At 35.1% G+C, this 72,089-nt stretch overlaps 1 long non-coding RNA gene across 1 annotated transcript; it reads left to right on the top strand.

The window, feature by feature from the left end:
* The first annotated feature begins 29,077 nt into the window (after window positions 1-29,077).
* On the top strand, window positions 29,078-29,866 carry LOC149553151 (uncharacterized). Its single transcript, XR_016353394.1, has 2 exons — window positions 29,078-29,265; window positions 29,387-29,866. It is a non-coding gene; the product is annotated as an uncharacterized LOC149553151 (long non-coding RNA).
* The last annotated feature ends 42,223 nt before the right edge of the window (window positions 29,867-72,089 follow it).

Raw genomic sequence — 72,089 nt, 5'->3', positions numbered from 1 at the left:
GTGATAATAGGATTAAATGTAAAACACAAGTATTCGAATAGGATTACTTAGCTTCCTCATACTCGAACAAATCAAATGCAAATTTTCTTAACATATTTAAAACTTAAATTGTATAACTTAATATATACTACCATGTTATCTAATTAACCTCAATCAAATGAATACAATTTCGAAAACATAAGAATACCACAAAAAGGTGAAATATCATTTTATCCCTTTTTTGATACACACATACATATAACCAAATTACAAGGAGAAAATCATATGAAAGAATCATACTCCATTTTTATTTATTGTTTATTCAATTATTTGATTCAAGGACTCCCTCGAGAAAGAACCATGGAAGAAAACTCAAGATCGTAGTCATATCCACAATAAGTTTAACAATCACATTTTTACAAAGGAATCATTATCTTAAGTAGAAATCTCTCAAAATTTGAATTTAAATACAACCCTGAATTTTTTGCTTGGTTCCACAACAAGGAAACTATTACGAAGTTTGCAACACATAATGGTAATCGTGGAGAGGACGAAACTAATAGGGTGACAAATAATTTTAACATGAAGATACAATCAATCATTTACTCCCATCCAGGTTTGCATAATAGGTTCATCACTGAACTAGACTAGGGAGAAGGTGGATTTTTCCAACAAGAGATGTTGGCCACAACACCATAACATATGCCCTTTCGAGGCTAAAATCTTAAGAACTTACATTCTTCCATAGATGCCCTTTCGAGGCTGATATTACAAGGACTTTCATTCTTTCATTTCTCAAATTCCAAAACTTAAAACATGGTTTGTGCTGACGAGTAGGGGCCCATAAAACCCTACTCTCTTTCCCTCTTCTCATCTTGAGAAGAGGCTCTGCACTGTTGGAGTCCAACTAAAGACCTTCCCCTATACATGGTCACTTTTTCCCTATCTAAGGGTGAGTAATGCCAATACACCCATACAATCCCTTCAAAATTTAAAGAAAAATGCAAAGGAAGGACATTTAAGAAAACCTTTTTTAATCCCTCCCAAACATACTCAACACACATACAAACATATTAATGCAAACACAATAATTTAAGCATGAACAAAACATGAAAAACATGAGCTGAGGGATTCCTACCTTCAAAATCAAGTTATGGAAAATGAACAAATTTGAGATAAGTATTCCCTTCCTTCTCCTTCTCCTTCTCCTTTAATCCTGAATTCCACTCTAAAACTAGAGGTTGGGTGAACACTTAAACCCTCTCAAAATTGCCTCTAAAAAGATCATAAACTCAACCACTCCAAAAAGCAATAACTCCCCCCACTTGCCTAAAGTTCTAGAGGCTTCTAACTTAACTAGACCTAAGGCTAACCTCAAGGTGGAGTTAAAGTTATCCAACTCATAATGGAAACAATCAATTTTTGTAACAAAGGAAAAATGGAGTTTTTGAGTGACCATAAAGGTCAACAAAAGGGGCTAGGGGATGGAAAATTCCCCCAACCCATACCCATACTCCTTAGATACTTAGTTTTAATGTTTTGAGGCTTCTAGGACTAATAAGGAACCTAACAAAAAAACTTAGAAATTTAGGACTTTCTAACAACCCTCAAAAAGAAAATTAATCACTAATCCAGATTACAGGTAATTAATCTTGATTACAAATTGATTAGTAAAAATATCACTAACCTAGTTTGACTTAGATCTTTAGATTACTTGATTAACCCTAACTATCATGCTAGAAAACATATACAATTCATGAGTGTCAAGTGACACTATAAAAAAAATCACTGTTACAAAACATTAACATTCAAAGATTACAAAATGATACATTCATTCAAACCTTGACACAAATAAAATACGAACAATGGGGTTTTCTTTTTTGTTAGATTCAACCCTGGTTTCCACAATTGGTACATAGGGTTCTGTTTTGTTTCTTCGTTAGATCTCCTGGCTAAAATATCCTGCACACTCATTGCACATGTCAGTAGCTCAAAAAAATCTCATGCGCGCACGCACACACACACACACAAAACTTATTAGGAAAATCACATAAATGAAAACATGAATCTTTCATATAACTAACTGTTTAATTCATATCCACTCACATTTAATCATTAGAAAACACATAATCAATATAACATAACTTATTAATTAATTTAGATTAAAATACTAGAATAATCATCACTAGACATGCATATACCTAGACATCATAACATCACCAATAGGGCATACTAAACCATCTGAATTGCATATAACCCAATCATCAAGGTACCATAGTCAACGCCATCTTCATTGGGTGAAAATACCTCATACCATAGTTAGTGAAATTTTAAAGTTTTAAATAGTCGAGATAATGTAGTAGCTATCAAATCACTGGGTATAGAAACATAGATGTATCAATTGATCTCAATTTCATTAGGACATTCACAACATAAAACATTACTTCATATCCATTCTAATCTACTACAACTGATATAATAGAGAAATTCATATTTAATAAGTACATGCAAGGAGGGACCTTACATGCTAAGTTTAAGTTGTAACAATGTGCCAACTTTGAACATCAACTGCTACTTTGAATAAATGATGTCGAATGAATTCACACTTCTTTTGTTGATACTCTTATGAAACTCATTTGAAAGGTGATGCTGCCACTTTTGTTGACCCCTTGCCTCTTCCTCAAGATGTACCATGTGGCTACTTGTGGTTTGTTCACCTTTACCAGGCTTTGTTCTTTAGGCCCGCTAGGACACATGTCACATAGGCATATCCTTGCTTTCACTAACTATCGATCACCTTCAGAATGATGGCATGCACGGATGGTTGATCTTCATCATCTAATGGCTATGTTGAAACAAATGTTTTATGAACTGTGATGGGCCCGCTGGGACATGTGTTGCATTGTCGTTATGTTGCTATGGCTAAAATTCTTGCAGCTTCACAAAGTGACATAACAACATCCATTGATCTTAGGAAGATTGGATGGCTAGGAAGATAAATCCATTCTCCTTTCTTGTGCTCATATTTGTAGTGAATGGGCAACTTAGAGCTGGAACCTTATTTATGACAAAATAATTTCAGCAACTCCCTGCATGGGCTGGTCCTACGACCTACTATGTGTCAAGTTGTTGCTTTGTCACTATGGATAATGACCTTGCTTCTTAGGTTAGTGACATAATGATGACCATCGATCTACTAAAAGAAAAAGGATTGTCGTATTTTATGACTTTTTGACATAAGATATAACTCACAGAAGCTTGAAGATTACAATAAAGTTTTGTCATAAGCATAAGACATGCAAATTCAAAAGGTTAGAAAACCTAGGGATATAAAAGATAAAACATAGTCAAATATTTTACATATCCCCTTCATGCATGCATGGCATTTAATGAACCAATAGAAGGACATGAAATATGGCTATTACCTTAGATGGAAAAAATTGATCAACATCTCTATCCATTTTTTGCATAGTGATAAAAATTGTAATAGTAACATAAATGGATCATATGCTCAATCCTATTATGACTTAATGTGAATGCATCCAATCATTACCTAGACAATATTATGCATGAGATCTTTACTCAATCACCAAGAGATAACATAATTTGTTAGTAAATTTTTTTTGCATACTTAGTTTGGTGTGAATAAATTCAATTGAATGCATGGATAATTACTTGTGTGAATTAAAGACATGAATGATTAATTTAATTTAGCACAAGTACTATGCAACTATGTATGTATGCATGTAAAGCAATTCACTAGTGAGCTGATTTAGATACATACATGGACATAAGCATACAATCATAATAATTAGTTATTCTTGAATCTGACCAAAGCTACTATATATGAACAAGAGATAAATGTTTAGAAGGAAAAGAAAAAGACATTTACATAGGTACATCTTCTCCCCTTGAAGAAAATTGCAGAGCAAGGGCAGAAAGATCACAAGGCAGTGACAAAAAAATCCTAGATCTCCATTGATCTCCACCAATATCCAGAGCTCTCCACCCTTGTTTAAAGCTTTCCACCCTCTTTTGTGTGCAACTCTCCACAATCAATAAAAACAAATGGGGAATGATTAATGTTGTTTTTTCTTTTCTTTTTTGTTTATAATCCATAATTTGCAATCCACAAGATCTCTCTATACACATACATACATATATACATACATACATATACATACATACATATACATGCATACATACATACATATATACATATGTGCATGAAAATAAAAATGCACTTTCTAAGAGTTTACAACCATTGAACAAAATTAATGTTTTACAAGAAAATGCATCTGAAGGCACTATGACATTGGAAACAACAATTAAATTGGTGTAGTTGCTGATTAACTAGGTTGATTACTTCATTATTATATGATCCACTAGTAATGTTAGCTATTATTTTAACATACATGAAAAGATTTTTATTATTCATTATTATACATAGATACATACATGAAAACAATAATGCACTTTCTCGGAGTTTAAAATTGTTCAACGAAATTGATATTTTACGAGAAAATGGACCTGAAGAACTGTTAGCTCATAAGCAAGAACATGGTGTTAAAAACAATATAAAAAGTGCTTGACATGAGAGGTCCACAAGTGAGGGTGTTGACCAATCTTGAAAACTTTAATGCTGAAATGAAAGCTATTGATGATAAAACACCTATGTCAAAGTTACAACACAATGTGAAGTTGATTTTAGATAAGGTAGATGCAAATATTTAGAAGTCTAATAATCAAAATTTAAGCAATGAGAGGAAGGATAAGGAGCAACTATAGAAAGAGATTGCATGATAGAAACAATAGTTAGACAATATGGAGGATATTATGGGAGTGACTAGATAGAATCCAGGAAAGTGTTGTGGTATGTACTATGACATGGGAATCACTTGTAAGTGTCTTTGAGAATTTATAGTCCAAATATCAAATCCTTATGTGAGTGTTTCAAGTATTGGCATAGTCTCCCTGTAATGATCCCAAGTATCAAATGCTTATAAGAGTGTTTCAAGGTTGGGAACCACTTCAACATCCTTTGCATCATTTACAGGTAATGTCATTGAGGAAAAGACTTCTACAAGGGAATGAGCCTCATGATAATGGCATTTACACATAAGAAAAATTTGCTTCTTCAACTCCTTACACTCAACCCTTCACTTAAGTTATTCTTCAATTCCTTGCATATAAAATTTTATCACCTTGGAAAATTGTATTTGATCCTTTTAGCTAGGAAAAACTAATTGTTAGTTTTATTGTACTTGATTTGATGACAATTCTACAGGAATTTGTAATCAACCCAACTAATCAACAACTAGATCCATTTAATTGGTTATGGCTAGTTTCTTTCTAAAAATATCTACTATGATATATTTTTGTAAATTTTCTTGCGAACTCTGCCCATTTTTCCTTGTCTACATTATTTTTGTGGAGGATCTTGACGTAAGTCACTTAGCATGGGTTGAGTGAGTTTTATTTATTTTTTATTTGGATTCTAGAATATATATGTAGCTAGATCAATTTTTTTGTTGTGCTTAGATGCAATAAGCACCTTAAAAAAGATTTGTAAATATACATGTTCAAAAGAAGATATAAAGAGATACTTGTTTAGAAGGAAAATAAACCAACATTTACATACTCTTGAAGAAAATCATAGAGCTAGGGCATGACAATGAGATCACAGAGAAAGGGCACAACATGACAATGAAACTGTAGAGCAAGGGCACAACATGGTAACAAAATCATAGAGCAAGGGCACGACAATGAAACACAGAGATGACAAGGGTACAACAACCAAATCATAGAGCAAGGGGACATAAATGAAACATAGAGATCATAAGGGCACAACAACCAAATTCTAGAGCAAACACATAACAACAAAATGCATAGATAAAAACAATGAAATTGTAGAGTAGGGACACAAAAAAAAAATGCAGATATATATATATATATATATATATATATATATATATATTTGTTGTCACTTAGGTTTGCACCCTTGTCCAAGGCCTAAGCGCGAGAACAACCTAGTGAAACATGGAAACAACCTCCAAGCTGTGGGACTTGAACTACGAGGTTGAGTCTCCGGAGAAGGCCAGCTTCCTCTTACTGTCAAGGTGCACCTATCTATTCTCAGAAGGGAAAGGGAGATAGAGAGCGTTAAAGCAAATCTACCTAGTCTAATCTAAGGTGGTGATGCACCAAAACAGAGTGTTCAAACTCATTCTTGCCCATATATGCACTACAAAACTAGGGTAATATACAAAAGTCATACACGTCCAGACTTATATCGATCAATAGTCACATACAGATCAGAAAACCAACTGAATGACACCAGGAAAAGGAGATTTCACTTGTATATTATCCAATAGGCCAAAGATAGATACAGTATGTGGACCACTAATCTCAATAATGCATCAATGAGAGGCAAAAGAAGCACATGCACATTGACCACTGAAGAGAATGACACAGGATACTATGTAGCTTAGAGACACAGGGATTCTACACTGCAAGTCTGCAAGCAGTAGCAGAGAAAACCAGGAAGAGTCGACCTTAAGAATAGATCACAAAATTGCCTTTATAGCTTAGGCATAACTGAAGATTTATGCATTACATTCACTTCTCACCTACTGGCATTAACTTCCACTCTGAGAATCCAATCGGAGATCTGATTGAATCCTGGCTTGCATACCAAGAAATCTCATATCTTTCTAAGAAAGAGCTTGGAGAAGATAGAAACGGTGCTACAACATTCCCTGACATGGTAGATGGATCGATCGGATGGATGGAGTGTCATTCTGTGCTTAGCATTCATTCCAAGTTGGTGGCAATCAATAATACCATCAAATTTGTGGCAAAACTTCTGATTTTCCATCATTCATGATTCGTGCATCCATCGAATCGATCAGTCAATAGGCTCAACAAGCCAACTGGGCCATGCAAACCAATCAGACCTTCGATCTCGCCACCCTGGCAGTCTCTTTACATTTGATTGGGCGTTACCACCCTTTCCATGTGACTGGGCGCTATGTCGCTATCAGAAAAGTCTTCGAAGGTCTCAATAGCGCCATAGCACCTAAAGGTTTCAACTTGACTGCGCCACCTTGGCAATCATCTAACCGCAACCGCTCGCTAACCGCTACATCAAAAACTGGACCTGCGAGGACACGTGTCCTCCAAGCGCTAACTCGCCATTGTAAAATCCGCGCAGTTCCTCCATGGCGAGATAGCGCCCGTCGCTAATCTCTTTCCAATCTAACGATCGCAGACTCTCCTTTCCGCGGCCCTCCTTCTCTCGTGATTCACCGAGCTCGCTAATACATGGCGTCTATTCATTGGTTTGTCGGTCATCCAACTCTAACTGCATCTGGCGGCATGAAATGCGGCCTCGCCAGGACACGTGGCGCACGAGCGCTATGTCGCCATGTTAAAACCCGTGCATCTCCGCCATAGAGAGATGGCGCTGACCGTTGATGCAACCAAATTCAATGGCGGAGATCATAAACCTTGACTGTGTTAGCCGTGCTGACAGAGACTTCGGCCTGGTTACAAGCGGCTACTTCTGATTTATTGCCATGACGTCGAGCTGACAAACTATACATGCGGAGTACCGTCGGGACCCACCTGTCTGGTCATTCTTCACCGTGATGAAATTTCCATTTGGGTGCTATGTCGCCATCGGAAAATGCATTGGTTTTTCATTGGCACCATGGCGCCTCGCCAGTCTTTGGAACTTTCAGCCCGTGAAAACCCATTGCCCGCCACCGAGAGTATTTCCGCTGGGCGCTATGTCGCCATCGGAAATTTTTGGCCGATATGCAATAGCGACATGGCACCCACTGACATCAAGGAACTTTCTGACCCATCGAACGCCGAACCCACCGGACACGCGTCAATTAGGCGCGATGTCGCTGATACTATCTCCCATGCAACTTTCGATGACGAGATCGCGCCGACCGTCGATCCTTCTGAAATCTGACGGAAGAGAAACTTTGGCGGGTGAATGAATGATAACATTTTTGGCGACTCACAGGGGGCATGAGCCTGCTCAATGCATAAGACCAGTGCCTGCAGAAAACTCCATTGGGCTACAGGGTCGAGAAAAGGACCTGGAAGGCACAAAACTAAGAGCTACAAGAAACCCTAACCCCCCTGAGAGGAAATCAAAACATGGAAGACCTTGAAGCTCTAGCTCTGTTTCTGTGACTAGAAAGAAAGAACATAACCTCCTCCGCGACCTGAGGCTGTCAAAACTTTGGAAACTGGCGATTCAAAAGAGAAACCCTGTGCACGCACACTTATTGAAAAATAGGAACAGACAAAAGGAAACTAGATTAACTATGTACATAGATTCACAATCCTTTCAGAAACAAGGCTTCAGATGGATCCCATTGATTAGAATGGGTAGAATTTCACCATTAGGTCGGCTCAGTTGGAATGCATTTACCTGTTTGCAACTGGAGATCAAATAAGGGCCACTCCATAATGGGTCAAATTTGGAGTGCCTTCCTGGTTTTTCTCTGTCTGAGTCCCACTTGAGAACTAAATCTCCCTCTCTGAAGATTCTGGCCCTTGCCTTCTTTTCAAAACTCTTCTTCATCTGTTGCTGATGTATCTCTAGAGTTTGCATAGCCTTGCTTCTCTTTTCTTCCAGTTCAATTAGTTCTGCCATTCTTACTGACATGGCATCATCTTCAATTAGTTCCAGCTGATGAGCCAACTCCAAGGATGGGAATTCCAACGAGATTGGAAGTTTGGCCTCCCTACCATAAGCCAACACAAAAGGTGAATTCCCAATAGATCTCTTGGGCGTTATCCTATCAGCCCATAGAGTAGTTCTTAGCTTCTTATGCCAGGCCCTCTGGTTGTCTTCTATCATTCTCTTTATGATTCTGATCAGATTCTTATTGGAAGATTCAGCCAAACCATTACCCTGCGGGTAGTAATTTGATGATGTGCTTAGATAGATATTGTGACTCATTGCCCATGCACAAATCTGGGTTCCAACAAAAGATTTGGCATTATCTGAGATGATAGTAGAAGGAGCTCCACACCTAGATACAATTCCATCAAGGAATTCAACAACTGATGGCTCTGTAGCATCCTTCAAGGCAATTGCCTCTGTCCACCTAGTGAAATAATCGGTAGCAGCTAAGATCCATTTATGACTTGCACTAGATGGAGGATTAATGAGGCCTATGAAATCCAACCTCCACTGGGTGAAGGGCTGATCCACCTGAATGGGATGAAGAGGAAGAGCTGCAAGTCTCTGTTTGCCTGAGAAGAAAGCGCACTTCTCACATTTTCTCACATACCTATGACAATCATGAAACAAGGATGGCCAGTAATAACCAGCCCTCATGATCTTCATGGCAGTTGTTCTTGCAGAGAAGTGGCCACCATCAGGGCCATCATGGAGTTCTTTAATCATCCTTTGAGCCTGATCCTCTTCAACACATCTCAACAGGGTCCCATTAAAATCCCTCCTAAATAGGATATCATCAATCACAACATAGGGAATGGATTGTAGTCTATATTGTCTTCTTTTAGCTCTGTCCAACCCCTGAGGGTATCCGTTCCCTGATAAAAAGTTCTTCATGTCATCCATCCAGCTCTTTGGGCCATTAACATTTCCTTCCTCCTGTTGCTCTGTAATTACCATAGCAACCTCCTCATCCAACTCCTGGTCTGATGCCATCTCTTTGCATAATCCTCTCCCTCTTACCAATTTGGTAACCTGAATATCAACCTCATATTCCATTACTCTAGTGATCCATCCGGCCCTTTTTTCACTAATATCCTTGCTCAAAAGGAAGTCCTTTACACTAGCATGGGGCACCAACAAATGGATCTTGTTGTGGGATAAAAGGTGTTTAAATTTCTTCAAGGCTCTAGTGACTGCAAGGGCTTGCTTCTCAACAAAGCTGTATTTATCTTCATATTCTTTAAGCCCTTCACTAAAGAAGGCTATGGGCTGCTCCTCATTCTTGTCATTTGTTTGAGTCAAGATAGCAGAAATACTTGACTCACCACCTAAAATGTAGAGGATGAAATCTTTCTCAAAATTTGGGTTCATGAGGGTAGGGGCCGATGCTATGGCTGCCTTGATCTTTTCAAAACTCTCCTTCCCCTACTTGGTCCATGAGAAGACCATATCTTTCTTGAGCATGGCTGTAAGGGGTTTCACCATGGTAGCAAGATTAGGAATAAACCTTCTTACAAAATTTATCCTACCAAGGAAACTTTGCAGCCCTTTCTTGTGTTTAGGGAGAGGAAGGGCAAGTATTTCTTTTGTTCTATCTGGATCAATGGTTAATCCATCTTTAGATACAATGTGTCCCAATAGTTTTCCTTGGTTTGTAGCAAAGACACATTTGGCTGGGTTGAGAGAAACCCCAAACTCTCTACATCTTAGAAATACCTATCTCAAATGATCAAGATGATCTTCCACATTCTTGGAATACACAGTTATATCATCAAGGTATACTAAGAAAAACTTGTCAATTAATCTTTTGAAAGCTACCTCCATTGCCTTTTGGAATGTGGCACCTACATTTGTTAATCCAAATGGCATTTTGCAATAAGCATAGGTGCCCCATTTAGTAGTAAATGATGTCTTGTATCTATCAGACTCTTTAACCAGCACTTGGTTATAACCAGAAAACCCATCAGGAAAAGAGAATCTCCTTGACCCACTGACCTTGGACAGAATTTTCTCCATAGAAGGAAGAGGATGGTGATCCTTAAGGGAAGCCTGATTGAGATCCCTAAAGTCCACACACAATCTGATTTCTCCATTCTTCTTCCTCACAGGGACAAGGTTAGCCACCCATGATGAGTGTTTAATAGGAAAAATTATGTTAGCTTCAATCAACTTGGATAGCTCTTTCCTCATCAAAGGTTCAATCTTGGGATTCACTGGCCTCTGCTTTTGTCTTACTGGTTTGACCCTATCAACCAAATCTATGGTATGCTAAAATAAACTAGGGTCAAAACCTTTTAAGTCATCATACGTCCAAGCAAATACATCACTAAATTCTTGACATAGATGAATGAAATTTTCTTGCTCAGCTTTAGAACATACCTTCCCCATGTTAAGAAGAGATTTTCCATCAGCAATAGTAACTGGGGCATGGTCATCCTTTTCTGCAGCTAGATTCATCCCTTTATCCCTTGACTGATCATCAGGATTAAAGACACTCTCCAAGGTAATGAGACCCTTGGGCAACTTGTTGGAACTGAGATGAATGATTTGATCACCATATTGATCTTGTAGTCTTGACTGATTTCTCTCTGAAAATTCTGCTTCATTCTGCAAGAAGCTCACAATTTTCTCATCAGACTCAAACACTTGCCAATGAGTATTATTATCAGGAACAGCAGGCCTTACCACTACCCTTATTTGTTGTTTCTTTTCTTCCTCAAGATTCCTTGGCACATCATAAGATGCACCCACTGCTACAAGTCTATCAGCATATTTATTTTCTTTCCTAGGAATGCTTTGAATATTAAATGCTTGGAAACCCTCAAGCAAATCCCAGACTCTGTGTTTATAAGACTTGAGTAGGCCATTTTTGGTGATATTCTGATTTCTCACTTGGTTCACTACCAACTCACTGTCCCCATATACTTTCAAGGCTTGAACTCCCCTCTTTTGGGCAAGTAGGAGACCTTGGATCAAGGATTCATACTCGGCCACATTATTGGTACAACTGAATTGGAACCTAAAAGAGAAGTAGTATCTTATTTGTGCAGGAGAGATCAACATAACACTAGCCCCTGATCCATTTCTATTCCTTGAGCCATCAAAGTACATACTCCATACTCCATTTATGTCATCATTAGTCCTAACAAGGTTAGGAACTTGAACCTCTTTCTCTATTATGCAATATGTACTAAGGCCTGTCTTAAGGGTTTTCGACATAGGCTCAAACTGACATGTATTTGCCCACTCATCTAAGAAGAAATCAGGAATCTCTGCTATGGAAGTGACAGGCTTGTTTACTATGTTATTTTCGTCCATCTCTAGGATAGGGCAATTCATATTGATGAAGTTGGGAGTGTAGGGTTCAGTGTGATGAAGGGCTTGAGGTTCTGCTCTTATTGAAGCATTGGCCCCATATCTGGTCTTAAATGACATGTAAGACCAATCAGCAGATATGAATCCACCAATTTGAGCAGTGAAGTCTCTTGAAAGACAGATGGCAAAATAGGGCTTAACCTCAGCAATAGATATGTCTTGAATCACAGTACAACTAGGGCATGCATGTAGGGCCATTTCCAAACTTCTAAGGATGCCTATGATTTTGATAGTACTCCCATCTAGTTGTAACACATCCCTAACAATGGGCTCATATTTCATCCCTAAAGCATCAGCAACACACCTAGGCATTACTGAGCTACTAGCCCCCGAATCTATCATACAATTATGGACTAATTTTCCCCCTATAATCAGAGAAACATAAAATGGAGGAGGTCTAACCTTTTTATTTGCCTCCACATCTCATGCTGGTTGTACTAAACTAGTGGCACTCTCCATGGTAGATGATTGATCCTTGGGTTCAATCCTTTCCAATTCTTGTTGCAGCATCTTCCTCTGCATTGGTATGGTAGCAACAGCATCCCACATGGAAATGTTTACATTGGTCTTCTTCATTTGCTCTACCACACTCAATGGTGCACTAGGAATTTTGGTAGAAACTTTGGGGGCTGCACTTATAAGAGGTTGAGATGGGGCAACAAAAGGATCACTTGCATCCTCATTTCTTGGACCTTGCTTTTGCTGTTGTGAATTGTTTGTTTGCTCATTTTTTGTTTGTGTATGAGGTGTAGGACTTGAAGTTGAGGCCTGATTGGGAGAAGGGGGGGCAGTATGTTCCATAGCTCTCTTCTTACTTCTTGTGTTATGGGCAACGAAATCCTGGTTTACATTACAATGCTCCTCCATCTGGTGATTCATAAAAGAGCAATCACCCTGCCTCTGAACATATGAGGCCCCCTTGGTATGATCTTCTTTGTACGGTTGCTTTGCTGCAGGTTCTTGGATAGTTAGGGCCATATAAGATTCTGCCTTCTGACACATGCAATAGGTATAAGAATAGTTGCAAGAAGGACAAAAATCTTGATCTTGGGCCAAGTTATTTTGAGGGACTAAAGCTCTGTTCTGATTTGAGCTTGAAGCAGTAGCATGACTATTTTGCCTATTCTGATCAAAAGAGCTATTCCACTGATTAGGAGGCCTACCACCACTTGGAGCCTGATATTGCAATTGGGGAGGCTTGCCACCTTGAGCTTGCTGCCTTTCTAAGGCCACCACCTTGTTACTCATCTTTTGTATCATAGAAAGACTGTCCTCTAATCTCTTCCCTTGGTCCCTCAACTCCCTCCCCTGCTCTTGCAATTTTTTATCTAGGGTCTTTTCTCTTTTATCTACATTCAACACTAGACCTTGGAGCATTTCCTTGAGTTCATCTATTCCGTTTGAGGATGTGGAAGCATGGGGAACTGGAGTAAGGGATTGTGATGTAGAAATTGTAGGGAGAGGGGCTATTGCTGGTTGGTGGTTGGGAACATCGGGAAAGAAAGACATAGGAGGCCTTGGAGCCAACTTTCCTCCGTGTATTAGAATGTTCTCAGCTTTTATAGCTGTCTCATAAGCATTTGGTAATGTATCTCCTCCCATAGTTTGGATTGTGGTGGCAATATCACTATTGAAAGCTCTAAGGTAATGCAAGAAGGCATTACCAGGGGTAGGTTTCACTATAGTAGGTATTCTATCCCATGTCTTTTGGAATATGTAATTAAAATCAATCATACATTCATGGGGGGCTCTTTTTATTGTAGTCAGCTGCTCTAGTAGTGACAAATGGTCACTCTTATCCTCAAAATGCTTGCATAATCCTGCTCCTAGTCCATCCCAATCAATTATGGAACCATGAGCTAAGCCTATATACCACTGTAATGCTTTTCCTTTTAAAGATGAGGCTAGAATTCTGACAGCAACATCATCTTCTGTAATACCATGAATATTATAGACATTTGCTACTTCTTGGATATGCTCTAAAGGGAAAATAGAAGTTTCACCAGTAAAATTAGGTATGCTTTTTAGTGCAGATACTAGTATATCATGTCTTTGGGCTAACAATAGAGGACTTCCACCATTAAAGGTGGCAAAAACATGAACTCAAGGGTGTGCCATATAAGCAAGTGTTCTATTGATGAGTGCTGATGGCAATCTAGGCTGAGTTCGGATAGTAGGGGGAGTAGAGACAGATCTTACAGGTATATTAACTGTTATTCCACCTCTAACTGGTGATAATGAAGCTCTAGCCCTCCTTCTTCTAGGACTTGAAAGTGAGAGTTCTTGATATTGAAAATTACCTCTAGAAGACACCCTTGTTTCAGCTCTGGGCATGAATTTCTCCAACTTTGGCCTGAAACCAGATTTGTTGATGTTCAGAGTCACCAAGTACTTGATGAATTAGCCTCTTGAAGGCTTGAATACTGAAGCCAACACTACTTCTTCAACATTAATCTCAGAAACTCTTTCTTCTTTTGACACCAGTAGACATGAAATCTTCTGATGAGTCCCACCAGGCGTGCCAAAAACTATTGTCACTTAGGTTTGCACCGTTGTCCAAGACCTAAGCGCGAGAACAACCTAGTGAAACATGGAAATAACCTCCAAGCTGTGGGACTTGAACTACGAGGTTGAGTCTTCGGAGAAGGCCGGCTTCCTCTTACTGTCAGGGCGCACCTATCTATTCTCAAAAGGGAAAGGGAGAAAGAGAGCGTTAAAGAAAATCTACCTAGTCTAATCTAAGGCGGTGATGCACCAAAACAGAGTGTTCAGACTCATTCCTGCCCATATATGCACTACAAAACTAGGGTAATATACAAAAGTCATACACGTCCAGACTTATATCGATCAATAGTCACATATAGATTAGAAAACCAACTGAATGACACCAGGAAAAGGAGATTTCACTTGTATATTATCCAATAGGCCAAAGATAGATACAATATGTGGACCACTAATCTCAATAATGCATCAATTAGAGGCAAAAGAAGCACATGCACATTGACCATTGAAGAGAATGACACAGGATACTATGTAGCTCAGAGACATAGGGATTCTACACTGCAAGTCTGCAAGTAGTAGCAGAGAAAACTAGAAAGAGTCGACCCTAAGAATAGATCACAAAATTGCCTTTATAGCTCAGGCATAACTGAAGATTTCTGCATTACATTCACTTCTCACCTACTGGCATTAACTTCCACTCTGAGAATCCAATCGAAGATCTGATTGAATCCTGGCTTGCATACCAAGAAATCTCATATCTTTCTGAGAAAGAGCCTGGAGAAGACAGAAACGACGTCGCAACATTCCCTGACATGGTAGATGGATCGACCGGATGGATGGAGTGTCATTCTGTGCTTAGCATTCATTCCAAGTTGGTGGCAATCAATCATACCATCGAATTTGTGGAAAAACTTCTGATTTTCCATCATTCATGATTTGTGCATCCATCGAATCGATCAGTCAACAGGCTCGACGAGCCAACTGGGCCATGCAGACCAATTAGACCTTCGATCTCACCACCCTGGCAGTCTCTTTACATCTAACTGGGCGTTACCACCCTTTCCATGCGACTGGGCGCTATGTCGCTATCGAAAAAGTCTTCGAAGGTCTCAATAGTGCCATAGCGCCTAAAGGTTTCAACTTGACTGCGCCACCTTGGCAATCATCTAACCGCAACTGCTCGCTAACTGCCACATTGAAAACCAAACCCGCGAGGACACATGTCCTCCAAGCGCTAACTCGCCATTGTAAAATCCGCGCAATTCCTCCATGGCGAGATAGCGCCCACCGCTGATCTCTTTCCAATCTGACGGTCGCAGACTCTCCTTTCCGCGGCCCTCCTTCTCTCGTGATTCACCAAGCCTGCTGATACATGGCGTCTGTTCATTGGTTTGTCGGTCATCCAAATCTAACTGCATCTGGCGGCATGAAATGCGGCCCCGCTAGGACACGTGGCGCATGGGCGCTATGTCACCATGTTAAAACCCATGCATCTCTGCCATAGTGAGATGGCGCTGACCATCGATGCAACCAAATCTAACGGCGGAGATCATAAACCTTGACTGTGTTAGCCACGCTGACAGAGACTCCGGCCTGGTTACACACGGCTACTTCTGATTTATCGCTGTGATGCCGGGCTGACAAACTATACATGCGGAGTACCGTCGGGACCCACCTGTCTGGTCATTCTTCGCCATGATGAACTTTCCATTTGGGCGCTATGTCTCCATAGGAAAACACATTGGTTTTCCATTGGCGCCATGGCGCCTTGCCGATCTTTGGAACTTCCGGCCTGTGAAAACCCGTTGCCCGCCGCCGACAGTATTTCCGTCGGGCGCTATGTCGCCATCGAAATTTTTTGGCCGATATGCAATAGCAACATGGCGCCCACTGACGTCAAGGAACTTTCTAACTCGCCGAACGTCAAACCCACCGGACACGCGTCAATCAGGCGTGATGTCGCTGATAGTATCTCCTGTGCAACTTTCGATGACGAGATCGCACCGACCGTCGATCCTTCTAAAATCTGACGGAAGAGAAACTTTGGCAGGTGAATGAATGATAACAATATCATAGGAACAAAATACACCAAGCACAAGGGCATGACAATGTTCAAAGCTCTCCACCTTCTTTTGCATGTAGCTCTCCATAATCAAAACAATGGGGAATGATTTATGTCATTTTTTTTGTTTATACTTACATGAACATCAAAATTACAATGCTTACATTGGTATTGCAATGATGCTAGGGAAAATTGCAAAAAATATATGAAAATTACCACAAATTAGAGCACTGTCACAAATTGTCATCGCAATTTGACCCCAAATGTTGTAGTGACATGTATTGTTGTAGCCACTTTTGTATCTATGGTTTTTTCTTTCTTGTACAATATGGGTAATAAGGCATCCAATTTTTAGCAGGTTGTGTTCATCAATTTTCATGTTGCTATTGTTGGAAATACAATAGGGAAGTAAACTTTGGTGGGGGGGGGGGGGGGTGGGTAAATCAACATTTAAAACTTTCAACTTCTAAAACTATTCACCACACATCCATCTCACAATCTATGCATATAAACTAAAATACCAAATTAAGCATATACATCCATAGCATGAAAGTAAAATAGTCAACACATGTATGACAGAAGATATTTGGTTACCTAGAAACCCTCAGGAGAAGGTAAAATTGGGGTGGGAATGACACCCACAAATATTTACCATTGCAATAATAAAATGTATCCAATGAAGGTTACAATGTTTGACCATGAAATATGATCTACCTTGTGAAAGGTCTATCCTATTAAAGGCTTACAAGATTGTTATATTTTTCTTTATTAAAGGATTCAAACACCCTGCTAAAATTGTGCCTAGTAAAACAAATTTAACTCACAATAAAGTAAGAACCTTGTTAAAGTATTTACAATAGTCTACTAAGACTAAACTGTTAAGAGATTTAATTGATTCACCTGTTAAAATGTCTTAGCAATGATCCTTCAATTAACACTTTGTTGCTTGATGTCAATTCACCTCTGTACTGATGAGTACTTGATCCTTTTTGATAAGATGTATCTCTATTGTCTTCTGATTCCTTTCCTTTTTTCTCCTTTAACTAATTCTTCAATGTAACTTGGTTCATAACACCTTAATCACCATGAATGCTTTGTTTTCCCATGCAAACTCTCTTCAATTATCCTTAAGCATTCTTATAAATTTTAGGGTTTATCTTCCTGAAGAAGACTTAGGTGACTTAGGGTTAGGTATGAATCAATGATAGTGATTCACCCATATTTTTGCTTAAATCTTCCCTTTTTTTGATTGGATGCATGTAATACATAGGGATTCACAATTAAGATTCATCCTTATCAACAAATATCATAAAAAAATCCTTAAGTCGGCCCAGAAATGGTTTACATAGAAGTTTGTGCCATTACAAACATCTATGTCAAAACTGTGTAACAAGACACTTGATGTCCTTGGTGCTCAACATCAACTACAACTTCAATGTTGTAACTTGGTCTTTGAATGAATGAACATCCACCGATCACTTAGCATCTAAATAACTAGGCACATACCATTTTCTTGGCACTTGAGTGACTCAGCACTTACTAGTTACTCAGCTCACACCAAATATTTGTCGCTCAACATATACTATCTCACAACTTATGCTTAACATGTATTACTTGTTTAACATGAACTAAGTAAATGACTTAAGTAATTGTCACTCATATGTCAAAACTAATTTGAGATTAACGATCCCCCCCTTTGACATGAGTGGAAAAATACTTGATCATGTATAAATAACCTTAGTCTTTCAAGCATAACTTTAGATAATATCCACATACATAAAAAATTTCAAAAGTTCAAAAGTTTGCAAAAGCTTATGACCAATCAATCATACCTCACAATTCAATAACTCTCCCTAAGTTGATTTTTTTGTTTTGTATCCTCCTACTGAGTAGATTTTTGTGTACTCTATTTGTGGCATCACCTTCAAAAATATTATCTCCCCCATGCCTCTTATTTCTCCCATACCTTATTTCTTCCTTGTTTTGACATTGATGTCAAAGGGTTATACACTTAGAGTGTATTTTTCTAAAAATGATTTGTGGATCACAAGCATGATTTTCAATGCTACATCCCAGTTATCACAAGATACCACCAATGATTTGATTTTGATGGCCAGCTCTACAACAAGGTGGACTAAGCCTTCATGAGTAGAAAGATGCGTATCTTTCTTCATGAGTGTTTCAATAAAGGCTAGTTCCTCATACAATATCTCCATATTTAGAGTTATAATTGACTAGATGCTAATTAGTTTAGGCTTGATGTTTGCTTCATCTATGTGTAACACTGCTAATTGACTTTGGGAGCTGAGGAGATTTCTAAAATGCTTCTCAATCTGTGCTAGAGAATTTGGCAAGGTTATACTAGATGACTATATATGACTCTCCAAACTCAAAATATGACTCCTTATTTCTTGTGTGAAGAGTGTGGGATTACACAATTTTGTGTACAAAGAGAAGATGTTCTCCAGTACCTTCTTCACATTGTCTATTTTGGTTGCTAAGTCAACCTATGATATTGCAATAGCACTTGATGTCTTTTCATCAACCTTATGTTGAAACTTTCTCTCAGACCATTTGAGTAATTTTACATTATGCACTTTTTGTCTTCCTTATAGTTCCCAAATTTTCTGAAAATTGTTGCATCTACAACTTGGCAAGGTCATAGGTATGATACTTCTTGACTATCTTATAGCCCATGTCAACAACAATACATGGTACACTGTTGAGCCTACTTGATTGGTAGAATTTATGTGCTATTATCCTCACTACAAATGCAATTAGGGGATTTGAAATAGTATCAATTATCATGCCTCGTTTGTTCCACATTGCCCCTGTATTCTTCTCAATGACCTCTTTAGATTCACTTCTCATTGTTTTAGGTTGGTCAAGTATTGGATACCCTATTACTCTATGTACAATTTTCTTGGTGATGTTCATTGTTCCATTATCCAACCATATATAATTAGCATGAATTCTACTCAAAACTATCTTAATCCATTCAGTCTTGAAAACATTTGGAAAATCTGGGGCACGGGTCAACCCTTTCATCTATATGATTTTGAATTCATCCTTCAATTCTCTATTTTCACATAATTTTCCATAGGTTTCCCTAATCTCCATGTGTCCTGTGCTACCCACCTAGCATGTGTAACAACATCTTACATCTTGAATCATCAAAACTCAAGGTGGTATCATCGACAACACACCAGATGAATCTTTCTTGTAAGTGATATCAGGTATGTCTCTAAAGTTTGGTTGTCTTATCTCATTACTTATCAATTGCACATTCAAAACTTCTTTACCCTCTTTAACCTTAGTAGTTGAAGAACTAGATTCCATAATGTAAACTAGGGTTTGCAAAAATTCAAATCGTGTAGCTTGGTACACGATAAATAATTTTGTGGATCTAATGCAATGGTGTTGAAAGACTGTTGAATCCATCTTGCAAATATTGGTATGATCTTTTTTAATTTTCCTTTCACTCCTTGTGCTCTCATTCAAATTTGAATGATGTCAAATGAGTAGAAATCAATCATATAGACCTTAAAACCTTGCAATTAATGCTTAGTGCTTACACAACTGTAAGCTCAACTTCAATAAAGATTTTGACTCACTCAACTTCCATGAAGTTTCCTTTCCACTCAACAACCACTACAAGCTCGGTCAATACTAACAAATTTGATAGCTCAACATCAACCAACATTTCACTCAGCAACCACAGTAAAAATTTTCATACTCAGCAATAACATGAAAACTAACAAAACTTAAAGATTTCTTCTAGATTCTTAGAACACCTTGCATCTTTATTCATGCTTATGTAATATTTTCATAGCTAAATCATTGGAACTAACATATAGTATATCTTTTAGATAACAGTCTCACATACCTCTTGATTGCTTAATTTGAGGAGGTGTGATCACATGACCCATTGGGTGAAGTGATCCCATCTACACTTGATGTGTTGCAATCTTCCTTTCTCTTCCATGTCTTGTTCATTTCATCTCTGACATTTTCAACATTTACCTTTCCTTTTCCTTTTTTGAACTCACTGCTTGGTGCCTTTGACCTTGTTGGACAATTCCTACTTATGTGAGCAGTCTTCAAATAACTAAAACATGTGGTTTGACTCAGTCATCTACTGTAGTCATTTTTGAAATGTGTTCTTATGTAATGTTCAACAAAATGTCCATACTATTGACAATAGTGACAACTATACCTTGTATTATAATCCCAATTAGAAGAGTGTCCATTATACTTTATTTTTGTCTACTTATTTGATGACCATTTACACTTGGATCTATACTCATATGCTCTATGCCCATACTTCTGATAGTTATAATAGTATCCTAAAAATCTTTGTGTGCTTATGGTCATGGTTTTGCATTCATGTGTCTAATGCCCTTGTTTGTTGCAATTTGCAGCCTTGCTCCTGCAAACATTAGTAGTATGGCCTATCTTACCACAATTATTACAATTAGGTTTGGAGTTCTTACCTTTGTTACTTCTTTCTTTACCACTTTTGGATGAGTCTTCTTCTTTAGTAGTAGTGGAACCCAATCTAGAAGTGTCACTGCTGGATCTAGGGGATCTCATCAATTGTTCAAAGTATTTGATGGCTTCACTAGGTTTATTGAAATTATCAGCAAACTTCTTTTCTCTTTTTAGGTCATTTTTTAGTTTTACTTTTTGCAACTTTAGTGTTGTGATCTCAATATCCTTTGCATTCAGTTCATAATTTGCAATCATCATATGACCCAAAGTTTCCAATTTCATCTTAGCAATCCTAGTTACCTTTGATGTTTTCTCTTCCAGTCTATTTGTTAAAATCCTTTTGTCATCTTTAACCATGAATTTTTCCTCTTCAGCTTTCTTTTTCTGCTTGGTCACCTCACATAGAAATATTGATTGGACTTCTTGTTCTCTCTTTATATTTGTGACTTCTTCAGTTAGGATTCCATTCTTTTTCATCAAATCTGCAACTACTGCATCAAATTTATTGGAGTTTCCATTTGCAAATAATTCAGTAATGTCAATCTCTTGGTATTGAGTGTCATTCTCTTTAATAGAAATTTCCTTCCTTCTTTTCAATCATCTCTTTAACTCATCTCTTGCTTCATTCAGCTGATGTAGGGAAAGTTGTATTTTATTCATCTGGTTCTCAATATTCTTTCCCAACTTGTAGATTTCCATCTTCAAGATCTTTCCTCAAAGTTGCAAAGCTTTACTTTCAGAGAATTGTGCTATGATACCAATTATTGGAAATACAATAGGGAAGTAAACTCTAAGAGGGGGGTGAATCAACACTTAAAACTTTCAACCTCTAAAACTATTCACCACACATCCATCTCACAATCTATGCATATAAGCTAAAATACCAAATTAATCATATACACCCATAACATGAAAGTAAAATATTCAACATATGTATGACACTAGATATTTGGTTACCTAGAAACTCTTTGAGGAGAGGGTAAAATTGGGGTGGGGATGAAACCCACAAATCTCAACTACTGCAGTAATAAAGTTTATCCAATGAAGGTTACAATGTTTGAACATGAAACATGATCTACCTTGTGAAAGGTATGCTCTATTAAAGGCTTACAAGATTGTTAGATCTTACCTTGTTAAAGGATTTAAACACCCTGCTAAAAGTGTGCTTGGTAAAATGACTTTAACTTACAATAAAGTAAGCATCCTATTAAAGGATTTACAACAACATGTCAAGACTACTCTGTTAAGAGATTTAACTAATTCATCTATTGAAATGTCTCAACAATGATCCTTTGGTTAGCACTCTATTTCTTGATGTCAGATCACCTCTATATTGATGTGTACTTGATCCTTTCTGATTAGATGCATCTCTGTTATCCTTTGATTCCTTTTCTTTTTTCTTCTTTAACTGATTCTACAATGTAACTAAATTCATAAAACCTTAATCACCATGAATGCTCTATTTGTGCATGCAAACTCTCTTCAATTCTCCTTAAGCATTCTTAGAAAGTTTAGGGTTTGTCTTGCTTAAGAAGACCTAGGTGACTTAGGGTTAGGTATGAATCAACGATAGTGATTCATCCATATTGCCGCTTAAACCTTCCCTTTTTTTGACTGGATGCATGTAATGTATATGGATTCACAATTAAGATTCATCATTATCAACAAAGATCGTAAAACAATTTTTAACTTAGCCAAAAAATGGTTTACATAGAAGTTTGTGCCATTACAAACATCTATGTCAAAACTATGTAACACGACACTTGAAGTCCTTGATTTTTGACATCAACTACAAATTCAATGCTATAACTCAGCCTCTGAATGACTCAACATCCATTGATCACTCGACATCTGAATAGCTCGACACATACCATTTTCTTAGCACTTGAGTGAATCGACACTTACTAGTTACTCAACTCACACTAAATATATGTCACTTGACATATACTATTTGATAACTTATGCTCGACATGTATTACTTGTTTGGCATGAACTAAGTAAATGAATTAATTATATTGTTACTCATATGTCAAAACCAATATGAGATTAACAACCATGATTCAATATAATATGTTTCTTAATCCATAACTAGGTTGGGGTGTTTTAGTACTCCTCATTCTTAAATATTAACTAGCATCATAAGGTGAGTGAGTGATTCCACTTTAGTGAACACACAATAGATGTAGTGCCTCTCCCATTTGACTTCTATAAGTCATTCTCATGGATGCAACCTTGTTGATCTTTAGTTGTGATGGATCATGATTGTGACCATCAGTGGTTTACACTGTAGAGGTGATTTGATGTATGTTTTTGTATCAGTTGTTTTGATTATGCATATGGCTGATTTATGAGATTATGATGTGGTTTATGGTTCACTAAGGTTTGTGCCAGTGGTTACCAGGATCAATGTGGTATCATGAGGTTGTTTTGTGATTACCCTGAGATGTGTGTAGAGATTGCACTGTGTACTTTTTACCTGCTACCTTGGACTAGGTTCCTGTAACAATGGTTAGTCATGTTTATGATTGTGTTCACTTATTTGTTTTATGTGACCTTTGTTCTTGTTGTTTAAACAACCATTATTAAATGCTTAAATAATTAGAAATGAGTTGTCCATGTTGGATTCATTGGTTATGTGCTGTGGATATCTACTAATGTTATGCTTTACTTTTGAGATGACTTGAGGGTCGGATGTCATACTTTGATTTCAGTTTCATAGATGTTAGACTACTATGCTGTTTAGTTGATCATATTAGCATGATGATGCCATTTTGAGATGACAATGTGTTTTATGATGATATCTAGTTATACAGTATTTGGACATATCACTGATTATGTTATGTGATAGATTTAATGCTATGGTTATTTACTTCATTCCTGTGTTTTTTATGCTTTATGCAAACATGAGTGATGTAAATAGATTATTTTGATATAATTAAATAAATGGTTAAATTAGGCAATTTAATGCATTTATTGCTTCAACTATGTTATTATATACAATTGCACTTGATCATGTTGTTTAGTGTGCATAATTTATATCCCTAGCAGTGGCACATGGAGTTAATGATTCAACTATTCATATTTTACCAATGTCATCCCTATATGGTCAATCTATCCTTATTTTAATTGTTTGATTAAACCTTTCCGTGATTATTAAATTTGAACTCGTTTGCATTATGTAATGAGGCCAGTGAATGTGTCTGTGCATTTAGAGTTTCACATTGTCAAGAAAGTTGTTAAGGAAATTTTTGTGTTTTTGGGTTTTCGGGCTTTTTAATTGATTTATTTTAATTTCTGGTAGCTTTTCCATAGATGAATTCCTATTTCTAGGAATAGCTTATTTTTGTTTGGGTCAATTCAGGGTTTAATTAGGTTGGCTAGTAATTTTCCCTAATCGATTATTCACTCAAAAAGTGAATAAATATCCAAAAAGGAATTTAATTCCTCACTTCTCACTTTTGAATTAGAAAGTTGGAGAGTAAAATCCAAAATCTTCTTTATGAGGATTTACTATTTTGTTCATTGTAGGAGCTATAGGCATGGGATCGTCACGAGATTGGGCTCGTTGGATCCAACTCAAGGAAACTTTGGATTGCTGCAGTTTTCAGCTACTTTTGCAAGCTATTTATTTTATGGTTTAGACTCCTGTTTTACCCTTTTGGCTGTGAGGTAAGGCTTTCCCATTTTATTGTTTCAACTTCATTTCTACTTCTATTTTTGGTAGCCATTTGTTTGGAGGTTGAGAACTAGTGTTCTCCTCCATTTTTGTATGCTAGCTCTACTCAATTGGGTGGGTATGAGCATTTCCCTATTTTTCGGGATGAGGGTTTAGGGTTTTGCACCATTATGCTAGTTGTTTTTGCATATGGTGTCCAAACTTAATTATTTTTAGATTTTTGGAGTTTTTGTAGCCAAAGGCCAAATGGGTTTTAATTTCAACTTTTTTTCAAAATTTGGAGTTTTTACCTCATTTTACGTGCCACCCTATTTTCTTAGGTTTTCTTGGCATAAGTTGGGTCATGGACCTGGATTATCCATGTGGATATCAATCAGACATTTTTTGCACTTTTGTGTTTGCATTGGGATGCATGTCACATCTGTACTCCCAGCATTGTGTTCGGTTGAGTGATTTTATACCTGGTGTTATGGTTTCTTTTGGACCTTTGCTTTTGTTTTGTGGATACTAGGATTCGTGTAGAATCCATACTCCTAGATTGAGGCCGGTTGAGTGAGTTCATGATGTTTGGTCTTGTTGCATCATTGGGATTCATGTAGAATCCATACTCCTTGATTGAGGCCGGTAGAGTGATTTCATGATGTATGGTTTTATTGGTTCTTGGGATTTGTGTGGAATCCATCCTCATGAGTTGTTTTCGGTTGAGTGTTATTTTGCATTGTGTTCTCATCCAATCCTTGTGTTATGATCTTCGTGATGATGGCACACCACACATGAGTACATATGCATACATTTATTGGGTGACTTGCAAGGCCTAATCTTCCATGGTACTTTTGAAAGTTATAATCATTGGGGTTGGGATGGGAGTATGCATGCCCATGGGAACTTGTCATAGGATGAGCATGGGTAGGGTAGGGTAGCATATGGAGGGGCTTCTATCTAGCAAACTGGTGTCCATTTCCTGGTTGGCAGAGGAAGTTTTATATAAGTGATAACTAAATAAAATGTGTGAATATTAATAAAACTCAAGATAATAAAATGTTTGGGTTGTGTGCCTTCCATTGAGAAGAGTTGCTGCCTAGGTTGTGCACCTTTTGTTGAGAAGAGAAGCTGCCAATACTAGCTTGGGCTTGTCGATGCCAAGTGACTCTCCATGATGTCAGCCCCTACTTAGTAGCCTATTGAGTGTCTGACTAGGACCTGTACTTCTTGCATTGTCGTAAGTTCTTGGTTACAGTCATCATTACTATTTGGTGTGAGTGATAGCCTTGGATATTTGTTTTGAGTGTTTGTGGTTGGATCATTATCTCCATCAGCACAATAGGTGTGGACCTACGGGTGCCATTTGGTTGGGAGGTGTAGCTACCTTCACCACTGCTAGGGACTGCTGTACAATGATGGTCTTTTGTCCTAGTGCAATTGTTGTAGGATGTTTTCACTTGATACTTCGAGTTTCGGAGTATGCTTTCTTGTGATTTATGCTTTCATTGGAATGCTTGGATATCATGTTTAGATGATGTTAGTTTATTTGATGCATTCCCATGTTATGATATTTAGCATATGACTAGATGATGCAAATTTTTGTATTGGATTATCTATTGCTTATTGGTTTAGCATGTTAGATTTCCTTATTATGATGATTAGCATGTGATAGGTGATGTTATCTACTTGTAGGATTATCTTATGCTTTACTACTAGCATGTTAGATTTCCTTATGCTTATATTATAACATGTCTTAGTAGTGACACCCCTATTATGATAGTACCGATGATCTGGTTGGTGGCTTGGTATGTTACGCGTGGGGGATGGCTAGGATCCACAATGGTCTTATGATGCTATTGATGGTTGGGAGGATCCATGTGCTTAGTTTGGTTGCTTTGCACTTTGTGATGATATTTTTGTTCATTGCAATGTTGCTTTCAGTACGTTCTTTTACTGCTATGGTTTAGATGGATAGATGTTCCTCTTTCTTGTTTCATGACATATTGTTGATTATGCACGTGAGTGTTCACTCCTCGATCTATGTGGATCTGGTACTCCCCGGTGTGGAGGTTTGTTTTCCCATTTCATTCCTCGTTTTGACCCTTAGAGTAGTTTTTTTTTTTTTCTTGGGCTACCATGTGTTAGCATGGTGCGATACAATAAAGTGTCACATTCCCATTGGAGTTTTGTCATGTGTTCCTTAATTGTGGCACATGCCTATTGGAGTTTTGTTGTGCGATGCTTTCTAGTATTGCATCCCCATTGAAGAAGTATCGTACGATACTTCTAAAGTATCATACACCCTTAAGAGAAGTGTCTCGCAATCCTTGAAAGTGTCGCCCTCCTTGAGAAATGTCACATGATACTTTAAAGTATCACCCAATGCTAATTTAAAGTATCACCTGGCTTTTGTGAAAACCTGTGCAAGCAGACAACAAGAACTTTTCAATAAGACCTAGACTTTTTGGGAAGAGTTTTGGGTACCCCCTTAGGTGTTCTTCAATCCTTTGGTGACGCACTTTGAATTCAGAATGTTTCGATTTGGATTCAATTATGCATTTTTTGTTGTCTGTCGTTTTGTTTGGTAGTGGTGTTTGGAGATTCGTTGGTTGCTTGGATTGTTGGTGAAGTGTTCCATTGTGATCTTTGTGATCCCTGTATGATGTTTTCATGTGCATTCATACTTGTAAAAATAAAAATAAAAAATAAAAAAATATCTTGGCTTGAACTAAATCCTTGTTCCAAGGATCTTCGAGTAGGGCATTACAATAGATTTTTTGAATAGATGACACTATTGCATCTACTCAAATGCCTTTTATTAATATATTTTATAAACTTTTGCAATTTTTTTTAAAAAATCCTCTTTATTACCTAACCACTTTTTAGATGGTAAACTTTCTAAAACTACTCTCTTAAACTTTCTATGATTGATATAATATATATTTTGTAAACATTCAAAAATGACACTCATAAATTTTCTATGATTAATATAATTCATACTAATTGTAAAGCTTTTTAAACTACTATTGAACTTTCATAACTAATTTCATAATTAATTTGATACATATTAGTTGTTTCCAATATTATTGTCTTTAGTTCCTCGAGTCTCTACTATTTCTCATGATCTACACATTGTTCAAGAGGTTATAGGGAGATTCACCTTGTACATAAAGATAATTGCTCAAGATGTAGATTCAACGCTTGGTTTGCTTAGTGTACATGTCATTCTAAAGGTTACAGGGAGACCCATCTTGTAAGGATAATTAAGCAGAGAGGCTTTCTATAGTGGCAACAATCTTCAATGTAAACATTTTCAATTTTGAAAAAAATTTGACGTTCATTCACATGTCAGAAAAATAATATAGAAATAGACTAAATATAATTAAAATTGTGAAAATTACAGAGAGGAAATGTAAGTAAAAATGAGGCAGATCAATAGTCTTGAATCGTTTCCTCATGCCTATTAGACTCACACAAATATGTGATGATGAAAATTATGGGATTATGAAAATAAGTGCTTTTAGAAGGATATCTCTCGACTTATATATATATATATATATATATATATATATATATATATATATATATATATATATATATATATATATATATATATATATATATATATATATAAAAGCTATTAGTAGTTGAAGTTGCAAATTCAAACCCTTAATTTGCTTATCATTGCATTCGAGAGGTTATATGAAGACTCATCTTATAAAAAGTGATAGCAGCTCAAGTCGTAGGTTCGACTCTTGGTTTGCTTAATCTAAACGTCGTTCTAGAGGTTATAGGGAGACCTACCTTCTAAAGATCATAGTAGTCAAAGTTGCATATTCAAACCCTTTGGTTACCACTTCATTTGAGAGGTTAAAGGAAGACTCATCTTATTAAAAGTCATAATAGCTTGAATTATAGATTCAATCCTTTATTCGCTTACAATCTCCATATCATTTAAGATAACCCATATTATAAAAAACAATACATAAGGTGTAGATATGAACCCACATTCTCCATATCATTTTGTAATAATAAACAACAAGTTGTAGATTTGAACCTCAATTTACTTGGAGGTTACACGTTGTTTGAAAACCTATATAAAGACACACCTTGATTTGCTTACAATCAACACATGGATCGCTAGACTAAACTCCCTACATGAAAAAAGGAAAAGCGTTTTTATTACCATTAAACCGAGTTGTCCATTTCCACTAGCCCTAAATTATAGTTTAAGAAAACCTAGAAAATGGTAAAACGGCCATGAGATGAGAGGCAAGACGTGGCAGTTGCAGACAACTCAGAGTTCATGTGTTGAATGGGTTTCATAACGCCCCCGTCCTTATCCCGACAGACGTGTTACAAATAGACATGCCCACTACCAAATCACCATGAATTATTCTTAAATGCCGCTTATTCCTCGCTCACATAAATTAGGCCTTCAAAACACAAAAAGAAAGTCACAGCTGTTACCCAGGAAGATCCCAATACCAGGTTTCATAAAAAAAAAATTCTTCTTTCTTCTTCTAATTTTTGTTTTATCATGGGGGTTGTTCAGGTTTTGATTATGGTTTTTGTGATCTTGTTGGGCTGTTCTGTGTGCCATTGCATTCAGTCTTATTTCTACGACGATTATGATGTTGAGAGCAATCAGGATGACCCCTATTAAAGGCACAATTGAACTTCAAGTGAATTAGGTTTGGTCAGATCTTTTTATTTTATTCATCCGGCAGATTTGGAGCGGTTCTGTTTTGATTCAGATGGACAGGGGTTGTAAAAATCTTGTTTCTGTAACTGATGTGGAGAACCCATCTGAAATTTCTTGACTTTTTTTTGTTTTGTTTAGGAAAATCTTGTTTCAGGTACCGGTTTTCTGAATCCGGTAGAAATATTTCCACATTTTTGTATCAAAAATCTTGTTTCAGCAACCAGTTTTGAGAGCCCGTAGGAAGTTTATTCATGTTTTTCCTATCTAATTCACATGCAATTTCCCTTCTTCAGATAGAAATTTCCCCAAGTTTGATTCAGGATATTTGATGAGTTATTTTGTTTGATTCAAATCATTGGTAGATATATGGAATTTGATTTGGAAACATTCATGCCTCATGAATTTGTTTCAAAATGTTCATGGACTTTGATAGAAATTATGTGGGTCATAAGATTTGATCTCAAATAAATATTGATGAAATGAACTCATGCAAAATCGAATTCAAAAATGTCATCAAAATATATGGGTGATGAAATTTGATTTGAAATGTGGATATTCACAAAGTTTGATACAAAATACTGTTGGGTCATAAATTTTGATTTGAAAAAGCTCATGCCAAATAAAAAACATGAATTACTATTTTCATCAGTTCATAAGGGCAAAGAGATGCATTTTATTCATTACAGATGAGGATGAATCTATTTCGTTGTTGATTAGTGTTTGGTTCAGACTTCCCCCCAAAAAAAAATCAAAATTTCAATAATTTTGTCAATCAATGGTTGAAATTCAATAACAATCACTGGTAAAGAGTGGATATCTCGTAAGTTGTCAAAACGTGTAGGGCAGGCTTTTTTCAACTTTTTCTATTCCGAGGTCTTTACAGTTAATGGTGTCTCACTATTCTCTCTCTCTCGGAGTGGCTGACCATCTGGCACTTTTTTAATATATAATAAAGAAGTGTGTTTTCAAGCTGGAAATCATAGGTCATGTACAACTCATGGAAAATTCTAAATTCTAGGAGATGGGAAATTGGAAGGAGAATGGGAAGTTTCTACCTTTTCTCCATGAACAAGGAAAGGAATGTCTCTTTCATGAATAAAAGTGCTTAATAAAAGTTTCTACCTTTTCTCCATGAACAAGGAAAGGAATGTCTCTTTCATGACTAAAAGTGCTTTGCACTTTTTATTATTATTAAGATTTGTACCTAAGATTGTAATTATGACTATGATAAAAATAATAATGTTATGAGAGAAAATAATGTAAACACAATAAAATAAAATTATATAGAAAATAAATATTAAATATTAATTAGTATTTATATTTAGTATAAATTCTGTGTATAATTTTATTAAATATTAATTAGTATTTATATTTAGTATAAATTCTGTGTATAATTTTAAAATATGAGGTAATGTGGCACTTAAAGGTTAAGAGGAGTTTGGGAGGGAAAAGCAATGAGACAAGTTGATGAGTTGTAAGGAGGAAAAGGTAAGAGAACACTTGCAGGAGTCAAATAAGGAAGGTCTTAGTGTTGTCCTAGGATGTGATCATGGATCTATAAGAATCTCCATCATAACAAATATAAAAAAGTCTTTTTTGGAATATATAATTTTTACATTATATTAAAATATTTTTAAAAAAATTATTTATTATTTATTATTTTGTTTTTGATAGATAAATTGTCTAAACCCTTGGTGATTTAATCAATACATCTCTATTAAGGAATCAAGAGGGGAAAGGCAAGAAAAGGAGTGATAAGAAGAAAAAAAAGAGGAGTGACAAGAGAAGCAAGGAGGAAAAAGTAAGAGAACACTCATAGGAGTGAAATTGTGATTCCCCATCAAAACTAATACAAAGATGTTTGGAATAATTTTTACAACATATTATATTAAAAAAATTATTGGCAAAAGGCTCTCAAGCCAAATTAAGGTTTTGAATATAAACTACCTTATCTCAATAAGGCAACGAAGATAAGAGATGGGTAGGTATCTCTAGTATTTCAATTGAATTGCATACTCTGAGCCTTGTGTTTGACTAAGATCTTTAATTAACATTCGTAAATATATTAATATTTATAAAAAAATATGTAAAATAAATTGGGTTTTTTTTTGTAGAAAATGCAAAGTAAATTAAGAGATCATTTTTATATTTATAAATGCAATTGGAAGGAAAATTGAATGAGTACAAAATAGATTATTGAAAAGTAGCAAAGACAATACAACCTTTTTGCTTTGGAAGTTATTAGGATTTATCTTTTTTATCGAAATAAGGACTATCATAAACAATCCATAAATTGAAAGTCTACTCGGGAGATGAGTGTTGACATTAAGGTCAAATCATTTGTTAATTAGTGATGTAACACTTAGTCAGTTGTTCACGATTTTGCTATCGAGCTCCAAAAGTAGATATTAGTTGCTATTGAGCTCATCAGTGTATTCGATGAAGGTTTTAGTGTTAATCGAGCTTTGTAGTGTCTACCGAGCTAGCAGTGTTAATGAAGTAGAATGAAGGTATTGTTGACCGAGCTTTAGTGTCAACCAAGTCTACCGAGTTCCTCAGTATTCATCGAGTCACCCAATGCTAACTGAGTTCTTGCTACTACAAAGTGATCAATGTGGACGGTGCACCAATGTCAAATGAATGCCATAGTTCGACGAGTTGATAGTGTTGCCGAGTGTTAAAATATCACTTAAGAACCCAAGTTGCAACAATAAGACAACTTAGTGAAGATTGTTTGAATTAGGTGTTGTAGCCAACTCTAGAAGGTAATTTATTGGATTGGTATATATGTAATGCATCTTATTATATCCAATGCATTGAAGTGAATAAAGCAAGAAGCAATATGAGTGTGAATTAATAAGGCTATAAGTAATATAAGAAAAAGAAGTCTTATCTATCACAACAAGGTGATCATTGTGTTTTAAAGGAATCTCATTCAACAAACTAAGTTGCAGATTAGAGATCAGCCATCGACTCATCCTAATAGGTGCACCAGTCAAATCCTTTAACAAGGTGGACATAATAGTCTTTTTCAAATCTCCTAACTGAGTGCGTACTTCATTATATGTTGTAAATCCTTTCACAAGGTGGAACTAATAGTCCTTATTTCTCCTAATAGGGCAGATAACCAAAAAGGATCAATTATAAGCTTTAACAGGTTAACTTTATACTGCAATAATAAAGCTTGTGGGTATCATCCTCACCCCAATTTTACTTTCTATTTGGAAGGTTTCTAGGTTACCAAATATTGTGTCAAGTGTTATGAATGTTTTATTGCTTTCAATATTTGATGCATGCGATTAAATCAGATTATATTGTGAAGGTTTAGTTTGTAAATTAAAGTGCAAGTTTTATTGGTTCCTAATTCACCTCCTCCCCCTCTCAATCACCTAGTCTATACTAAATTTCCAACAATTGGTATCAGAGCATTGGTTCTCACATCAGAAGTTTAATAGCTATAGAAAAGATTAGAGGCAATAGAAGTATATAGACTGGAGAAAGCTATTGAAAATGAAAATTTGGATTTGCAATTAGCCATGGAACAATTCAAGAAAATAAAGGAGCATAAAAACAAGAAAAGACCTTACAGCACAGATAAATGACAATCTCTACATTGAAGAAAGAATTGAAGACATTTGTCAAGACAAAAGTTTAGATGCAGCTGATGCAACAATCAAAGATCTACTTAAAAATAATCTTACCCTTTACGAAGAAGTCAAAAAGTTGAAAAGAGAACAAGAAATTCAACTAGTCAGAATGTGTGAAGTCATGGAACAAAAGGACAACCGAAGAAGAAATAGAAGAAAAGGACAATGAAATTCATCAACTATCTCTTTAACAAACATATTTGATTGATCAACTCAATGATGCAAATCAAGAGTTTATCAACTTGAGGACAAAGAATGAAAGATTTCCAAATGATCTCAGGATAGAGAAGCAAACCAATGAGAGGATAATGAAATCTTAAGAAAGCATAAATATATTGGACAAGAAAACTCAATTTAGATGCAAAAGCAAAGATGGATTAGGATACACAGAAGAAGGTAAATCATCTTAGCAAGGAGCTCAAAAGAACAAAAGACCTACTTGTAATCATTGTGGAAAGATAGGACATACATCAAACAAGTGTTGGAGCAATGGAAAATCAAAGTTAAGTGGAAATGTTACAGTTCCAACAAACTAGGACATAGAGCAAGTGAATGCACATAGAAATCTAAGTTTGAAGGAGAGCATTTCAATTCCAACAAACAAGGACATAAATCTTCAGAATGCAAGACCAAGAAATGGAACCCAATCTAAAAAATTGTCAAAGCTATATTTGGTTGGGATTACAACACATGGTGCGAATGTCACTATTGTGGTGAGTCTAGGCATATTGGAGAAAATTGCATAAAACATCACACGAGGAAGAGAGACACTACATAGAGATGTTTTGTATGTATAGAACTTGGACATCTTGCCAAGAATTGTATAAACTGAGGAAGAGTTGAAGATGAAAAGAAATGAGGTAGCAATGGGTAAAGAAATTTACAGAGAATGCAAGTTAGAGTCCTAAAATTGTTGACACCCAAGTCAATGAGTTGGGTAACTCAACCATTTCAAACTAGTTAGTGATGGAGATAATTGGAACTATGATTCTAAGGAGATATCTCATATTAGTTCCACTCAACAATTAAAGGTCCAAATCAACATTTCAAATGCATTGGGATCACCGAGTTGGAATAATAGTTCAAGTGAAGTCTTAGACCTCACCAAGAAAGGTCGAGTTGCAAAACCTATTTGAGCTTGGATGCAGATGGTGAGATCAGAGTTCTTGCTGAGTTGAAGACCCTATTGAGTTGGAGACTTTACTGAGTCGAAGGGATAATTTGAGTGTTGAAGGCTTAGCCAAGTGGGATAGCCTTTCACTGAGCTAACTATTGTATGACGCATTAATGATGACTTAAAGACATAATTTTGTTAAAAGAAAAAAATTGAAGGTTATTATTTCACTACGAATTTTCAGAGCAAAGAGTGAAGAGTATCTATGAGCCCCTGCGCAATTTAGAGAAAATTTATTGATGTTTATTCCTGCATTTGAAGCATCACCAAGCATAATGGCATCTTCTAGCAACAAAGTGAAGAAAGATTTAGAAATGTTGGTCTGAGGTGTCGATTGCAAAGCCCCATCATTCAAATTGAGTCCAACAATTATGGAGGAGCTTGAACTAATTGGGTCTCAATCGCAAATTCCTCCTAAAGTACTTCTAATTCATGATATTTGGTCGTTCTATCACTTTTCTATCCAATAATTAGGAACCCTAGAGTTGAACTAGGTGTATAATGAGTTGTGTGGATGGGAATTTGAAACTCAAGCACAAGCACTTTGAAATCAAGGGTTTGACACATATCTTGCACATGTCAAGAATTTTCATGGGAAGTGGATTAGGTTCATTCTAAGTTGAGTTCACAACATGCATTTATGATTGGATCAACCCATTTAGATCAATATGAAGATGATTCATAGAATCATAGGGTTACCTATGCTAAACAAAGTGAAAGCTACCAAAACCCTAGGTTGGGTAGAATGTGCGAAGAAAAATCTTGTCGAATGGGATGGAAGAGGCATGAAATTGAATGTAGTAATAGGCATACATGTGATTGCTCACAAAATCTATAGCTCGAGCCATCTAAATAATTTTCTATGTGAAGCAGTTGACCTAACATACAAAATTGTGAAGAACAACTTTTCTTTCGACCTTGCCAAGCTACAACTCAATCTAGCAAAAATATGGAGAGCATCCGGTCATCAAAGAAAAATCATTGTAAGTTTGGATCTCTTTTGACCTACTTATTCATTTATGTTCAAAAGGTTTTCCCTTCCAAAGGCAATGTGACATGGAAGAAGGATACACCCATTTTATTTTAGATCAATAAATTCATAGAAGAAATGGGAGAGAATTTTGAAAGCATAATGGATGCATACTTTGAAACTTTTAAGGAGAAAATGTAGAGTAGATATAGAATTCCCAAGAAGCTAGTTAAAGACTATGAGCAAGAAATTTGTTTCCTTGTGGATTGTGACAAAGTGCATATACAGGCAGTTAAGCCAAGGATATCATAGGTGATGTAATGCCCAACCCAGAGATCTTTGAAACAAGGATTCAATACAAGCCAATATATATATATATATATATATATATATATATATATATATATATATATATATATATATATATATATATATATATATATATATATATATATATATATATATAAAAGTATGGATGTACACAACACTCAACATACAAGGATCACAAAGATCACAACAAATGACTAACCAAACATCCAAACACCAATGGATCTCCAAACTCCACTACTAAATTGACATGACCAAACTAAAGAAAGAAAACCACAAATGACAACAGAACATAAAAACTTTGATCTGTCAAAGCAAGGAAACACTAGCACTTCTAAAGGGTACTCAAAAGTCCAAGTTGTGTTCTCTGAAAAACAATGGAGGTGCCCCCTATTTTTTGCACGAGAGAGTTTACAACTGACAATCTTGTGTGAGGAAGTACCACTTTGTGTGAGAAAGTACACCAAGCCATGTGACGAAATTCCATCCCATGTGAGGAAACACCATGAACAACATGGAAAATAACAAAAATTGGTGTGGAGTTTCATGCGAGGAAACACTATGAGCCACACGAGGAAACTCAACACACTACACAAACTTTTGCACTCTTGTGCAAGAAAGTACAATTTTGTGCGAGGATACAAATCAGCAAACCAAAAAACATTAAGTTAAAAAGCTAGGAAATGAATTTCCTCCACATCAAGGAGTACTAGATCCATAATTTGAGGCATAAACTCTCGAACACTATAACTGCAAGGTGAAAACTGCATCTAACCATTTGAAATATAGCAGTAAAAGAACATACTGAAAGCAACATTGTAGTGTACAAAAGCAACATCGTAATGAACAAGAATTAAAAAAATAATGTGTAGTTCCTTCCAACCATAATAGCATCATGAGACCTCAAAGGTCCTAGCCATCCCTTGCGCATAACATCCCAAACTACCAACCAAACCATTAGAGATGTCTTATGTGGATGTCACTACCAAAACATAATAACATCATAAGAACAAGGAAATCTAACATGCTAAAAGTAAAACATTAGATATTCCAACTAATCAAATTCATCATCTAATCATATGCTAAACATCATAGTATAGGAACATGTGTCAAATAAACTAACATAATCTAAATATGCTATTCAAGCATTCTAATGAAAGCATAAATCACAAGATAACATACTCCAGAACCCAAAGTACCAAGTGAAACAATAAGAAATTGTCACATTGAAATAATAGGCTGTATTTATACACTAGTCCCCAATAGTGGTGAAGGTAGCTATACCTCCTAACCACGTGGAACCCATAGGTCCACTCCCTCCATGCTAATGGAGATAATGATCCAACCACAAATACACACAAAGAAAACATCCATGGCTAACACTCACGTCAGACAATAATAATGACTAAAACCAAGATCATGAGATAATGCAAGTACAACAGGTCCTGGTCAAACACTCTGTCAATAACTATTTAGGGACTTTGGTGGAGAGTTGGTGAACACACTAACAAACTATTCCCCTCGGTACTCCCTTGGGAGGCTAACATGTTGTGTCCCTGACTAAATTGTAAGGACTAAAAATCACTAACCATTCCCCTCGACACCAGCCTCCGGAGGTTGAATTTACAGTTATTATCTTGTTTAATTTTCTATCAATTAATTAAGTTATCACTTATTAGAAACTTCTACACATACACCAAATTGGGATCATTGCATGGGTTACGAGAGAAGCCCCTCCACCGCCTTACCCTACATATCCATGCTCATCACATGATGAGTGGTTGTAGGCATGCATATTCCCAACCCAATCCCAATTGAACATAACTCCATTGAAATATAAATGAGAGATCAGGCCTCACAAGCCACCTAAAAAATGTATGCACACATGCTCATGTGTGGTGCACCACCATCACGAAGATCAAACACAAGGGCTGGATGAGAACACAAGTTAAAACAACACTCAATTGAAGACAAGCTCGGGAGGATAGATTTGGCATGCATCCAATGCAACATAAAAGTGCAACAATGATTTGATTGACATCCTATGGATGATCCAAGTCCATGATCAACAACATTCGAAGAAAACTCGAGAAAATTGGGTAGCACACAAATCGAGGTAAAAACCTCAAAACTTGGAAACATCAAAAATAAAACCCATTTGGTCTTTAGGCACAAAATCCATGAAAATCTAATAAAATTTAGGTTCAAACACCATATGCAAAAATGGCTAGCATAATGGTGCGAAATCCCAAACCCTCATCTCGAAAATAGGAAAAATGTTCATACCTAACCAACCAGGCAAAACACTAGTTCTTAGCCTCCTAACAAACAACTACTAGAAATATAACTAGAGACTGAGCTGAAATGAGAAAATGAGAAAGCCCTATTTGATATCAAAAGGGGCTAAAACAAGAAACAACACAATAAAATAAATAACTTATAAAAGTTGCTAGAAATCATGACACAACAAGGTCTTCTCAAGCTAGATCCAACGAGACTAGCCTAGCGAAGATCCCACGCCCACAACTCTCACAACGAATAGAAACATAATCCTCCAGAAGAGGATTTTGGAAAAAGCTCTCAAATTCTCAATTTCCAAAAGTGAGAAGTGAGGAATTAATTTCCTCTTTAAATACTTATTCACTTTTCGAGTGAATAATTGATTAGGGTAAATAACCACTTAAACTAGTTAGACCTTGAATCAACCCAAATGAAAATAGGCTATTCCAAGTAATTGTAATTCATCTATGGAAAAGCTTCCAGAAATTAAATTCAATAAAATTTAAAGCCCAAAAACCCAAAATCACATAAATTTCTTTAACAACTTTCACGACAATGTGAATCTCTAAATGCATAGTGTGAGACCTCACCCAATCCGTCGTAGTATAGATGACATAATTGCATTGTGGTACTTTTAGTTTGGTATTTTAATATCTACATTTTGATTATCCACATTTATGTTTGCACATTAAGGCCTAAACAATATAATTAATGATTCTGTTCATGAACTAGACCTTTTCTATTGCTTTGATAGAGGCTAAATTATAGAAATGCTTGTGATTCATTATTTATATTTGGTATTTGGATATTTGACATTATTCAAGATCTAGTAGGAAAATGACTTACTTTATCACTTGATTTTGACACTTACAGTAGTGTTTTGCTTCTACGATATGCACAACAAAACTTATATTATGAATGGAATGATCAAACACATATGGATGCAACTTAATGACATGATAAAATTAGATTATAATATGATGATTACGATGATCTATGATATGTAGATAGATGATAATTTGACTACAATGGCTTATGATGTAAGTGCAGATAAATGTTAATTTGATAATGATGATATAAGATTTAATGTGTTGTGTAGATAAATGTTAATTCAATTATGATGAGTTATGATACATAGACATATGTTGACTTGATTTTGATATGTAGATCCTGATATTTTAACATTTTGAATGATTTACTTGAAATGATTGGGAAAGGAAATTTATTTGAATTATGTTAATAAGATTATATAACGATTGAAATTATAGGCATTTATGATATTTATTCATATAACCTCCTTGGACTACTGATGCTCTAGTTGAATGTGCAAGAAGTGGAACCATGGATACTTTGGGGGGGAAACAAGTTCCAAACCTATGTGAACACAGTTTAACCAAGGCGAATTTTTGAAAGATTCAAAAAAGCCTCATTGTAAAAATGTATTGTTTGTAATGTAACTTTGTTTGCATGAGGAAATGTTTAATCATAGGTTAGGTGCATTAGGAGTGTGTCATAGTAAGGTGAATGTGCTTTATGTGTCACTTGACACTTGTGAATTTTATATGTGATTGACGTGTCATTTTGGGTTGGACCATGGTGGAAATTTACCCTAAAACTAATTACCTTATTGATAAGTAATTTAAACCCACTTGACAAGGGAAGGATGGGTCTCAATCATAATAAATTCGAATTTGGACTTGACTAGGGTTTTGAGGGGGTCATTAGGTGATCCCAAAGTGTCCTTTAGGTGAAAGTAAGTTACCCATATGGTAGTACATCATGTTAGGGACCTAATTTTGATCATGTGAGTGCCTAGACAGCCTAGGGAGCCGCTTTACCTATGCATTCTTCCATCAATTCGAAATTGGAGTTGTCATATGTGTTTTTCCCATGTTCCCACTAAGTCAAAAAATAGAAAAGTTAGAGGAGACAAGTTTGTAAGAGAAAATGGCTTAGTGTTTTTTCTAAAAATAGTTAGTGTGAAGGCCTTATTAGAGGGTCTTGGAAAAACTAGTGGGGTGTTCACCCACTCTTTAATTTTAGAGATAGTTAAGTTTTGGAGGGAGATGGAGGGAGCTCTACTACAACTATCCTTACCCTAGCTTGGACCAAGGTTAGTGTTCCAAACCATGCTTCATTCTCATTCTTGAGTATTGCAAAGTAGATTTTCAAGTATGAGGAATGTTTCAATGGAATATGAATTATAGTGGGAGTTTTAAATCTTGGATGGATATTGTGTTGTTGTGAGAATATGTAGTGTTCTTGTTGCATTATGATCTTTGTCATTGTGTTGTGGAGAAGTGAATGTGTCTTATGCTCGTGAAGATCTTTTCTTGGTTTTGTTTTGTTGTTCTTCATTTGTTTTGTTGTTGTTTCTTGTTTGAATGAGAGTGTTGGTTGTGATTATGGGTGTGAAGGCTTCACTCACCCTTGGGAGGGCAGAGAAGCCTTGGGTGAAGGGCACAAGTTGGGCTTGACATTGCAGGTGAGAAAATAAATCTTTTTCTTTTACCTCATGATGAGGTTTGTTATTTTCATGGAGCATGGGCTCCATCATGGCCATGAATCTTGTTGTTTGGGAGGTATAAGGAGGTTTGGTGGATGAGGAGAAGATGGTTGTTTGAAGGCCTTGAGAGGCAAAATGCATTGGCAATATGATATATATGTTGTTAGAATTTCTCCTCCTTGAAGAGCCCACCTTCACCCAACATTTTATGATTCCAATGGTGAATCATTGTGCAAGCCATGGGAGGGTGTTGATTGTGTTTGTGATGTATTTTTATGTAGAGGTTGGTGAAGTATGTGTGTAACCTGTTTGGTTCTTGTTTCCCCTGCTCGGTGGGTGGCTTCATAGAAGCCTAGGTTGGGAGGTGAGCCTCCATGGTTCCAAGTTTTGTGTTGTTTTACAGGTTATGTGAAGGGGCATGCCATGAAGTATTGGGGTTTCTCCCTTGTTCAAGTGGAGAAGATCCAAGTGTGTAAAGAAATCTCAATGTTCATGTCTTCTTAAGTGGATATCATTTTGAAAGTCTATTGTGTTGTCTCAATGTAATGCAAAGATATTGTGCCATTGTTACCATTTGATACGTAGAGGGAATAATATGAGAATTTTTACATATATAATTGTATTGTAGTTTCAGTAACAAGCATCTAATTGGATTTCATTGGAAAGAATTTATGAATCATAACATTTTTAGGAAGGATGTAAAGGAAGCTTTCTCTCTCTCTTTAAGGATAACTTATTTCTTTGATACTCAAGAAATTAACCATGCATTGTTGGTATCTTGCTCTTTGGAATTTATCAAATGATTTAAGAGATGGTATTTAAAATAGATTTCTCATAGTTATGCCTTGGGAAATACATAATGTCAATCAATTTTATCAATGGAAGAATAGAATTAATCAACTAGTTTGTGTTTTATCTTTTTCTAGATACATTTCATGGATTAATACTCATGTCTAAGGTGATTTTGAATGGAATTGCTTATTATACATCTACATTGAAATTTTGAAGAAGAGAAATAATAGTAATAATGAATCACCCATTACCAAACCAATAACCTCATTAATCTAAAGGAAGGAACAATAGATGAGTCTCCATAAGAAAGCATGCCTGTACATGCATTTTTAGTTTTTGGAATTTGTATGGGGATTAAGAAGTGTGACTCTTAGCTAATATAGGCCAATATAATAATATAGGAATATGATTTAGTACCCCTAGTAGGAACCTATGAGTTAAGGGGATTATCATATGGATTAAAAAACATGTGACTCCCTTACAACATGCTAAGAGTTGTACTAAACCCACTCATAACACTTTAAAAAAAAAGAGAAAATAAAACAATTAAATAATCATTAAACATAGAATGCAAACAAAATAATAAATAAATAAATAGAATGACAAATCCTATTGGTGACCAATCCTACCAAGGCGTCACCCTCAGTATGGTCAAATCAGCCCAATGGGACTTGCAAGAGTAAAGCTGTGGGACCCATGAGATAAGCCTTTCCCTCCCTTGGATCACGTGAGTAGATGTCACAGGCAGACTTGGGCAGTGTGTCTTCACTAGGCGTCAACATGGGAAGGACTTCAAGTCAAGTCCAAAAGTTTAGTTTTTTTAATACATCAAGTTGAAAATAGACAGCCCCGCCTTCATAGGCATTGAGATGGCATGGGAAAAGGGGCAAGCCTGACATATGTCAGATTCCCTAAGTACCTTGTTTCCCATCTTTTTTTTTCCTTGGAGTAATGGACGCATCATGTGTCCTTGCTTAGGAATTAGCAATTTAGGCATGGGACAAATTTGTTTTTGTGTAAATTAGGCATTTGAAAATGCCCGTGGCTATATAGCCACGAAAATGCACTTCCTTTACATTGCTTTTTCTAACTTTTTAAAAAATTGACCAAGTCCTCTCCTTTGTATGGAAGTGCATTTCCGTGGCTGTATAGACGTTGCCTTTGAAAACAAGGGTCCTTGGATGGGAGATGATAGGTTGATGTCTAAGGTGAGGGAGATAAAGTTTAAAGCCATGTTAGGGGTTGTAACGGGATCTTGATAATAGTTTTAGTGGAAAATTAGTGAGAGGTTAATTGTGGTTGGGTGTTAGCAAGTAGATATGATTAAGTTAGTGGGGTACTCTAGTATTAGTGATAAACCATTTATTAATAGGTTTCATTTACTAATTTAATAAATAAATAAATAATGAATAAAGAAAGTGGTAATAATTAATAATAGTAGATTTATATTATAAATATGACTAATTCAATTAGAGTAAATTCTTTTTCCTTGTGTTATTAGGATGCATAATGAATTGGTGAGGATAAAAGAAACTAGTTGTTTACAATAATACATTTGAACAAGATTAAGATAATCATATAATTAAGGTGTAAAAGAATAGTACTTCACATAAATTTTCTTAGTTATTAATGAACACTAACAAAATGTATAACAAATAAATACCTAGTGTTACAATGGAATATAAATTATTATGGGTAGAGGAACATCCTAAATGTGTGCACATAGATGTACTCTTGAACTAGTATACAATGGAAGCGGAGATAAGCGTGGATTAGTACTTGATTGTCATGTCATTTATATAGGGTAGACATTTGACACTAAGTGAGATCTAAGTAATCCTTATATTGCATAATTAAACATATGTGGACACTACTAGAAGTTTAATATCAGCATGCCTCAAGTATGAAGGCGAGGTTGATATAGGTGTCATTATTTTAGCCTCATCATTATACATGGTTGTCCATAAACTTGACCTAGGATTGAGTTTGCTCAGTATCATCCACCTTTTTAGAGCATAATGGTAATTGCAATAATTAATAATAAGATAAAATAAAAAGTAGTATGTATGTACGAGTATTTTGGGGAAGAAATTCACTAAAGAATCACTTATATCATGTTAATGTCACAAACATTTATACTAGGATCATGAAACTATTAGAAAACTTTTGCTGATAATGCAACGATGTTGTAGAAGCATGAGGTATTGTTTAACCTAAATCATTTGATCATGACATTGGCTAGGATTGTATTTTCCTATCAACGAACATAAGTATCATAATCTATCAAATGATTAAAAACATGCAAGATCAAATAGACATAAGTTTTAAGAAAGTCTCTTGAGTAGATCATGCATGAAGGTAACACATAGCTATTCAAAAAAAAGAAAAAGGGGTTGTGTTTTGTCAGGTTAAAATTTTGGGCATGACACACAGACACACTCATAGGTCTAGCCACATAATGCAAATTATTCTAGATTTAACCAAATCACCGTAAGGTTTAATTAAATAATTAAATGCGATACATCGACCATATAGGGACAATATTGGTAATAATAAACAATTGAATCACTAACTCCATGTGCCACTGCTAGGGATATAATTCCTGCACACTAAAACAGATGATCAAGTGCAATTTCATATAATAACATAGCTAAAGCAATAAATACATTAGATACCTAATTTAATCATTTATTCAAATATACTCAAATAATCCATTTACATCACTCATGTTTTCATAAAGCATAATGAAGAAAGAATGAAGTAAATAACCATAGTATTAAATCCACCACATAACATAATCAGAGTTATGTCCAAATAATGGATAACTAGATATCATCATAAAACATACTATCATATCAAAATTGCATCAACATGAAAATATGATCTATTGCACAACATAGTAGTATAGCATCTATGATACTGAAATCAAAGTATAACATTTGACCCCTAGGTCCCCTCGCAGGCAAAAATAATAACATGAGAACAAGTATCTCTTGAATCAAAATAAAACAAGGTATAGACTACAAACATGAGAGGCACTAAACATGAAACCTCTTGGATATGAGGTTATTATTGATGATACAAAATATATAATCGAAGCTCTTATAAATGAGCCCCTGGACCCCAAGGCACCATATTTTGGTACCTATGAAGAATCCAAGGCTAGGATTTCTTTGGAAATCAAGCTTCGTTAGGCTATGAAAAGAGGATGAAAGAAAGTGGAGAAATTTCTAAAAGACAACAAATCATCCAACTCCCCTCTTCTACTAACAAAAGGTAAGGAAGATACACCATTTTTTTTTTGACTTAATAATACATATATAGATTAACTTAGTAATACACCACATTAAATAAACATATTCTATTTAATAATAATATTTAGACAACTTAATATACCCTTGACTTACCTTGTGGAGATTGGGGACTCACATCATTAATTACCTTCCTTCCTATATAATTTTAGTGGTAAAGTTTCCTTCGCATGACATCATGGTTATTTCTCCATGCAATGACCTTTGATCAGGTTATGTGGCAATTCTTTTAATGTTTGTGTTCATTCCTTCTTGTATGCTCCACGTCATCTCCCTTTCTATGAGTTACCCTTTGAATATGTTTTTTCCTATTTTGGAAACATCCACATGGATCATCTTTCCAATTTGGTATCTATCTTCGATGTGGGGTCCACGCTCCTTCATTACCCAATGTTTGATCCTATCTATCACCTTATTCATATGATCACCTTTGATAGTCCTTGAGAAATGTGCACTCGTGACATGTTCACCTTCGATCTAGTTTGATCCTTTCACTTTTTCTTGGTTGTGTGTCCACATGATGATTTAATCTCAATGTCCTCTTCCTTCCTGCACTCTATCTGATCATGGCTTGAGGGGTCCTGGTGGCTACATGTTGTTATGGTAATGGTTATAAAAATCTTTCTTCCTTCGATGGTATATTCCTTTTTTGTTTTTCCATCTCGGTAAACTACCTATCAACAAGTCTATGTGGATTATATTACATAGGATGAAGATCAATATTTTCCACCATTTCTGTAATGCTTGGGTATTGGGTTCTCCTCATAACTATCTCCTATTTTTGTACCCCCCTTTCTTATGTTTTCTGTAGGATCTATATCTTCTTTATTCTAAGGGCATGACTTATCAATTGTATGAGATAAAGGGTTATGACCCTTAGATAATGGTTAAGTCATTTCATTAGTTTAGGAAAACTTAGGTTAATATAGAAGATTCTAAAGATAATAATGTATATGATTATTAGTTTTATATATATATATATATATATATATATATATATATATATATATATATATATATATATATATATATATATATATATATATATATATATATATATATAAGTTATATTGAGAATTATTTAATAATTTATTCTAGATGGATAGCATCATGATTAATTTTTAATCAATATATCTAGTGATTGTTATTTTCTTTCAAATATGGATGTCAATTGTTTAATATCAAATATAATTACTAGAGGGGATATTACATGTTAAAGAAGAGGAAGGATAAGAGGAGCATGTAGAGGAAGAAGAATTTGAAGTGGAGGAGCCTCTCAAGAAGAAAGGGAAGGTTAAAATAACAAGGCCAATAAAGTCCTCCCTTGCAATATTCACTATGAAATTTGCAAAATCTAAGATGAAGCTCAAATTGGGGGATGATGATGATGATGATGAAGATCAACAAGTGACATCCAAAAGATCAGCCCTCATCTTTGAACAAAGATTGAAAAGAATACAAGATAGTGGATGTATGTCTGATTTCAAGTTTTTGAAGTATGAAAAAAGAACTAAGGAAGAAAAAAAACCAGTTGAAGAAGCCTTAGCAACTAAAATGGCTAAGTGGCAGTACTCCCCAGAGGAGCTGAAAAAGAAAGTTCCTAATATCCTACTAAAGGTAGTAACACATCATTAGGATAATGCATTAAATGTTATCAGGTACATTAGAGAACAAACCTTGAGATAACTTATGCCAAATATTTCTAACAAGGAAATGAAGGAATCATTAAAGAAGAATGAACAAAAGTTGACCCCTAGATTCAATGTATTCTTGATTCTATCAAAAGATATTGAATCTATTGTGCAGTCAAACACAATTGCATGGAAGAAGATCTATGGATTGCATAAACCTATTGAGATAGTTGTTCAAATGGATGATGTTGAGATAAATGATGATGAAATAGTGCAACCTAGCTTGGAGAAGGCTACTGCCGAGTCAGTTGAGGTAAACACTATTTTACCAAACATCCAATTGATAGTTGGAGCAACTCTATTGAGTGCAATGTTGAGTTTTTTTTCCATCACTTCATCTACCAAGTAGTAGGCTCCAATCATCTCAACAACAAGACAAACTAAGTCTCAGTAAGGTACTACAAGTATTCCTACTATTAGTGTTGTTTCTCATACAATTTATACTATTTCTACTATTGTTTCTACTATGGAAAATGCAATAATAGTTAAGGTTAAGCTTCAATCAAGCATTGAAGTCATGAGCAAAGGAAAGGAAATTATTCCTTCTACTGTACATAAAGAAAAGGGTAATGAGGTAGAAGCCTCTATTGAGAAAATTGATCTACATGAAGATAGTGTAATACTAGATTAGGATCTTTCCAATCTAATCCCTGATCAAATGGATACCCTTGGTGAGCTATGGAAGAGAAGAGCCAGACCACAAAATCTTAGAGAAGAGAAAAAAAAGAAAAATTGAAGTTCTTGAAGATATTAAGGGCATATTTGTTGATGCACTTAATATTGAGGTTGATGAAAAGAAACCAATTTTGGATCAGATTTTTGTAGTTCATAAGTTTAATGAGGAATTGAGTGGACAAGAAAAACTTCTGTAGAGGGTAGAAAGGAAACTTGAAAATAAATTTTTGGAGAAAGTGGCTCAAAAAATAGCCAGTAATCAAAGGGAATTGTTCACCATCCTTGTTTCTTTTGAAAATTCTGTAAATAATGTTACTATATTTGTGAAGTTGAGTGACACATCAAATTTCACTAAGGAAATAAAAGATAAGTTATCTAAGATAGATGTTCATATGAAGGCAAGTGCACATCAGTTGTCACTTGATCCTAGCAGTAGTTTTGTACATTTTGTGAAAATTAGATATCTAATAGATCTATAGGCAAAATTTTTGAGGGAGGAAGCCAAGATAAGGGCAACACTAGGAGAAATTTAGGGCATGATACTTCCCAACATGGATGCAATGCAAAAACATATTGCACATGCTAAAACATTGATCCATGACAATAATTTCTCAATTGTTGATCACATGATGGAACTATTGGCAGAGGTATAGATAGCTTTGCACAATTTAAAAGATTTACAAGATAATTGGTACAAGACATTGTCCATACTTTTGAAGGTACACAATGATTTCCTTTCACATTTTGGTGTTACCTTGTAGTTATGCAATTTTGGCATTTGTGTCAAAATCAAGGGACAATATATATCATAAATAAAATCAAGGGGAATGTATATATAAGAAGGAAATATATGTATAGTAAGAGAGATGTATATACATAGCAAAAAATCTATTTACAATTTTTTTTTTTTAAAGAAAAAAACAAAGTCAGAGTTTACTAAGCGACATATAATAGTCAAAACTGAGTTACAGACCTAGGCATGTTGAAAGTGGGAGGTTTGACTTGTATTTCAAGAATATAGATTTTTGGTATGATAAGTGTTTTTATCACTAATACCAAAGGGGGAGATTTCTGACATTAAGGTCAAATCATTTGTCAATTAGTGACTGAACACTTAGTCAATTGTTTACAGTTGCTACCAAGCTCATCAATGTAATCAATGAAGGTTTTAGTGTTAACTAAGCTTTGTAGTGTCTATCAAGATGACATTGTTAACAAAGTAGAATGAAGGTAGTGTTGACTAAGCTTCAGTGTCAACCAAGTCTATCGAGTTCTTCAATATTCATCAAGTCACCCAATTCTAACCAAGTTCCTACTACTCTGCAATGATCAATGTGGACTGAGAACCAGTGTCAAATGAATACCAAAGTTTTCTGAGTTGAAAATGTTTTTGAGTCTCAGAATATCACCCATGTGGTCTTCAAAACCTAATTTATAGTAGTAAGATGACTTAGTGAAGATTATTTGAATTAGATGTTGTATTCGACTCTAGAAGGTAATTTATTGGATTGGTATATATGTAATACATCTTATCATATCCAATGCATTGAAGTGAATAAAACAAGAAGTAGTATGAGTGTGAATTAACAAGGCTACAAGAAATATAAGGAAAAGAAAAGTCTTATCTATCATAGCAAGGTGATCATTGTATTTCAAAGGAATCTCATTCAACAAACTGAGTTGTAGATCAAAGATCAACCATTGATTCATCCTAATAGGTGCATTGGTCAAATCCTCTAACAAGGTGGACTTATTAGTCTTTTCCAAATCTCTTAATCAAGTGCATAATTCATTGTATGTTGTAAATCCTTTCACAAGGTGGACCTAATAGTCCTTATTGCTCCTAACAGGGAAAATCACCAGAAGTGATCAATTGTAAGCTTAAACAGGCTAACTTTATCTTGTAGTAATAAATCTTGTGGGTATCATCCCCACCCTAGTTTTACTTTCTATTTGGAAGGTTTCTAGGTTACCAAATATTGTGTCAAGTGTTATGAATGTTTTATTACTTTCAATCTTTCATGAATGCAATTAGATCAAATTATATTGTGAAGGTTTAATTGGTGAATTAAAGTACACATTTCATTGGTTCCTAATTCACCCCCTCCCCTTCTTAGTCACCTAGTCTATACTATATTTCCAACAAAGAGGACACTCAAGAATCTAAAATCTCATCAAAGGGGACATTTGATGTTATGAATTCATTACTGATATCGTCCGTTTCTTCCACAAACCTATTCTTTGTTCATAAATTAATCAATCCAATTAGTAGGAGGGTATCTAACATGTAGAAAGTGCATCAAGAAATCTAAATTCCTTCTTATGATTGGTTTTGTTGTTTAAAGTGTTATAAGTTTATCTATTTTGTTGTAGATAATTATTTATAATTTAATTGAATATCTATATATAAATAAAGCTTATATAAGAATAGCGGTTCTTTCACTAGGGCTTGTACTCTTTCAAAGTAATGTTGTATAGTAACACTCCCATGCAAAGGGTCCCATGAGTATAAATAGGAAAAAGACAAGGTGGGTGAGTTATCATTTGTACACGTGGCATTTGGAGATTGGAGGAGATATAGGATAGCGAGGATGTTGTTTCCACTTGCAAAGCACCATTTTGAGTGAGTATGAAGGTAGCAACAACCAACCAACTATGGAGAGCTGGTATGTGATTGATAACTCTCAGTCAATTGCTAGGTTTAGCATTAAATTTTGATAGATTTGATAGGGTTTTGATATATTTTTGATAGGTTGATAGGGTGGGAATTTTTTTTTTTGAAAATTTTAATTAGTGTGAATAGATCCACAATTGTGGTGCACAAATTCATAGGTATATTGCATGAATGTGCAGTAGTTGAAGATAATGCACATTCATGTCATAAATAGGTGCATTGATAGGATAAATTTTTACTTTTGATGTATTTGTGCATGTGTGAAATCTATTGACATATATGTAGAATAAGATTTCACTTTTGTTATTAAGGCTCTTTTATTTAGGATTATTGTGCAATTTTTTAGGGTTTGTGTGCATTTATATAGGCATTCATTGCTTTGGTTTTTTTTAACAACAAAAATGTTTAATTTGCACAAGTGTTCAATGGTGTTGTGTATTTGTGATACAAAGATGCACATTTGATTTGATTAAGGAAAGCTGGATAGGAAGGTGATGTACTGAGATAATTGATAGGGTAGAATTATGGTTGTTATGTTTAGTGAGGATAAATAATAAGACTAATGTAGGTTTAATTGTAGCAATATGAGCTAGAAACCCACTTAGGCTTAGAAAAATGATAGATTTATTGGTAAACATGTGATAGAATCAATTGTAGGATAAAATAGTTGGATCACAATTCTAGATGATAGATGTTCAAGATAGCTAATTTCATGCTTTGTTGATGTGTGTAGGAGGACATGTTAGATATCTTGATGTCAAGGGAGAGATTCCCTAACACATAGCCATTGAGGCTTATGTTGACTGGGAGTGATTAGATTTTTATTTTCGCATGTGGATTGCATCACACTTTGTATTGGTCCGTGATCAAGGCCAACCTTGGGTTGTTGAAAACACTAGTAGAGTGATGGGACTCTAGGATGATTTCCTTCCATTTTCCTATAGGGGAGATAAGTTTGACAATGGAGGATGTCTATTGGATACCAAGACTTCCTATTAGTGGTGAGATTGTGCAGTATGATCAAAACAATGGTTTGGAGGAGTGTCATGATGTATTCAAAGATGAGGATCTAGATGATCATGAGATCAACTAGGAGTTTATGATAGAGGTTTGTGAACCATTACCTTTGGTATTGGTTGGGATGATATTTGGTTATATTTGTATGGACAGGAGATTGAGGGGATTCCCAGTGGGATGGGGACAAACTCTAAAAATGATGATGGAGGAGGGGACCCAATTTTCTTGGGGATTGTGTTTATTAATACACTTATATCATGATCTTCATCAAGTGGTGTACTGTAGTGGTGCATTGTTATCAACAAGTGTGACTTTGTTTCATGTTTGGACTTGGGAGCATATAATGATCATGTGACCAATACATATGAGGTTCAAAGGTGTGGGACATCCATACATTCATCTATATTTAGCAATTTAGTCTTAGCCTAAGTTGGGATGACTAGATTATTGGAGATATGTGTTGGACACAATGGACTTGGTGACATGGAGACCATATTTGGATTGCAAGGACTAGGATGATGAGAGAGAGCTTGGATATTTCTTTGAGACTAGATGGTTGATAGGGTGGAGATTGCATATACTAGAGAGATAGTTGGTAGGTCACATATTATGATAGTTTGGATGACTATAGGGGATGCCCCAAGGCATTATGAAGTTTTCTTGCACCCATCAAGAGCAGAGAGATTAGGATTTTATGTCTTCATATGAGGTAGTGTTACATGAGTTCAAGAAAATTTTATTTCAAGAATGGACATTGAGGAGGGATGTAGTGGATCTAGGGTTGACAGGAGATTATGAGAGATACTTATAGAGGCATCCATTTCCATGGATATCTGCACTAGATGAGCCACCTCCTATAGTTAGAGCTAACATGAGAGGATCAAAGAGGAGATGGGGTAGGAGAGGTGGTAGAGGTAGAGGTGAGGGCAATGATGATAGTAGTGGTGATGATGGGGGTCAAAAGAGAGAAAAAACATGGAGTGGTGGTATGGTTAGAGGGCTGAGACTATTTCCTTGACCTTTAGTGCAAAGATAGGTTCCTAAATAGATATTGAGAGCAACTAGACAAGGAGAGGAGGAAGAGAGGCCAATACATGATGATATTTCATAGGTTATGTTAGATGGTGTGGAGATGGGATAAGAGGACATATATTTGGTTTCATGGGGTGGAGGATGAGATGGAGCAAGTAACAAAGGAGTATGCCAAGGTGGAGAGATAGGAAACTCGAGTACCTCAGTTAGAGTAGTAGATAGAGAGGTTAGAGGGATAACTAGAAGTCATGCTCAAGGAGTGAGATAGGGCACCATAGAGAGTGGAGAGGGAATAAACTCTATTGGAGCATATAGAGAAGACTCAAGACTTGGGCTTGAATGTAGAGAGCATGAGGCTAATGTTGAGAGTAGGTAGAGAGATCACCTATTGGAGGGAGGCCTATGAGAGAGTTATCCTAGAGGACTAGAGGATGGGGGGCTTTAGAGAGAGAACTTATTATGGTTAACCATCAGTTAGAGCTTGTAGTGAGAGAGGTGATGTAGCTTTGAGACCTCCTAGACTAGAGACCAGGTGACATTCAGAGATAAGTAGAGACACTGGTGGATTAGAGGGTGTAGGGCCATCCATTCCTCAACATTGATAATGAAACATAGATTCTAGCGATGCTAGTTAGATATTTTGTATACACTTTTGACATACATCTTGTATTTTGATGGAATATGTACTTTGAGACATTTTATCACTATCATGGGATATCATCATCTATTGGATATTGTATATGATTTTTGATCATAAATAGACATAGGATTATGGACATTGGAAACTTATTATTTTTTTGAATATATGGATTTTCTATGATGCTTATTTATGATGGATACTGACACATGATTATGCAAGATATGATATGACATGATTTTAGTTGTAGTTATATACATGTTTAATTATGTTCTATGATGTGATGTTTTTTGTGATATGTTGTGATATTGTGATTTCCTTCTATTCTAGATGCAGTTATTATGACCAATGAAAATATTTTGTGGATGATCTATTTTATACACTTGTTCTAAATGACTTATGATGATTTCTAGATGTTGCAATAATGCACTTTCTTTTATGTTTATGGATTCCTAAGATGACAAATAATTAACTAAAAATAAGTAAAATTAACGTTGATGATGATTTAACCTAAAATTCTAAATGGATATAAATAATGGTAATAATTGGATAAACCCTCTAATTAATGAAATTAGATATGAGATGAAAATGTTTTATTAATGTCCAATAGCTTCAATTTGGATAATAAAAAAGTCTCACCCTAAAAGACCTAATAGAAGAATTAAAAGATCTATGAGAATGGACCCATAATCTGTAAAAGGAACCTCACATACAAATAAGATGAAAATGGATGGAATGGAAAATAGTGATGAATAGGTAAATGCAAATTATAAATGCAACACTAAATTTTATATACTACATTGCTTTTTAATATCTTGATTTGAAGGTAACATGCATTTTTATCTTCAGTGGGCTATTTATTGTTGTAAGAGAACACAATCATCATGGTATAATTAAACCAGGATGACCAAAGAATTCTTTACATGGATTTTAATATTGCAATCTTAACAAGCATCTAGGTATAATTGAACTAAGATGACTCGAGTTTTTCTTGTGTGATCAACAGACAAGGAATTTTTTCTAATTCATCTTATGAATAGATATTTGGGATGGAGATATGTGTGGCACTTCATTACCTAAGTAGTATTGTGAAAATTGAAGTTGTCACCATAGAATGATCATTAGATATATGAAGGCCCTTTAGTAAAGATAACCCAAAATAAAAGTCCAATTGATCATAATAGAAAACATCCTGCAAACAACATCTTGGAATAACATAGGAACATGATAACAATGAAATAAAATTGATGAATGCATGTACTCTAATAATCAATTAAAATTATCACCAGAGGTACAAATTTCTTACCAAAGATCTTGTTATGGTTTAATGTAGTCATTTAGATTTTTGGATAAGTTGAAGTTTTGATGTAGGTAACAATTTGATTGAGCATTACAAGTTATCTGTTGTCATTTTGAATTGATCGATAAGTATCATTTGTTTGTTGTTTGTTGTCCAAAGATTGTAAAAAAGGAATCATTTTTTTGTCCTATTTTGAGTTATGACTTGTCAAAGATCCACTTTGAGAACTAGGTTGAGGACTTACCCCTAGTTAGGTATTGGACTAACTTATTATGGATGGAGAAAGACATAGAAGGAGATGTGGATGAAGATTCTAACCCAAACCAAGCTATGATGGAACTTTATTATGGATATATGAAGGCAACATGATGGATATGGAGAGACTTTATTATGGAAATATAGACTATGTGATGGGTAACTCAGAAGAATCCTAATAGATAGAGGAGCTAACTTGTCACAAATGACGCATGTTTCCAAGTTTTCATCACTTGGTTTGGAATTGTTTTTATTTTTATTTTTTATTTTTTATTTTGGTATTTTTCATCCCTTGTAGTGGGATTTTTAGACATAGAAATTCTTAAGGCATATTTCATTAATAGGTTCATCTAACAAATCATCCTCAAAAATTGATAATTGATATGCTCCATATCCAAATACAATAGTGATAAGAAAAGGACCTAGCCAGTTTGCCTCAAAATTTCCTTTCTTTTCTTTGTCAGCTTGGTTCTTTGGATTTTTTACTAGGACTTGGTTATCCACTTGAAATTTTCTAGGTTTCACTTTGTTGTTGTACTGATAGGACATCCTCTATTGATAAGATTTCAAATGGTCAAAGGCTTTCTAGCTCTTTTCATCTAGCAATTCCAACTCTTGCAAGTGTGATACTATGTAGTCTTCATTTGGAATAAGATCCCTTAATGTCACTTTGAGAGATGTTAACTCGACATCAAGGGGAAGTATAGCTTCATTGCTGAAAATAAGGAAATATAGAGCGGCTCTAGTAGGCATGCGAATGGATGTATGATAAGCCCACAGTGTTGGATTGAGTTGGACATGCCAGACACAACCAACATCATTGACAATCTTTTTAAGGATTTTGACAATGGTCTTATTAGATGCCTCAGCTTGACAGTTTCCTCATGAGAAATAGATGGAGGAATAATGATGGGTGATATGAAACTCCTTACATAGTTCTTTGATATCCTTATTTTGGAATTGTTTACCATGATCTGTGACTATGGATGTAGGAAGACCATATCGACATATGATATAATTAAGGATGAACATGGAGACTTGATTACTAGTGGTAGTTATGATTGGAATGACCTAAACCCATTGGGTAAAATATTACATTTTAGTTATGATGAATCTATGGCCATTGGAAGAAGATGGATGAATTTCCCCAATTAGGTCAAGTTCTTACTAGCTGAATAAACATATTGTGGTAAATGGATGAAGTTCTTGAGCTAGTGCATGAACTAGATTCCTATGCATCTAGAAATTTTTTATACTTTTGAGCATATTGAAAGGAATTAGACTCCATTGTACGAAAATAATAACCCATACACATAAGTTTCTTAGCCAAAGAAGGACCACTCGAGTGTGACCCATAGATACCCTCGTGTACTTCTAATATAGCAAATTGAGATTCATCATGTTCAAGACAACATAAGAGAGTACCATCAAAACCTCATTGATATAGGGTTCCAATGATTAATATGTAACAAGATGTTTGGTGAAGGAAATTTCTCTTTTGGTTTGGGGATAGGTTAGGCAACAAGATACTGTCTTTCAAATAGGTATATATTTTTTGATAAATTATAGAATCGTTGCCCACTAGATGACACTTAATTCCAGAATAAGGATCATCATAGGAAGGATAAGATAAAGGTTCCACTAAGAACTCAAAATGAGATTGAGTGTTTTCCATATCGATCAAAGAAGCAATTGTTACCATGACATATGAAACTTTTTTATCCTATCAAGGAATCTACACAAATGTGATCATTGTGAAATATTATTTGAAGCCATATACCATATGCTTATATAGTAGTAACTTATCATCTTTGATTTGATATTCATCATTGACTTGATTAATGATCAAATGGGAGTCTCCATAAACATTCAACTTTGTTATTTTCCATTCTACTACCATTTTGAGTCCTATCAACAATTCATATCTGGCCATGTTATTCGTACAAGAGAATAAAAATTTGTAAGACTTGGGTTGTGCATCCTTGTAGTGTAACAAATAATACTCCTTCTCTAGAACCATTTTGGGAAATGGTTCATCAAAATATGATTTCCAAGTTTGTGTTGATAATTACATGATTTCTACTTCTGGGAGTTCAACATGCAATGGTTGTTCATTTGATAGTGGTGTGTTTCCTAGTTGATCCACACTAACTTGTCCCTTCATGAATTTGCGGTCCACATACTCAATGTCAAATTCACTTAGTACCGTAACCCACTTTTCCAATCTACCTATTAGTGCTTATTAACTAAACAAAAACTTTAGGAGATCAATCTTTCCAATTAGCTTGACTTTATGAGATAACATGTAGTGTCACAATTTTTGTGAAAATAGGACTACTACAAGGAATGCTAGTTCAATTGATAAATAGTTAAGTTCATATCCCATTAAAGTGTGACTAATATAATAAAATGGAATTTTTTTTTTTTCCATGATCATGATGTGCCAATAAGGTTCCCAAAGAGTTTTCAATCACTGATATGTATAACAAGAGTGGCTTTCCTATCATTAGTGACATAAAAGTTTGTGGATTTGTCAAATATTGTTTTATCTTGTCAAGATCTTCTTCACATGTGACATCCCATTGAAATGGTATATCATTATCTGACAAATGCATGAAAGGATGAATTCTATCAGCCAACTGATGGATTGTAACCTTCCTTGTAATTATCTTAATTGACTTATGTTTTTTGGTGGTGACATCTCCATAATTTCCTTAACTTTGTTAGGGTCAACTTCTATTCCTTTTGTCAAAATTATGTATCCCAATAGTTTTCTAGATGTAACACCAAAAGTGCATTTCTTGGGATTCAATTTGACATTGTATTTCTCTAGTCTAGTAAATATCTTTTCTAACACTTGCAAATGATATTTCCTATTTTTTATTCGTGTAAGATATCATCAACACAGTCTTCCATTATGGTATGCATCATTTCATCAAAAATTATGGTCATGGCCCTTTGGTATGCAACACTTGCTTTTTTGAAACCAAAAGGCATGACATTCCAACAATAAGTACCCCAAGGATATGTGAAGGCAATCTTCTCTTGATCTTCTAGTGCAATATTTATTTGGTTATAACTTGAGAATCCATCCATTAAATATAGCATTTCATCTCTAGCTATAAGATCTACAATGGTAACAATGTTTGGTAAAGGAAAATCATCCTTTGGGCAAGATTTGTTGAGATCTCTAAAATCAATACATACTCATATAGATTTATTTGGTTTTGATATATGAACAATATTTGATATCCACTTTTCATAATCAATTTCTCTGATAAATCCTGCATCCAATAGTTTCTTCAACTCAACTTTGACTAGATATACTACATGTGGATGCATCTTTCTAAGTTTTTGTTTCACTAGTTTGACTCCTAGAGATATAGATAAATTATGCATGATAAGGTTTGGATTTGAACCCGACATATTGAAATATGACCATGAAAAATTGATTTGTTTGGATTTGCAAAATTGTAGAATCTCATTTGTTTTTTATTCTGATAATGATCAACTACCTTCAGGACATGTTGAGATTCTTCTATTCCAAAGTTGATAGGTACTGTTGGTTTAATGAATATTGATGATTTTTCTTGATATAAATAATTAGGAAGAGTGTCAATCCTTTCATCCTTAGGCTCCTTAGAGAGGTTTTTTTCCCTTAGATACATCTTTTATTTTTACTATTTTTGGATTTATTACTACAACAAAGTGATTTTCACCATTAGATCTATTGATTATTTTCATTTTTTATGACTAAAAGGATTGACATTCTCACTAAAATTAAGACATTTCATTGAGTTCAATAGGAAACCATTTCTAATGATATGCCCATGGTAAATGATCTCTGATCTCAAGATAATTTATAATTGCATCATCACAATGAAAAACATCAAGTTCAAGCATAGGAGGTGAAGCCCAATCTATAAGTTCATCATGTAATAGAGGCAAGGGATCATTTCGGTCATGTTCAAATATAGTAATGTTATCTATAAATAAATTCTCAAGGTTTAGGAATGCATTGACAAGGTCTATTTCCACAATCTCATTAGAAATGTTGTGTTGATGATAAATTTATTTTTCTTCACAATTGTCATGATTAACATAATATGGGATTAACTCTAATGAATCCAAATACAAAATTTCTTCCTAATGGTATAAGTTACAATAAGTTTTGAAAATATCTATTTTATCATCTTCAGTGAGAATAGATAGCTCGTCCTATTCATAAACATTCAAATCATCTTCATCATAATCACTATCCTCTTGTTTATCTCTGATTTGATTGAGAAATTATAGAGTAACATTTTGTTTCACATATTTGATCTAGTCTATATCCCAATCCTATGGTATCTCTATGAAAATTTAGATTCTTCAAAATAGGTTGTAAGACTCCTCATTGCAAACCAATAGTTCCACTTCCTTTGTATCCCATTTTTAGAAAGATAGTGTATACTTTTCCATAGTGTTCAAGAGATATGTTTTCATACTTGATGATATTTTATTTCTTCTCCTTGTAGAGGAATTGTTTAGAATTTTAATGATTTTCTTCATCAGTTAAAGTGCCCCCACTTACAAAAGTTTTAAAAATAGTATTGGGAGGAGGTTACAACTATTTTTTTGTTATCAAAGATCTTCCATATGATTTAAGAGATATGTATAATTCTATGATACTAAAAGTTTTCCCCAAGGTATATTCTCCCATGCTCAATTCTTTGACATCAAATTTTAAGTCATAGGACTTGGAAGTAGATGCTATATTGCTAGGATCATGACTGAGAGATGTGGATATAACTTGATTGTATGGTATTAGATAGTCTGTTGATGATTTCATGGTATTGCAATACTAAAAAGGATTGAGATCTCCTTTGATTTTTATCTATTTTCCATCAAGAGGGAATTTTAGACACTGATAAAATGTTGAAGGGAGTGTTTGCATAGAGTGAATCAAAGGACATCCCAAGAGAATATTATATGCTAGCTCCATATCAAGAACTTGACAAGGTCCATCTTTGACCATAAGACCAACTATAATAGGTAACACAATCAATATTTTAGATGCCCTTTCTTGTTCATCATAAAAAATTAATGTGATTTCCCTTTTAGGATCTACAACATTTTTAGAAAATCCTAGTGTAAGGAGTAGTTTTAGAGTACATATATTCAAGCTAGCTCCTCCATCTATAGGAACTATTTTGATTTTATGGTTTTGTAAAAAGTACTTCAATGTGGAGTGGAGCAATATGAGGTTGGTGGATGGAAAGATCTATTGACCTAATGGTCAAATCATTTATCTATTAGTGACATAATGCTTAGTTAGTTGGTTACATTGCTATTGAGCTCTATGCTATCGAGCTTATCATACTACTAGTAGTACAAACTAATTGTTCCAGTTGTTATGGAACCAATTAGATAGATTATAGTTCATGCTAAGCTTCATAGAATCTACCAAGAATCTAAGATAGAATATAGTATTTTTTTGATGTTTAAAATGCCTATCGAGCATCTATAGAAAATTATAGTGTTGACTGAGCATTTCAGTGTCAACCAAGTCTACCAAGTTCTTCAATGTTTGCTTAGTCATCCAATGCTGACCAAGTTCTTGTTACCACAAGTGATTAGTATGGACCAAGTATCTACATCAACTAAGTACCAAAGTTTTTTGAGTATCAAAACATCACCCAAGTGGTCTTCATAACCTAAGTTATAGTAGTGAGCTGAATTTGTGAAGATTATTTGAGTTTAGTATGGTAGTTGAATCTAGAAGGTAATTTATTGGATTGTTATATATATGAAATATATCTTTTTATATCCAAAAAGGGATTTTAATCATATCAAAGAAGTAAGAAGCATGAGTGAGAATTAAAGAAGTCTACAAGTAGTATAAGTAAAAGAAGAGACTTATCTATCACAACAAGGCAATAATTGTTATTCAAAAGAATCTCATTCAAAAATGCAAGTTGCAGATTAGAGATCAATCATTGATTCATCCTAATAGGTGCATCAATCAAGTCCTTGAATAAGGTGGACTTAACAGTCTCATTCAAAATCTCCTAACATAGTGCATACTTCATTGTATGTTGTAAATCCTTTCACAAGGTGGAACTAATAGTCCTTATTGCTCCTAAAAGGGAAGATCATCAAAAGTGATCAATCATAAGAATTAACATGATAACTTTATACTGCAATAATAAAGCTTGTGGGTATCATCCCCACCCTAGTTTTACTTTCTATTTGAAAGGTTTCTGGGTTACCAAATATTATGTCAAAGTGTTATGAATGTTTTATTGCTTTGATTCTTTCATGCATGCAATTAGATTAGATTATGTGGTGGTTCTTGAATTGGTGAATTAAATCATTTTTTTTATTGGTTCCTGATTCACCCCCCTCCCAATCACCCAGTCTATACCAACAGCTTAGCAACTTGAGAAAAGAACAAAGACAATGGAAGTCTATAGACTAGAGAAAGCTATTGAAAATGAAAACTTGTATCTACAATTATCCATGGATCAATTCAAGAGAATGAAGGAGAAACTCTCTAAATAAAAAATGAAGAAAAGATCTTACAACACAGATGAATGATAATCTCTACATTGAAGAAAGAATTGAAGACATTTGTCAAGAAAGAAGTTTAGATGAAGTAGATGCAACAATCACAGATCTACTTGAAAAGAATCTTAATCTTCATGAAGAAGTCAAAAAGTTGAAAAGAGAACAAGAAATTCAATCAGTCAGAATGTGTGAATTCATGGAAGAAAAGGAAAAATCCAAAGAAGAAATAGAAGAAAAGGACAATGAAATTAATCAACTATCTCTTCAACAAACATAGATGATTGATCAACTCAATGATGAAAATCAAGAGCTCATCAACTTGAGGACAAAGAATGAAAGATTGCAGAATGACCTCAGCATAGAGAAGAAAACCAATAAGAGGATGATGAAATCTTATGAAAGAATGAATCAATTAAATGATAAAACTCAATCTAGACACAAAGGAAGAGCTAGATTAGGATATATTATGGCGGTTCCTTCTAAACCTGGAAAATGTCTGAAAGCACTCGCTACGAAACTACCGAGCAAGGGCGACGATACTATGAGTAAATACATGGAAACAAAAGAAGGTGAATCATCTCAACAAGGAGCTCAAAAGAACAAAGGGCCTATTTAAAATCATTATGGAAAGGTAGGACATAAATCAAACAAGTGTTGGAGCAATGGTAAATCAAAGTTCAATGGAAAGTGTTACAATTGCAATAAACCAAGACATAGAGCAAGTGAATGCAGAGAGAAACCTAAGTTTGAAGGAAAGTGTCATAATTACAACAAACAAGGACATAAATCTTTAGAATGCAAGAATAAGAAATGGAACCCAATAAAATGAATTGTAAAAGCTATATTTAGTTTAGATTGCAACACATGGTGCATATGTCACTTTTGTGGTGAGTTTGGACACATTGGAGAAAATTACATAAAACATCACACAAGGAAGAGAAACACTACAAAGAGATGTTTTGTATGTACAGAACTTAGACATCTTACCAAGAACTGTATGAACTAAGGAAGAGTTGAAGACAAAAAGAAAGAAAAGAAAAAGATATCAGACATTAGATGAGGTAGCAATGGGTAAGGAAATATCCTAAGGATGCAAATCAGAGTAATGAAAGTGTTGACACCCAATTTGATGAGTTAGGTAACTCAACCATTTCAACCTAGTTTTGTATGGAGATTACTAGAATTGTGATTCTAATAAGACATCTTACATTAGTTCCATTTAGAAAGTAGAAGATCCATATCAAAAATCAAGATGCACAAGGATCACCAAGTAGATATGATAGTTAAAGACCTTATCGAGCAAGGTTGGGTCACAAGATCTTACCAAGAAAAGTCAAGTTGCATCTTACCTAGTGTTGGATATAGATGTCAAGTTGGTGACTCTACTAAGCACCAAGTTCAAACTAAGTGGTGGTAACTTTACCAAGTTGAATGTATATTTTGAGAAATAAATACTTAACCAAGTGGAGGACAACCTATCACCAAGAAAACTGCTATACAATGCATTTATGCCACTTGAAGACATAATTGTTTTAAAAGGAAAAATCAAAGGTTATTTTGTCACCATGATTTTTAGGGAAAATAGAGTGAAGAGCATTCTAGAAACCTCGAGTGATACAAAACAATTTCATCATAGTTCTTTCCAGCATTTGAAGCTTCATCGAGTAGAATGACATCCTCTAGCAGCAAGGTGAAGAAAAGTTCATAAATGTTGGTTCAAGGAGTTGATTATAAAACACTCGCATTCAAACTAAGTCCAATAGTGTTAGAAGCACTTGATCGTATTGAAGTGCAATCATAAATTCCTCCCAAGGTACTTCTTATACATGATATTTGGTCATTTTACCACTATTCAATTCAAGAGTTGGGAACCTAAAAATGAACCAGGCATCCAATGAGTAATGTGTGGATGGGAGCTTGAAACTTGAGCTCTAGCATCTAGAGACAAAAGGTCTAATGCATATCTTACATGTACTAAGGAATTTCCAAGGGAAATAGATAAGGTTTATCTTAAGTTGAATCCATGGCATGCATTTTTGATTGGATCATCCCATTTAGATTACAAAGAAGGTGATACACATTATAATAGGGTTGCAAATGATGAACAAGGAAAAGACCATAAAAACCCTAGTTCGGGTTAAACTGATAAAGAGGACTCTTGCTGAGTGGGATGCTAGAGGCATGAAACTAAATGGAGTTATAGACATGGAGATTAAGTTCAGTATCCATGTGATTGCACATAAGATTTACAACTCAAGCTGCCTAAACAATGTTCCCTATGAAGCTATTGATCTAGCATACAAGATGGTGAAGAATAACCTATCCTTTGACCTTGTCAAGTTGTTGTTGAACCAGTTCAACAAAAATATGGATAACATCAAAATCTCAAAGAGCAATCCATGTAAGTTCAGATCTTTGTTGACTTGTTTATTCTTTTATGTGCAAAGTTCTTTCCTTCCAAAGGAAATGTATTATGGAAGAAGGATACACTAGTTTTGTATCAGATTAATGAGTTTATAGAAGAAATGGGTGAAAATTTTAATAGTATTATGGATAACTAATTTGAGTCTTTTAAGGAGAAAATGTAAAGCAGATACAGAATCCCCAAGAAATTAGTGGAAGATTATGAGTAGGACATTTGTTTTCTAGTGGATTGTGTTAATGTGCATATCCAAGTAGTAAGGCCAAGAGTGGCATGGGTTAAGCCTTTGGGATATGATGTTAACATAGCTGACTTAAAGGATATAATTTAAGCTCTCATTAATGAGCCAGTGGACCCCAAAGCACCATATTTTGGCACATATGAGGAAGCAAAGACTAGAATTGCATTAGAAGCCAAACTACCTCAAGCCTTGAAAAGAGGAAGAAAGAAAGTGGAGAAAGTACTTAAGAACATCAAATCATCCAGTTCTCCTCTTATGCAGACTGAAGGCAAAGGAGATGACCATGAGGAAGAAGGAGAGGAAGAAGAACTGAAGAAGAGGATCCTCCCAAGAAGAAAGGGAACATCATAATCACCAAACCTATAAAATCCTCCCCTATTGTGTTCACTAGAAGAACATTAAAATCAAGGAAAAATTTGAAGTTCAGCAATGATGAAGAAGAAGATGAAGCAGAGAAAATCATATTTCAGAAGACTACCCCTACCTTTGTAGAAAGATTAAAAAGACTTGAAGAAGGAGGAGGTATGGCATATTTCAAATCTCTCAAGTATGACACTAGAGTGCATAATAAAATAAATAGATAGAAGATGTCCTAATGGGAAAAATGGAAAAATGGAAATACTATCCTCATTAACTGACCAAGCAAGTTCTTGACAATATTATGAAGGTAGTTACACCTATATGGGATAATGCACTTAATGTTGCAAAAGAAATCAGAGAAGAGACTTTGAGGAAACTTATGCCTAATCTGTCAAACAAGGAAGTAAGGGAATCATTGAAAAAAAATGAGCAGAAGCTTATACCAAAATTCAATGCATTATTGATCTTGACAAAGGACATAGAATGTTTTGTGAAATCTAACACTATAGCATGGAAGATCTATTAAAATAATTGGTTAATTATATATTATCTTTGATGTTACATAAAATTTCATATCTTTACTAGTCAGTGTATGTGGAGCTCACTCAATCAATGGAGACAATTTCCTATTGTGCTGAGCATTCCAGTGTTTACCAAGCTCAGAAGGTAGTATCTACCGAGTTTACTTAGGCATCGAAGAGAATTTCACAGAAATTGAGTGTTAACTGAGCTCACTTAGGTAACAAATGAAATTTGGATGAAATTATTACAAGGATCCTACTGGAACATTGATTGTGAAGGAGATTGTTGAAAAAAAAATCATAACATTATGATGATTGACATTGCATCAACTCTGAACTATGTTGAATTTGATGAGGTCAAAGGATGTGCTACTACTCATGACATGTGGAACAAACTGAAGGATATCTATGGAGGTGATGATAATGTGAAAAGAGCCAAATAAAAAATCTTGAGAGGTCAGTTTGATTAGATGACTATGAGAGAGGATGAAAACATTGCAAAATATGTCAGTACAATCAAAGCCTTTGGAGGGACAATTGAAGATGTAATAGTGGTAAGCAAGGTACTCATAACCCTTCTTCCTATATATGTAATTAGAGTGTTTTCTATTCAAGAGATGACATGTGATCCAAATATTAAGATAACTTTGGATGCTCTGGAAGATTGACTGCATTTGAGCTAGAGAGCTATGATAATTCTCCTAGTTCTAGAAATCTTGAGTCTACATTTGAGGCCAAGTTGTCACTCAAGAAGAAAGCTACAAAGTCTAAAGGAAAACAATTTGAAAGTGAAGAGGAAGATAGTTTTGATAGTGATCTTGAAGCCATTGAAGCATTTCTTGCAAGAAGGTATTCCAAAGGAAAAGGAAAGTACAAAGGTAAAATTCCTCTAGTCTATTTTTCTTGTGAAGGAGTTGGTCACATTGTTGCAAAGTGTCCAAACAAAGAAGACAAAGATGAAAAGAAGCACATCAAGTGCAAAGGCAAAAAGGATTTAAAGAACTTCAAGGATTACAAGGAAAAAGGTAAGAAGTCTTATTTTATGGCTAAACATTCAGATAGCAGTGGTGATGAAATGATCTATATTGTTGTAAAAAATGAATACAATGATGAAGAAGATAAAATGGAACCTATCTCTCATGTTAGAAAAAATGATACATGGATTATTGATAGTGGTTGCTCACATCATATGATTGGTGATAAAATAAAGTTTGAACATTTGGAACATTATGATGGTGGAAGTGTAAGATTTGGAAACAATGAACCATGTTTCATAAAAGGAAAAGGTTGTATCTCACTAACCAATGAACTTAGATGTGATAATGATTATTGGGTTGAAGGACTAAAGCATAATCTATTGAGTGTATCATAGTTGAGTAACATTTGATTCAAGGTAGAATTCATGAATGGGAAGGCCAAGCTTCTAGATGGAAAAAGAAATCTAGTTGGACCTGGTAACCAAACAAAAGGTAACTTATTCTACCTAGATCATAGTGAAAGTTCATGTTTCATTGCTCAAGTAGAAGAAAGTTGGTTATGGCATAAAAGGTTATGTCATGTAAACTTTGATAATATGATCATGATAAGAAAAAAAAGAGAGTGAGAGGTATTCCTAGCTTGAGGAAACATGATATGGGCCTATGCAAAAATTGTCAAATTGGTAAGATGGACAAGACAAGTTTCAAAAGCAAGAACTATCAGTCTAAAGAAGTCTTGGAGATGTTTCATACCAAATTATGTGTACCTATTGGAATTGAGAGCTATTGTGGAGATAAGTACTTTATTCTTTTTGTTGATGATTATTCTAGAATGATGATTCTAATGTATCTAAAACATAAGTCTGAAGCTTTTCAAATGTTTAAGTGGTACCTGTCATGGTTTCACAATGCACACCCCATTTTTCCTAAAAATGGAGACCCCTAGTATTTTTTAGTTTTCTAGATCCCTAGTCTAGGGTTTGAATCTTTTTATGGGTTTTACTTGGTTTTTTGTTTAGTCTAGTTCTTTGTTGGAAAACCCATTTTGCGAAAAACTAGAGATTTTGAGAAAAAAGGTTAATTTTTATAGAAGGGTGCACTAGTGCACATAGTACACCTTTCAAGATGCACTAGTGTGCTAAGTCCACTAGTTGGAGTACTTCCCTTTACAAGTGTACACATGCATAGATAGGTGCACTCCGTCTTAGGCCTATAAAAGCTTGGACCCCTTCCCTCCTCGTATCTCATTTTGTCTTTGAAATCTTTGGTGAGCACACCTTTGCGAATTGTGAGGTACGCTTCATCCTTGTAAACCTACACACACAACACACAAATATGTTAAAGCAACCAAAAATGGTGCATACCGTGTGCACCTTGAAAGGTGCACACCTTTTTTGCACAAACTTAAAGAAACACTTAACAAACAAAATTTAACTAAATCTAAGGTAACTTCACTAAAGGTAAAGGTGTGCATGCGTGCACCTATCCAAGGTACACACATATGCACCTTTATAAAGGTAAAATACCCCCACGATGCAAAGTAAGGGTGTGTACATAGTGCACCTCACCAGGTGCTCTATATGCATACCCCTTTTTCGACACTTAACATAAGTTTTGCACTATAGTGGTGTGCACCTAGCATACCCCACGAGGTGCGCTAGGTGCATACTTTTAGTGGTGTTTTATTTGTTTAGGAAAGGTGCACCTAGCACACCTTCAAGGTGCAAAAGGTGCACCATTTTTTGTCCATCAAAGATGTTTTAAAGGGTTTTTAGGTGTTTAATTCCAATTTTCAGGATTTAGGGTTTTAGGTAATAATTTTTGGTAATTAGGGTTTTATTTAAATTAAATTTTTATAGCTTATAGAATAATGGATGTTTGTTTGGGTAGATTAAATGGCTTCCTCCTCATCCTCCCTTGCTACAAAGATGGCTCTAAAACTAGTGGTCTTCAAATTTCAAGGTGTTCAATCAAAATCATGACTCTAGGATGCTCATTCAGAGATCCATGACACTAAGATAGGTCATATTGACTGGACCAAATTCATGGTCCTATGAGACAAGCCAAATGAGAGGCCTCCTATGGTATTTGCACTTAACAGATCAAGATTAGTAAACACAACCTCACATCTAGTTTCAATACAGTCTTCTGAGCTGATTATGACATTAGCAAAAAACTATGTTTCAGAGGAAAGAGTTGTAAAAAGCATAACTAGAGAGATCATCCTAGATCTAAGGCCTATGAACATCAAGAAATTTTTCCATCTTCCAAGGGAAAATCATTATATAAGACTGACATATCATCGAGTAGAAAGGTGGTATAGAGAGCATGAACCAAAAGTCATAGAAATCATTCAATCCTCATATTTCATTGATAGGAATCCTCTTGGGAAGAAATTAGGAAAAGTAGATATGAGAAGAGGTTATATGAAATATGATATTAAACATTCCGTAGTGCTCTTGAGTAGAATCATGGCATTAATATCAACAAGACATTTGAATGTATCAATGGTATACTTCATTGAAACCATCAGAACAATGAAGATGCCAATTGACTGGGCCTCAATTCTCAGTGAGAATTTAGATGAACAACTGGTGGCAATCAAAAACAAGGTTCTATATGACATCTTATTTGGTGTATCTATTAGCTATAAGAGAAATAGATTATCCAGGGTTGTTCAAAAGGGGCAACTTGTGAGATGTTGATGCATGGCCTTATGTGGTATACCCCCAATTGGTAAGGAAAAAGCTTTTGAATCATAGTAAGGAATACATTATGGCGAATGATGCCTTCATTTTTGTAATCATTTGGTTCATCGAAGGAGAATATGTGAAAAGGATGTCAGAAGAGGCAATAGAAAAGATTACAGAAATCAGCACCTAGTACATCCAATTTAAGACATTCACCTATTTGAGGGTAGAGGTACAACTATAAATTCAAAGAAGCTCCCTAGGTATCTATGTGATAGACTTATACTGCTAGAGATTGTAAGATAACTCTTATCTGCATATAAGAGAGTAAGGAAGCAACACAAGAATACCTGGGTATGGCCCATCACTATAGGTCCTGTTGGTGTTAAATAGAAATAGGATATCATGACTTTGGAGTTAGAATGGGATCAATATCCCTTGGAGGATTATAAATCTCCTTGTCTCTATTTTGATAACTTTGGCAGAGTTTAGTTCTTGGTAGGAAAATAGTTCCAACATGAAGATGCCATAGAGGATTACTGGATGAATGCAGTAGACAACTACGAGATCTGAATAAGGGATTATTATAGGATGACTCTTTATTTGGTAGGCAGTGCCTTGAAAATAAAGGTCCCATTGAAGAGTGTGTAGCAAGACACTGAAGAGGTCTTAGTTCCTTTGTATAATAGAGATAAATTATATGATCGACCTATCATGAATGCAAATATTGATAGAGAAGACAACACAAATATCAATCATAGGGTGAGGCATATCATAAATTTAACCAAAGAATTGATTAAGAGACCATTTAAGCTATATTTTATTCCACAAACAATAATCTTTCAAGCTACAACTCGCCTAGTAAAAGGTAGAGGAGCAAAGGTGATAGTGCCAACATTCATAGCTTAGTCTCCAATAAGGCCAAAAATAGTGCATCAGATTGATAGAGAAGTTGGATACTTCGGGGTAGAGAAGGGTAAAGGTAAAAGGAAAAGAACATCCCCTCAAAAAGCTAGGCTCGAAGAGGAGGCAACTTAAACACCAAAGCACCAAAGGGAAAAAAATGTAGAAGGGGAAGACAATGTAAAGGTCACCTAGACTAAGAATAATCTGCTAGTGCCATTGCCAAAAAAAGGGAAAGGAGCTAAAGTAGAAGCATAGGGAGTGTCTTTGCCTACACAAGAGCAAGAAGCCTCTCCATCGACTCCCAAGAAGAGAAAGATGAAAACTCCAATTAGAAGGACAAGGTGAAAAAAGGTGATAAGAAAGTTTATTCCTTTTCCATCAGTCCTAGAAGTTATCTTGGAGGAAAAAGAAGAGAATGATGAATATGAAGAGGATAACCTTCCCTTGAGTCAAAAGACTCACCTTGCTAGGGATACAAAGGTAGAAAAAAGAAGGAGCTCCAATATAACACCACCATCTATTCCTACACAACCTATTCAGGTTACAACTTTGGAGGATGAGTTACAAAAATGGGTTGATGAGCAAGAGGACCAAGGGGTTGATGTCTTTAAGATGTCAGATTTTGATTTCATGCTATAGGCACTAAGGTGGTAGGAGAAAAGATAAGGGATATATCAAAAAATAAACCTGCACAAGAGGATTGGAGTCAATTACCACCTCAACTACAAGGATTTTTAATTGCTCCACCATCACAAAGTCAAGATTTATGTTTCTTAGAGAAAGGTTTAGATACTCCTCTCCCTCTAGGTATTGAAGAATAGGTACAAGTTGAAAAAGAAGAAAAGCCACAACAAAGACCTTTTGATGAAGTATCAAAGGAGGGGAAAATATATGAGGAACCTCAATAGACTCCCCAAGATATCGAGGTGAGAATTGTGGACTCAACTAACATAGAGATGCCTAATGTGGATCTCTCACAAAAGGAGAAGACTCCAGAGAGTAGTGATAAAGGAAAGGGCCTAGCAGTATAAGCTAGCTTCATCTAAGGATAAATCTCTGATGGAAGATACTCCAAGATGGTTGAGAAAAGAGGTGATGGTTAGATACAAAAGGAAATTGTATTGTACTAAGGAAGAGGGAATGAGAGAATTAGTTAAAGCTCTGAAGAAACTTGAGCCAAAATATTATCAAATCAAGGAGGCCTTGCTTTGAAAACCCACTACAGATACTACAAAATTAATGGTCACTATAGGAATCAAAGAAGTGTTTAGGAAGTTAGAATAGGATGAGTCTAAATTGTTAAACCTATGGAAGTAGAATAAAATCCTAAGAGGGTATTTGAATGAAGTAGTTGGTCTATTAGATCTTGAAAATCTTGAGGAGACTTTAGGTGCAACACTAGATAAGAGAGATAAAGAGACACTACCATTAGATCTAGTTTTGAAGGCTTGTCGGCAATGGCAAGAAAGTTTTGAAGAAAAAGGTGTGTAGATTATACAAGGAAATCTTAAACTGCTACACCACATGAAAAATAGTGCTGATAAGCTAGTTGCTATATTGAATCAAGATTTTGGGTTAATGGACAAAGTACATACCTGGGGTAAAGACCTGCAAGTGTTACAATCAATAAAGAGTTAGATGTATCCGATGTTGATGGATGTATATACTATAGATGAGTTAGATAAGATATATGATAAGATAGAGAAGATTGTGGATGGTAATAAAGTAATGGAAAGATTACATGCAGATATTCATAAGCTCAAGGATCAAACACAAGAGTAGATTTTGGAGGTAGAGAGACATTACAACGATGCTTGCCTTGACATTTTTGAAGATGATTAAAGGGATAAACTCATGATTTTGCAAGCAATTCTTGAACAATTTTGAAAGACTTTTAAAGAAGCTTCCACTGATAAAGATATAAGACATGCATTTAAGACTAAAGAGGCATTGCTAGAATTAGATGTGAACTTGGGAGATTTTGCGGAGACTCACATAGAGGTGAGAAACTATCAAAAAAAAGAAATGGATAAATATGATGCTTTAGATTTTTTGTATACAAATTAAGTGATGGAGATTATAGAGAAATTAAAGAGAAAATACCTAGACATAGCTCTAGTATGAAGGGGAACAAAACTTAGAAGCTATAATTTTAGTTTTGAGACTTGGTAAAATTGTGCATTTTTGAGACCTGTCTTGCAAGGTGCACTTCTCCCAAGGTACACAAGGTGCGATTCTCGAAAGGTGTGATGAATTTTTTTGAAGAAGTTAGAGGTACAACAATAGTTAACTACCAGTTCCAAATATAGAGCTTTCCATGCATCGAAAACACATTTGGACAACAACTCAACTCTTGCAAACATCTAGAGAAGGTTGAGCTTCTATTTTTGGCATCTCTAGAGACTCCTACATCATCTAATGGCTTTCTTCTTCTTACTTTCTCATGATTTATTTGTTTTAAGACATGTAAAGGCTCATGCACCCATTAAATGATATAAATAAGGATGGAGTCTTGCTTAGTACTAGTTAGAGAGTCAATTTGTACATAAGTAGATTTCTTATATTAGTTTAGAAGCATATATTTGCATGAAGGAATCTCACACTCTCAACACAAATTAAGGAGAATATTTCTTATAAATTTAGGAATGTAATATGTATTCTAGACTATTATTTTGATGCAATAATATATGTTGTTGGTGCTCTCATTTAGAGTGTAGTTATTCTTTCTTGAGTGTGTTATATTTTGTGAATGTATGTTCATGGAGTGTAATGGAGCCAATAGTTTTGTTATGTTATTTTTATTGAGTGATCTTTTAATTCTGGTGTTTGCCACATGTTTACAAATTTTGTTGATGTACTTAGTTGGAGAAGAGATCACCTTATTGTTCTTGAATAACTTTTTGTCTCCCATAAGTACACTTTTTGTGGGCTTGCAATGTGATGAAAAGTGAAACATCTTATGATTACTAAATTCCCATCAATGATTGCATTAGTGGAATTGAAGGAACACTACTCTTGTTTTAATTGGTTACCTACCAATCTTTTCAAAGGCTTAACTAATAGACATGCTATTTCCATGGCTTATGTCCATTAGGGATTTAATTTTCAAGTAATTTTCTTAAACTTCTTGTTACCCTATCTTTGTTATTTTCTTTTGCAAATACTTGGTTTATTTAGAAATTCATATAGTTGCATAGTTAAGATTGCATTCATTAAAAAATAGAAAAATAGAAAAATATATTTCTTTTTGTGTGGTTTCTTTTTTTGAGATAGCGAGCAGATTCAAAATTTTACCTAAAATTGGCTAGGACCAACAATGGCCTCCTCGTGAACACTCACAATTATCTTCCACCGAGTGGATTCCATTAGGTCACAAGATCACCCAAAACCTTGAAGCTGATCATAGATCAAATTTTCAAGAGAGGGTTTTGAAAGGATTCCTATTGTTAAGCATCGTGCAAAAAGATAGCTCAACAGTATCTGGCTAGAGTAGAAAAGGAAACATGAAAGAAGTTGAGGTGTTTGAGATCAGATATAGGCAATGAATTTAGTTCCAATGAATTCAATGAATTCTTCATTGAAAGAGGAATAAAATGATAAGTATCAACCCCTGGTACACCATAAAAAAATGGTATAGGTGAAAGAAGAAATGGATC

This window comes from Cupressus sempervirens, chromosome 6 (genome assembly GCF_028749045.1).
Source record: "Cupressus sempervirens isolate cs-2001-9-10 chromosome 6, ASM2874904v1, whole genome shotgun sequence".
Classification (NCBI taxonomy): Eukaryota; Viridiplantae; Streptophyta; class Pinopsida; order Cupressales; family Cupressaceae; genus Cupressus; species Cupressus sempervirens.
The sequence above is the reverse complement of the archived record's forward strand: the minus strand, read 5'-3'. Positions and strand labels throughout refer to the sequence as shown.